General features: G+C 43.4%; 2 protein-coding genes across 4 annotated transcripts; one reads left to right on the top strand and one right to left on the bottom strand.

Moving 5' to 3' along the window:
* The first annotated feature begins 35,164 nt into the window (after positions 1-35,164).
* Positions 35,165-48,043, top strand: LOC123054156 (histone-lysine N-methyltransferase, H3 lysine-9 specific SUVH4). Of its 2 annotated transcripts, XM_044477868.1 has the most exons (16): positions 35,165-36,212; positions 36,369-36,434; positions 40,020-40,097; positions 40,175-40,229; positions 40,354-40,463; positions 42,154-42,333; positions 43,180-43,278; positions 43,727-43,825; positions 44,545-44,594; positions 44,698-44,786; positions 45,012-45,213; positions 45,406-45,511; positions 45,818-46,000; positions 46,426-46,656; positions 47,392-47,458; positions 47,631-48,043. In XM_044477868.1, the coding sequence occupies exons 1-15, from the start codon at positions 35,415-35,417 to the stop codon at positions 47,455-47,457; spliced, it is 2,412 nt and encodes an 803-aa protein (XP_044333803.1). In that variant the 5' UTR covers positions 35,165-35,414; the 3' UTR covers position 47,458; positions 47,631-48,043. The 2 variants fall into 2 exon arrangements, with proteins under 2 accessions (XP_044333803.1, XP_044333795.1); XM_044477860.1 differs by lacking the exon at positions 47,392-47,458 and having other exon boundaries at positions 35,168-36,212.
* Positions 48,044-49,218: 1,175 nt separating this feature from the next.
* LOC123054169 (uncharacterized) lies at positions 49,219-50,527 on the bottom strand. Of its 2 annotated transcripts, none has more exons than XM_044477880.1 (2): positions 50,056-50,527; positions 49,219-49,965 (listed from the first exon to the last, which is right to left on the bottom strand). In XM_044477880.1, the coding sequence occupies exons 1-2, from the start codon at positions 50,410-50,412 to the stop codon at positions 49,510-49,512; spliced, it is 813 nt and encodes a 270-aa protein (XP_044333815.1). In that variant the 5' UTR covers positions 50,413-50,527; the 3' UTR covers positions 49,219-49,509. The 2 variants fall into 2 exon arrangements, with proteins under 2 accessions (XP_044333815.1, XP_044333822.1); XM_044477887.1 differs by having other exon boundaries at positions 49,219-49,987; positions 50,081-50,527.
* Between the last annotated feature and the right edge of the window lie 21,562 nt (positions 50,528-72,089).

Genomic DNA, 72,089 nt, shown 5'->3' with positions numbered 1-72,089 from the left:
TTGCAGAGAAAATGAGGTTGGCCCTGGAGAAGAAGGATCTGGACCTTGCAGCTGCGCAAAAGGAGGCTCAGGAGAAGACTGCCCTTGCTGACCAGAAACTGGCTTCGGTCGGAGCACTGGAGGAAGAAATCAACAAGCTGAAGTCATCTCTCACTGAATCCAATCGAGAGGCGACTCGTCTGAAAAAAGATAAACTGGCTTTGATCGACCAGCTGGAGAGCATGACTCATAGGAGGAACGATTTGGAGGCTTATCTGAAAGCTCTTGCCAAGAAACTATTTCTTATGCTCGAAGGTACCTCTTTTTTACTCGACTGTTTTACTGTGTGCAAGTTGGACCCGACCAGTCGACTCATTAACTCTTTGACTCTACAGGCCAAAACTTTGAAGAGGAGACTAGACGGGTCGAGACAGGCTTGGACCCTATCCTTTCTCCAGTCGGTGACGAGGCTGCCATGAATGTGCTTCACTGGAATCTCGCGTCGCCAGTGTTACAAGTTTTCTTGCCCGTCTGAAGGTTGCAGTTTCACGCATCGACTCATCGCTCTGGCCAAGGGAAACGCTTCAGAATGATCTCGAGTCTCTGATGGCTCGACTCAACGAGATCCCTGGTCGAGTGCAGGAATGGAAGAAGTCATCTGCCTGATGTGGCGCTGACATGGCTCTGTCACTGGTCAGAGTCCACTGTCGAGAAGCTCGAGAGGAGAAGTTGGCGGCGATCAAGGTTGCTAACACAAAAAGGCATGACTTCCAGTCCTTCATGTAGACTTTTATTGCTGCTGCCACTCGGATCGCGGATGGGATTGATTTGGATGAGTTCATCGAGCCTGCAAGTCCTCCTCCTGCCGAGTGAACAAACTTGATACTTAAACTTGCTTTAAATTTGTCTTGGAATGCCGAGTGGTTTTTGTAACCGTTAAACTCCTTTGGGCCTGACGCCCGAATACTTTTATCTTCGTTCTGAAACTCTTGAGATTTTATCTGATCTTGGTTTATCTTCTGCATCTGCTTGCGTTTTCCTTCAAATGGAACTTAATCTTCACTCGGAATATTTTTTGAGATGCAACTCTGAGGGAGATATCTCAGTCGACCTGCACCTCGTCGTCCATCCGGATAGGGATGGAACGGACATTGTACTTGTGGCGCAGCTCCGTGGAGGGAATGCAGTCGACCTGCACCTCGTCGTCCTTGCGGATAGGGATGGAGCGAACATTGTACTTGTGGTGCAGCTCCGTGGAGAGGATTGCAGTCGACCTGCACCTCATCGTCCTTGCGGATAGGGATGGTTTTTTAACTTAGGCGAGTACTAGACTGCAGCTAAGCCCCCGGGCATGAGGTTTCCTCATCACTCGGTAGAATTTTTGAAACTTAGGCAAGCACTAGGCTGCAGCTAAGCCCCCGAGTGTGAGGTTTGCTCATCACTCGGTAGGATTTTTGAAACTTAGGCGAGCACTGGGCTGCAGCTAAGCCCCCGAGTGTGAGGTTTGCTCATCGCTCAGTAGGATTTTTGAAACTTAGGCGAGCATTGGGATGCAGCTAAGCCCTTCAGTGTGAGGTTTGCTCATCCTCGGTAGGATTTTTGAAACTTAGGCGAGCATTGGGCTGCAGCTAAGCCCCTGAGCATGAGGTTTGCTCATCACTCGGTAGGATTTTTGAAACTTAGGAGAGCACTGGGCTGCAACTAAGCCCCCGAGCATGAGGTTTGCTCATCGCTCGGTAGGATTTTTGAAACTTAGGCGAGCATTGGGCTGCAGCTAAGCCCCCGAGTGTGAGGTTTGCTCATCACTCGGTAGGATTTTTAAAACTTAGGCGAGCACTGGGCTGCAGCTAAGCCCCCGAGTGTGAGGTTTGCTCATCACTCGGTAGGATTTTTGAAACTTAGGCGAGCACTGGGCTGCAGCTAAGCCCCGACTGTGATATTTGCTCATCACTCGGTAGGATTTTTTCAACTTAGGCGAGTACTGGACCGCAGCTAAGCCCCCGAGTGAAAGACTTGCTGATCACTCGGTAGGATTTTTTCAACTTAGGCGAGTACTGGACTGCAGCTAAGCCTCCGAGTGAGAGACTTGCTCATCACTCGATAGGATTTTTTCAACTTAGGCGAGTACTGGACTGCAACTAAGCCCCCGAGTGAGAGACTTGCTCATCACTCGGTAGGATTTTTTTTCAACTTAGGCGAGTACTGGACTGCAGCTAAGCCCCTGGGTGAGAGACTTGCTCATCACTCGGTAGGATTTTTTCAACTTAGGCGAGTACTGGACTGCAGCTAAGCCCCCGAGTGAGAGACTTGCTCATCACTCGGTAGGATTTTTTCAACTTAGGCGAGTACTGGACTGCAGTTAAGCCCCTGAGTGAGAGGTTTGCTCATCACTCGGTAGGATTTTTTCAACTTAGGCGAAACGGATTCGCAGCTAAGCCACCCACTGGGGGATTTCAGAAACAAACGTAAGCAATCGACAATCATTTTCAGAAGACTGTATAAACTCTTGTCTTTGATAAACAAACTACAAAGGTGCTTCTTATTACATCTCAACAGACTAAGTGTTTAAGTATAAAAGGGATAGAGCAGCTCCGTATTCCAAGCGCGCGGCTCGTCTTTCTTGTGCTCAACGTCGTAGAGGTGGTACTCTCCATTGTGGAGCACTCTGGTGACAACGAAGGGGCCTTCCCAAGAGGGAGCAAACTTGTGTGGTTTCTGCTGATCCACTCGGAGAACCAAGTCTCCCTCTTGAAATGCTCGACCCCTCACGTTTCTGGCATGGAATCAACGCAGGTCTTGTTGATAGATGGTTGATCGTATCAAGGCCATCTCTCTTTCTTCTTCCAAGAGATCAACTGTATCTTGTCGTGCTTGTTCTGCTTCTTCCTCTGAGAAAAGCTCGACTCGGGGCACATTATGGAGCAAGTCACTCAGAAGTACAGCTTCGGCTCCATAAACTAAGAAAAATGGGGTTCTGCTAGTCGACCGATTGGGAGTTGTCCTCAATCCCCACAATACTGATGGAAGTTCGTCAACCCAGGCTCCTGTTGTGTGTTTGAGGTCACGCATCAGTCGGGGTTTCAGTCCTTTGAGAATCAATCCATTTGCTCTTTCAGCTTGTCCATTCGACTGGGGATGGGCGACTGGGGCATAGTCGACTCGAGTACCTTGTGAACCACAGAAAGTTCTGAACTCATCAGAGTCGAAGTTTGATCCGTTGTCAGTGATGATGCTGTGTGGAACACCATATCTGAATGTTATCTCTCTGATGAAGCTGACAACAGTGCTGGCATCAAGGTTCTTGATAGGCTTGGCCTCAATCCACTTGCTAAACTTGTCGACTGCTACAAGCACATGAGTGAATCCACTCCTACCAGTCCTCAGAGGTCCAACCATGTCTAATCCCCAAACAGCAAAGGGCCAGACAAGTGGAATGGTCTTCAGGGCCGACGCAGGCTTGTGAGACAAGTTGGAGTAAAACTGGCAACCTTCACATTTGTCGACTATTTCTTGTGCCATCTCATTTTCCCGTGGCCAGTAAAATCCCGCTCGGTATGCTTTGGCCACAATGGTCCAAGAGGACGCGTGATGACCACAGGTCCCTGAGTGGATGTCATTGAGGATCACTCGACCTTCTTCAGGTGTTATGCATTTCTGGCAAACTCCAGTCACACTTTCTCTGAACAACTATCCTCTTATCACAGTAAAGGCTTTAGATCGATGGATGATCTTTCGAGCCTCTTCTTCATCTCTGGGAGTACCTTTCTAAGAATGTACATGATATATGGTATTGTCCAATCGGGGGTGATGACCAAAACCTCCATGATCAAATCGACCACGGCTAGAACCTCGATTTTAGTCGGATCGGTGGCACTCTTCGGCTGCGGGGGATCTTCAGTGAAGGGATATTCTTGAACCGAAGGTGTATGAATATGCTCCAAGAACACATTGCTGGGAATGGCTTCCCTCTTGGAGCCTATCTTTGCCAGATCATCGGCTGCTTGATTTTTCAGTCAGGGGATGTGATGGAGCTCTAACCCCTCAAACCTCTTTTCTAACTTTCTCACTGCATTGCAATAACCAGTCATAGCTAGGCTTCTGACGTCCCACTCCTTCATCACCTGATTGACCACTAAATCCGAGTCGCCATAGACCATGAGGCGACGGACGCCGAGTGAAATGGCCATACGCAACCCGTACAGAAGTGCTTCATATTCAGCTTCATTGTTGGAGGAATCAAAGTGAATCTGGAGAACATAGCTGAGTTTGTCACCACGGGGGGATACCAACACCACCCCAGCACCAGAACCATTCAGCATCTTGGACCCATCGAAGAACATGGTCTAATGCTCCGAGTGAATTTGGGCCGGAAGTTGCTGTTCGATCCACTCGGCGAGGAAATCAGCTATTGCTTGGGACTTGATAGCTTTCTTTGCCTCGAATTTGATGTCTAGGGGAAGGAGTTCAATTGCCCACTTTGCCACTCGACCATATGCATCTCTGTTGTTCAGAATCTCCGATAATGGAGCGTCAGCTTGTACTAACAACTTGTCCAGTGGCTGCAATATAAAGCAGTAAAGGTTCTTTGCTGATTGGTGCAGCAAGCACTGGCTAGGTGGAAAGCAGGGCTTTGAGCTCTGCAAACGCTGCATCAGCTTCAGGAGTCCACTCGAACTAATCAGACTTCTTCATCAGTCGGTAAAGAGGCAATGCCTTTTCACCGAGGCGAGAAATGAATCGACTCAAGGTGGCCAAACAACCAGTAAGCTTCTGGACATCGTGCACATGCACAGGGCGTTTCATCCGAAGTATAGCACCAACTTTCTCTGGGTTAGCATCGATCCCTCGTTCGGAAATGAGGAAACCGAGTAACTTTCCGCCAGGAACTCCGAATGTGCACTTTGATGGATCAAACTTGATATCATATCTTCTAAGATTGGCAAAGGTTTCAGCAAGGTCAGCCAGCAGGTCAGAACCTTTACGTGACTTGACCACAATGTCATCCATGTATGCTTCCACATTCCGACTGATTTGAGTGAGCAGACACTTCTGGATCATCCTCATGAATGTGGCCTCGGCGTTCTTCAAGCCGAATGGCATAGTGACAGAACAAAAGCATCCGAATGGAGTGATGAAAGCCGTTTTTATCTCATCGGGACCATATAGTCGGATCTGATGGTACCCGGAATAGGCGTCCAAAAAGGACAAACGCTCACACCCCGCAGTTGAGTCAACGATTTGGTCGATGCGGGGGAGAGGAAAATGATCTTTCGGGAAGGCCCGATTGATATGCTTGAAGTCAATGCACATGCGAAGTGAGTCGTCCTTCTTAGGGACCATGGCAACATTGGTGAGCCACTCGGAGTGGTAGATTTCACGGATGAACTTAGCTGCCAGGAGCCGAGCCACTTCCTCGCCGATTGCCTTTCTCTTCTGGACGGCGGACCATCGGAGATGTTCCTTGACTGGTTTTACTTTTGGGTCGACTCGCAAACGATGCTCAGCCAGTCCCCTGGGTACACCTGGCATGTCAGAAGGTTTCCATGCAAAGATGTCCCAGTTCTCACGGAGGAACTGGATGAGCGCTTCTTCCTATTTGCTGTCGAGTGTTGTTGAGATATGGGTCGGATCGGCATTGGAATCGGTCGGGTGAATATGAATCGGCTTCGTTTCACCGGACGACTGAAATGCAGAATCTATGGCAGGCTTCTTGGCTCGCAGCAAATCACTCGGATCTACATTCTTCTGATACTCTTGCAGTTCTACTACTGCCATCTGTGCATCAGCAATTTTTGAGCCCTTTTGGAAGCACTCTTCCGCCTTCTGCCGATTGCCAGTGACAGTGATTACTCCTTTAGGACCAGGCATCTTCAATTTGAGATACACGTAACATGGTCGAGCCATAAAACATGCCTAAGCGGGCCTACCTAGAATAGCATGGTAAGCACTCTTGAAATCCACTACCTCAAATGTCAACTTTTCCTTGTGGTAATTCTTGGAATCGCCGAAAACCACATCAAGGGCGATTGGCCGAGTGACTGAGCCTTCTTGCCAGGTATAACATCGTGGAAACTCATGTTGCTTTCATTAAACTTGGACATCAGAATGTCCCATTCCCTTCAAGGTTTCAGCATAAAGGATATTCAGGCCACTGCCGCCATCCATCAGCACTTTAGTCAATCGAGTGCCTTCAACTACTGGGTCGACCACCAGTGCTTGCCTCCCAGGGGTGGCTATATGGGTTGGATGGTCCACTGGTCGAATGTGATGGCAGTCTGGGACCACTTTAGATAATTTGGTGTTGCTGGAGCAACCATGTTTACTTCTCTATTAATAACTTGCAATCGACTTTTCTTTCAACATCAGCAAAAATCATCAGTGTGGAATTGACGTTGGGAAAACCATCATCATCTTCTTCCCTATCCTCACCTCCATTCGACTCATTTTCCTTCTCCTTGGGTTGTTTCTCTTGGAACTGTTGGATCAGGAAATGACACTGTCGAGTGCTGTGTTTAGGGTAAATGATGTTCCCCTCTTCGTATTTTTTGGTATGAATATGGCATGGTAAATCCAACACATCATTCCCATCTTTATCCTTAACTTTTTTGGGAGCCCAGGGCCCATTGGGCTTTCCTTTGAACTTTCCTTGGGCAACAGCTAAAGCTTCACCAGGAGCAGCTGGTTCAGCCTTTCGTTTCTGTTTCCGACTGGAATTCCCTCCTCCGGTTTCTCGGGCGATTGTTTTGTGCTTGCCACTCTGGAGTCGGTCTTCCTCTTCACCATTGGCATATTTGGTGGCAATCTCCATCATCCGAGTCAGAGTCATATCTCCTATCCGACCGAATTATAGATTCAACTCCCGATACTTAACGCCTTCCTTGAAGGCACAAATTGCTTGGTGATCTGACACATTCTCCACTGTATGGTGCAACGTGGTCCATCTCTGGATATAATCCCTCAATGTTTCATTCGGTTTCTGGACACAACACTGCAATTCTATCAACCCTGTCGGCCTTTTGCAAGTGCCTTCAAAGGTCCTAACAAACACTCGAGCAAGTTCCTCCCAACTATATATACTGCCAGGAGCCAACTGATTCAACCACGCTCTGGCTGAGCCCTCCAACATCAAGGGGAGGTGCTTCATAGCCACATCATCATTGCCACCACCAATCTGCACAACCACTTGGTAGTCCTCAAGCCAAGTGTCTAGCTTGGACTCGCCGGTGAACTTGCTGACTCCAGTCACCAACCTGAAGTTGGGAGGAATCACTGCTGCTCTGATGGCTCTGCTAAAACACTCGGGTCCTGAAACATGCACCCTGCTTCCAGTCGGATGATCTCTATCATGGCCTTCTCCGTGAGCCCTGTTCCTATCAACTAGACCTTGAACGGGGATAGATCTTGCATCAAAGCCTGGGTCTCTAGGGTCGACTGGAATTCTTCGTTCGCCGCTGTGGGGGTGCCTGTCATCTTGCCGCCGAGGCACGTATGACCCACTCCTCGGAGGAGGCGTGGGCACTCGACGACGGTCATCGTGGTCAAGTCGATGATCATACTGCTCACGGTTCCTGTACTGATCTTGCCGGTGCCCACGTTCCTCACGCCGTGGAGGCGATCTTAGGCTGTGAGCAGATTGGACAGTATCTGCCACCACAGATCTGATATGAATCCTATTCCGCGACTGAGATATTGTTGTATTCTGCTCTCCCGCTGCCTAGAGCAAAGCCCGGATCTGCATCAAACCTCGGCCAGCTTCTGACTGGGAAGGTTGAATTGACTCTGCTATTCGAGCTGCAACTGTGAGATTCTGGATCGGAGTTCGGTATACCTGAGTCGGAGGCAGAAAAAGTTGTCGTCAACTGGATTCAGGAATCCGCTGCCGAGCACGCTCGTCGAGTGCGCACTGGAGGTTCTCCAGTCGAGTGCGCTCAGCCAAGTTGGCCAGGCGTGCCTCCTCCAAGGCCTGGGCCTCGGGGTTTCTCCAACGATAGGAGTGTGAAGTGCATCCATATTACGACGGCGAAGCCCTTCCCTCCACTGCGAAGAGAGGGTTCGGGGCGGTACTCCTCGTGGACATGTGATGGGTCGCCGACGCCATCACCACCATCTTCACGGGTGAAGCCAGGAGGACTGCGTGGTCCATTGACCAACAAGAATTCCGCCGCGGGGTCGCTGCTGTCGCACTCGGATGCAGTCTTGACGGAGCCATTCAACAGATCGAACAGGCTGTAGAGAGTTTCATCGGGCTCGATCGCCGTGATTTGTGGGGTGGCCGATTGGCGGGCCACCGCATGCCTCACCCACCGCTGAAGCCGCGACCAACCGGATTGCTGGCTCCAGTGAAGAATGAAAAGCGAGGTTGCCGTAGGAGCCGACTGATACTGAGTCGATGGCTGCCGAAGAAGGATGTCGCAGACGCATGCGCGGAAGTGCGTCACCCCGCGGACAGGGAGCCCCTCGACGTCGAGTGGAGCCTCGTGGAGCCAAGCGGAGTCGTCGGTGATGAAGATAAGCACGCTGAGACGGATCTCGCAGCCTTCAGCCAATCCTCCACCGAAAACCATGATGACGGGAATCGGAAAAATTGCAACTTCTCCAACAAACTGCTAAGACACCTGCCCCAAGGTGGGCGCCAACTGTCGTGGTATCTAAGACTGACAGTAGAATGGGGGGTAGGTATGAGGAGGCAAGATCCTAGCTATGGAGTACTTGTACACACGAGTTTACGAGTTCAGACCCTTCTCGGAGGAAGTAACAACCCTACGTCTCGATGCCCTGAGGCGGTCGACTGGATTATATGCGTGTGTGTGTGTTTACAAAAGATGCGAACCCCTGTCCTGGAGGAGGGGGTGGCTTATATAGAGTGCGCCAGGACCCCAGCTCCCCTCCGTTATGCGGGGTTCAATGTACATAAAGGTGGAGCGTTACAGGTAAGGTCCGTATTAAAGTGCTATAAATGGTAGTTAAGGCTATGAGTAAACGCCCGACCGTTGCTGTGTAGAGTGGCTTCAGATCTTCTGTTTGTCGAGTGACTTTTGTGACGGTCGAGTGACATTGATTCTTCCGAGTGGAATGTCTCTGGTCGAGTGGATGATGGTACCCTTTGAATGCTGTTGGCTTTAGGGTGAAGTCCTTGGGGAGGTAGTCTAGGTCAGGCCTATGACCCTACCCTAGGTACATAGCTTCATCACCTACCGCATAATCACTAGCATCACACATAATTTCAAAGGGTAAATTCCAATCAGGTGGTTGAACAATAGGTGCAGAAATCAAAGCTTTTTTTAAGTATCTCTAATGCTTATACAAAATCATCATCAAAGACAAAAGGAACATATTTTTGTAAAAGATTAGTCAGAAGCCTGGAAATTTTAGAGAAGTCTTTAATGAACCTACTATAAAAACCGGCATGACCAAGGAAACTTCTTATACCTTTGATGTCCTTAGGACACGTCATCTTTTCAATAGCATCAAATTTAGCTTTATCAACTTCAATACCTCTTTCAGAAATTATATGCCCCAGGACAATACCTTCATTAACCATAAAGTGGCACTTCTCCCAATTCAAGACAAGATTAGTTTCTTCACATCTCTGCAAAACTTGATCAAGGTTGCTTAAGCAATCATCAAAAGAAGTTCCATAAATGGAGAAATCATCCATGAAAACCTCAACAATCTTTTCACAAAAGTCAGAGAATATAGAAGTTATACATCTTTGAAAGGTAGCAGGTGCATTACATAAACCAAAAGGCATACGTCTATAAGCAAAAGTACCGAAAGGGCAAGTAAAAGTGGTCTTTTCCTGACCTCTTTTGACACAAGTATTTGAGAGAAACCATAATAACCATCTAGAAAGCAAAAGTGTGTATGTTTAGATAATATTCTAGCATTTGATCAATAAAAGGAAAAGGGTAATGATCCTTTTTAGTAGCTTTATTTAATTTGCGGAAGTCAATTACCATTCTATAGCCTATAACAATTCTTTGTTGGATCAATTCATCTTTATCATTAGGAACAACAGTAATGCCTCCCTTCTTAGGGACACAATGAACATGACTTACCCACTGACTATCAGCAACAGGATAAATTATACCTGCCTCCAGAAGCTTTAGTATTTCTTTTCTTACCACTTCTTTCATCTTAGGATTTAACCGTCGTTGGTGATCAACAACCGGTTTAGCGTCTTTCTCCAATTTTATTTTGTGCTGGCATAGAGTGGACTAATGCCCTTAAGATCATCAAGAGTATATCCAATAGTTGCACGGTGCTTCTTCAGAGTTTTCAATAATCTCTCTTCTTCTTGCTCTGAAAGGTTAGCACCAATAATAACAAGATATATCTTCTTTTCATCAAGATAAGCATATTTTAGAGTATTAGGTAATGGTTTAAGCTCAAACACGGGATCGCCTTTGGGTGGAGGAGGATCCCCTAAGATTTCAACAAGCAAATTGTGATTCAAAATAGGTCCCTGTTTAAAGAATACTTCATCTATTTCCCTTCTTTCATTCATAAACATATCATTTTCATGGTCTAGCAAAAAAAATTCTAAAGGATCATTAGGAGGCACGACAATAGAAGCAAGACCAATAATTTCATCTTTACTAGGCAATTATTTATCATGGGGTTCTCTACGAAATTTAGCAAAGTTAAATTCAAGAGACATATCCCCTAAACCAACAGAAACAATATCCTTTTTGTAGTCTATCTTAGCATTAACAGTATTCAATAAGGGTCTACCAAATATAATGGACAGAAGTCATCTTGTGGGGAACCAAGAACAAGAAAAACAGCAGGATATTTAACTTTCCCACACAAGACTTCAACATCTCTAACAATCCCAACAGGTGAAATAGTATCTCTATTGGCAAGCTTAATTGTAACATCTATCTCTTCTATCTCAGCAGGTGCAGTATCATGCATAATTTCTTTGTATAAGGAATGAGGTATTGCACTTGCACTAGCACCCATACCACATAAGCCATGATAGCAATGATCTCCTATTTTAACAGAAATAACAGGCATGCCTACAACAAGTCTATGTTTATTTTTAGTATCAGGTCTAGCAATTCTAGCAGCTTCATCACAGAAGTAAATAACATGTCCATCAATATTATCGGCCAAGAGACCTTTAACCATAGCAACACTAGGTTCAACTTTAATTTGCTCAGGACGTGTAGGTATTTTAGCATTACTCTTACGAACCACAGTTGAAGCTTTAGCATGATCCTTTATTCTAACAGGGAAAGGTGGTTTCTCAATATAAGTTGTAGGAACAATAGGATCAACATTATAAGTGATAGTCTTTTCTTCAACTTTAATAGGTTAAACTACTTTTAATTCAATGGGAGGATTATATTTAAACCACTTCTCCTTAGGGATATCAACATGAGTAGCAAAGGATTCATAGAAAGAAGCTACTATCTCAGAGTCAAGTCCATATTTAGTGCTAAATTCATGGAAAACATCGGTATCCATAAAAGATTTAACACAATCAAACTTAGGGGTTATACCTGACTCCTTACCTTCGTTGAGGTCCCAATCTTCAGAGTTGCGTTTAATTCTTTCCAATAAATCCCATTTGAATTCAATAGTCTTCATCATAAAAGAACCAGTACAAGAAGTATCGAGCATGGAGCGATTATTGTGAGAAAGCTAAGCATAAAAATTTTGAATAATAATTTCTCTTGAGAGATTATGATTGGGGCATGAATATAACATTGACTTCAGCCTCCCCCAAGCTTGAGCGATGCTTTCTCCTTCGCGAGGCCAAAAATTATATATATAATTACGATCACGATGAACAAGATGCATAGGATAAAACTTCTGATGACATTCCAGTTTCAATCGGTTGTAGTTCCATGATCCCATATCATCACATACCCTAAACCATGTCAATGCCTTTCCCTTCAAAGATAAAGGTAATACCTTCTTCTTGATAACATCCTCGGGCATACTTGCAAGCTTAAATAATCCACAAACTTCATCCACATAGATTAGGTGCAAATCGGGATGCAGTGTTCCATCTCCTGTAAAAGGATTAGCTAGAAGTTTCTCTATCCTACCCGAAGGAATTTCAAAGTAAACATTTTCAATAGGTTCAGTAGGTTGAGGAGAAACACTTTGCTCTACTGTTCGGGGTGAAGATACCCCGAACAAACCGCTCAAAGGATTATGTTCCATAGTAACAAGTGACAGTAAATTTCAGCACACTATATAAATTTTTCCTTACCAAATTCCACTTACCAAAGGCGCTTCACTCCCCGACAACGGTGCTAGAAAAGAGTCTTGATGACCCACAAGTATAGGGGATCTATCATAGTCCTTTTGATAAGTAAGAGTGTCAAACCCAACGAGGAGCAGAAGGAAATGATAAGCAGTTTTCAGTAAGGTATTCTCTGCAAGCACTGAAATTATCGGTAATAGATAGTTTTGTGATAAGGTAATTTGTAATGGGTAACAAGTAATAGAAGTAAATAAGGTGCAACAAGATGGCCCAATCCTTTTTGTAGCAAAGGACAAGCCTGGATAAACTCTTATATAAAGGAAAACGCTCGCGAGGACACATGGGTATTATCGTCAAGCTAGTTTTCATCACGCTCATATGATTGCCGTTCGTTACTTTGATAATTTGATATGTGGGTGGACCGGTGCTTGGGTACTGACCTTCCATGGATAAGCATCCCACTTATGATTAACCCCTCTTGCAAGCATTCGCAACTACAAAAGAAGTATTAAGGTAAACCTAACCATAGCATGAAACATATGGATCCAAATCAACCCCTTACGAAGCAACGCATAAACTAGGGTTTAAGCTTCTGTCATTCTAGCAACCCATCATCTACTTATTACTTCCCAATGCCTTCCCTAGGCCCAAACAATGGTGAAGTGTCATGTAGTCGACGTTCACATGACACCACTAGAGGAAAGACAACATACATCTCATCAAAATATCGAACGAATACTAAATTCACATGACTACTTATAGCAAGACTTCTCCCATGTCCTCAAGAACCAACGTAACTACTCACAAATCATATTCATGTTCATAATCAGAGGGGTATTAATATGCATAAAGGATATGAACATATGATCTTCCACTAAATAAACCAACTAGCATCAACTACAAGGAGTAATCAGCACTACTAGCAACCCACAGGTACCAATCTGAGGTTTTGGGACAAAGATTGGATACAGGAGATGAACTAGGGTTTGAGATGAGATGGTGCTGGTAAAGATGTTGATGGAGATTGACCCCCTCCCGATGAGAGGATTGATGGTGATGACAATGGTGATGATTTCCCCCTCCCGTAGGGATGCTTCCCCGGCAGAACAGCTCCACCGGAGCCCTAGATTGGTTCCGCCAAGGTTTCGCCTCGTGGCGGCGGAGTTTTGTCCCGAGAGCTTGCTTATGATTTTTTCCAGGGCGAAATACTTCATGTAGCCAAAGATGGGCACCGGAGGCCTGTCAGGGGGCCCACGAGGCAGGGCACGCACCCAGGGGGGTAGGGCTTGCCCCCACCCTCGTGGATGGTGGGTGGCCCCTCTGGTGCTTCCTTCGCCCAATATTTTTTATATATTCTAAAACCGACTTCCATGAAGTTTCAGGACTTTTGGAATTGTGCAGAATAGGTCTCTAATATTTGCTCCTTTTCCAGCCCAGAATTCCAGCTGCCGGCATTCTCCCTCTTCGTGCAAACCTTGTAAAATAAGAGAGAATAGGCATAAGTATTGTGACATAATGTGTAATAATAGCCCATAATGCAATAAATATTGATATAAAAGCATGATGCAAAATGGATGTATCATGCATCTCCTAGATAGATCTTGCGTGAGCGTAGGAAAATTTTGAAATTACATGCTACATTTCCCAACAATGGCATCCGAGCCAGGTCTATGCGTAGATGATATGCACGAGTAGAACACAAAGAGTTGTGGGCGGTGATCGTCATACTGCTTACCACCAATGTCTTATTTTGATTCGGGGGTATTGTTGGATGAAGCGGCCCGGACCAACCTTACATGACCGATACATCCATTTTGCATCATGCTTTTATATCAATATTTATTGCATTATGGGCTATTATTACACATTATGTCAAAATACTTATACATTTTCTCTCTTTTTACAAGGTTTACATGAAGAGGGAGAATATCGGCAGCTGGAATTCTGGGCTGGAAAAGGAGCAAATATTAGAGACCTATTCTACACAATTCCAAAAGTCCTGAAACTCCATGAAAGTCAGTTTTGGAATATATTAAAAATATTCGACAAAGAAAGCAATAGAGGGGGGCCGGTTGGCCACCGTCCACAAGGGTGGGGGCGCCCCCTACCCCCCTGGGCGCGCCCCCTGCCTCGTGGGCCACCTGGCAGGACTCCGATGCCCATCTTCAGGTATAACGTGTCTTTTGCACTGGAAAAAATCATAAGAAAGCTTTCGGGATGAAGCGCCGCCGTCTCGAGGTGAAACCTTGGCGGAACCAATCTAGGGCTCTGGCGGAGCTGTTCTGTCGGGGAAACATCTCTCCGGGAGGGGGGAATCGTCACCATCGTCATCACCATCGGTCCTCTCAACGGGAGGGGGTCAATCTCCATAAACATATTCACCAGCACCATCTCCTCTCAAACCCTAGTTCATCCCTTGTATCTGATCTTTGTCTCAAAACCTCATATTGGTACCTGTGGGTTGCTAGTAGTGTTGATGACTCCTTGTAGTTGATGCTAGTTGGTTTATTCGGTGGAAGATTATATGTTCAGATTCTTTATGCATATTAATACCCCTCTAATTATGAACATGAATATGATTTGTGAGTAGTTACGTTTGTTCCTGAGGACATGGGAGAAGTCTTGCTATAAGTAGTCATGTGAATTTGGTATCCATTCGATATTTTGATGATATGTATGTTGTCTTTCCTCTAGTGGTGTTATGTGAACGTCGACTACATGACACTTCACCATTGTTTGGGCCTAGGGGAAGGAATTGGGAAGTAATAAGTAGATGATGGGTTGCTAGACTGACGAAAGCTAAAACCCTAGTTTATGTGTTGCTTCGTAAGGGGCTGATTTGGATCCATATGTTTCATGCTATGGTTAGGTTTACCTTAATTCTTCTTTCATAGTTGTGGATGCTTGCGAGGGGGGTTAATCATAAGTGGGATGCTTGTCCAAGGAAGGGCAGTACCCAAGAACCCGTCCACCCACGTATCAAATTATCAAAGTAACGAACGCAAATCATATGAGCATGATGAAAACTAGCTTGACGATAATTCCCATGTGTCCTCGGGAGCGCTTTCCTTTATATAAGAGTTTTTACAAGCTTGTCCATTGCTACAAAATGGATCGGGCCACCTTGCTGCACCTCGTTTACTTTTGTTACTTGTTACCCGTTACGAATTACCTTATCACAAAACTATCAGTTACCGATAATTTCAGTGCTTGTAGAGAATACCTTACTGAAAGCTGCTTGTCATTTCCTTCTGCTCCTCGTTGGGTTCGACACTCTTACTTATCGAAAGGACTACGATAGATCCCCTATACTTGTGGGTCATCAAGACTCTTTTCTGGCGCCGTTGCCGAGGAGTGAAGCGCCTTTGGTAAGGAAAAATTTATATAGTGTGCTGAAATTTACTGTCACTTGTTACTATGGAAAATAATCCTTTGAGGGGCTTGTTCGGGGTATCTTCACCCCGACCAGTAGAGCAAAGAGTTTCTCCTCAACCTACTGAACCTACTGAAAATGTTTACTTTGGAATTCCATCGGGTATGATAGAGAAACTTCTAGCTAATCCTTTTACAAGACATGGAACATTGCATCCTGACTTGCACCTAATCTATGTGGATGAAGTTTGTGGATTTTTTTAAGCTTGTAGGTATGCCCGAGGATGTTATCAAGAAGAAGGTATTCCCTTTATCTTTGAAGGGAAAGGCATTGACATGGTTTAGGCTATCTGATGATATGGGATCATGGAACTATAACCGATTGAAACTGGAATTTCATCAGAAGTCTTATCCTATGCATCTTGTTCATCGTGATCGTAATTATATATATAATTTTTGGCCTCGCGAAGGAGAAAGCATCGATCAAGCTTGGGGGGCTTAAGTCAATGTTATATTCATGCCCCAATCATGATCTCTCAAGAGAAATTATTATTCAAAAAATTTATGTTCGGCTTTCTCTCAATAATCGCTCCATGCTCGATACTTCTTGTACTGGTTCTTTTATGATGAAGACTATTGAATTCAAATGAGATTTATTGGAAAGAATTAAACGCAACTCTGAAGATTGGGACCTCGACGAAGGTAAGGAGTCAGGTATAACCCCTAAGTTCGATTGTGTTAAAATTTTTATGGATACCGATCTTTTTCGTGAATTTAGCACTAAATATGGACTTGACTCTGAGATAGTAGCTTCTTTCTGTGAATCCTTTGCTACTCATGTTGATCTCCCTAAGGAGAAGTGGTTTAAATATAATCCTCCCATTGAACTAAAAGTAGTTGAACCTATTAAAGTTGAAGAAAAGACTATCACTTATAATGTTGATCCTATTGTTCCTACCGCTTATATTGAGAAACCACCTTTCTTTATTAGAATAAAGGATCATGCTAAAGCTTCAATTGTGGTTCATAAGAGTAATGCTAAAACACCTACACCTCCTGAGAAAATTAAAGTTGAACCTAGTTTTTCTATGGTTAAAGATCTCTTGGCCGATAATATTGATGGGCATGTTATTTACTTCTGTGATGAAGCTGCTAGAATTGCTAGACCCAATACTAAAAATAAACATATACCTGTTGTTGGCATGCATGTTATTTCTGTTAAAATAGGAGATCATTGCTATCATGGCTTATGTGACATGGGTACGAGTGCGAGTGCAATACCTCATTCCTTATCAAAGAAATTATGCATGATATTGCACCTGCTGAGATAGAAGGTATTGATGTTACAATTAAGCTTACCAATAGAGCTACTATTTCACCAGTTGGGATTGTTAGAGATGTTGAAGTCTTGTGTGGGAAAATTAAATATCTTAATGATTTTCTTGTTCTTGGTTCCCCACAAGATGACTTTTGTCCCATTATATTTGGTAGACCCTTCTTGGATACTATTAATGCTAAGATAGACTGCAAAAAGAATATTGTTTCTGTTGGTTTAGGGGATATGTCTCATGATTTTAATTTTGCTAAATTTCATAGACAACCCCATGATAAAGAATTGCCTAGTAAAGATGAAATTATTGGTCTTGCTTCTATTGTCATGCCTCCTAATGATCCTTTAGAACAATATGTGCTAGACCATGAAAATGATATGTGTATGAATGAAAGAAGGGAAATAGATGAAGTATTCTTTAAACAGGGACCAATTTTGAAGCACAACTTGCCTATTGAAATTCTAGGGGATCCTCCTCCACCCAAGGGTGATCCCGTGTTTGAGCTTAAACCATTACCTGATACTCTTAAATATGCTTATCTTGATGAAAAGAAGATATATCCTGTTATTATTAATGCTAACCTTTCAGAGCAGGAAGAAAAGAAATTATTGGAAACTCTGAAGAAGCACCGCGCTGCTATTGCATATACTCTTGATGATCTTAAGGGCATTAGTCCCACTCTATGCCAGCACAAAATAAAATTGGAGAAAGACGCTATGCCGGTTGTTGATCACCAACGACGGTTAAATCCTAAGATGAAAGAAGTGGTAAGAAATGAAATACTAAAGCTTCTAGAGGCAGGTATAATCTATCATGTTGCTGATAGTCAGTGGGTAAGTCCTGTCCATTGTGTCCCTAAGAAGGGAGGTATTACTGTTGTTCCTAATGATAAAGATGAATTGATCCCACAAAGAATTGTTATAGGTTATAGAATGGTAATTGACTTCCGCAAACTAAATAAAGATACTAGAAAGGATCATTTCCCTTTACCTTTTATTTATCAAATGCTAGAAAGATTATCCAAACATACACATTTTTGCTTTCTAGACGGTTATTCCAGTTTCTCTCAAATACCTGTGTCGAAAGAGGATCAGGAAAAGACCACTTTTACTTGCCCTTTCGATACCTTTGCTTATAGACGTATGCCTTTTGGTTTATGTAATGCACCTGCTACCTTTCAAAGATGTATGACTGATATATTCTCTGACTTTTGTGAAAAGATTGTTGAGATTTTCATGGATGATTTCTCCGTGTATGGAACTCCTTTTGATGATTTCTTAAGCAACCTTGATCGAGTTTTGCAGAGATGTGAAGAAACTAATCTTGTCTTAAATTGGGAGAAGTGCCACTTTATGGTTAATGAAGGTATTGTCTTGCGGCATAAAGTTTATGAAATAGGTATTGAAGTTGATAAAGCTAAAGTTGATGCTATTGAAAAGATGATGTGTCCTAAGGACATTAAAGGTATAAGAAGTTTCCTTGGTCATGCCGGTTTTTATAGGAGGTTCATTAAAGAGTTCTCAAAACTTTATAGGCCTCTGACTAATCTCTTACAAAAAGATGTTCCTTTTGTCTTTGATGATGATTGTGTAGAAGCATTTGAAATACTTAAGAAAGCCTTGATTTCTGCACCTATTGTTCAGCCACCTGATTGGAATTTACCCTTTGAAATTATGTGTGGTGCTAGTGATTATGCGGTAGGTGTTGTTCTAGGACAAAGAGTTGATAAGAAATTAAATGTTATCCAATATGCTAGTAAAACTCTAGACAGTGCCTAGAGAAATTATGCTACTACTAAAAAAGAATTTTTAGCAGTTGTATTTGCATGTGATAAGTTCAGACCTTATATTGTTGATTCTAAAGTTATTGTTCACACTGATCATGCTGCTATTAAATATCATATGGAAAATAAAGATGCTAAACCTAGACTTATTAGATGGGTTCTCTTGCTACAAGAATTTGATTTGCATATTATTGATAGAGAAGGAGCTGAGAACCCAGTTGCAGCCAACTTGTCTAGGTTAGAGAATGTTCTTGATGACCCACTACCTATAGATGATAGCTTTCTTGATGAACAATTAGCTATCATAAATGCTTCTCGTACTGCTCCATGGTATGCTGGTTATGCTAATTACATTGTTGCTAAATTTATACCACCTAGTTTCACACACCAGCAAAAGAAAAAAAATTCTATGATTTAAGACATTACTTCTAGGATGACCCACACCTTTATAAAGAAGGAGTAGATGGTGTTATTAGATGTTGTGTACCTGAGCATGAACAGGAATAGATCCTACGCAAGTGTCACTCCGAGGCTTATGGAGGACACCACGCTGGAGATAGAACTGCACATAAGGAAAACTCCTCTCTAAATGGGAAGGTCCTTACGTTATCGAAGAGGTCTATCGTTCCGGTGCCATATAAATCAACAACTTCGAAGGCACAAATCCAAAGGTGGTGAACGGCCAAAGAATCAAACATTATATCTCAGGTAATCTCATAAATGTTGAAACCAATGTTATTAATACCGTAACCCCAGAGGAGTACATAAGGGACACTTTCCAGAACGTTTCAGACTCCGAAAAGGAATAGGTATGTGGTACGGTAAGTAAACCGACTCCAAAATAGTTCTAATGGCAATTTTTCTCCGTATAGGAATATTTAAGAAAATAGGAAAATAAGAAGTAGTTCGGAAAGGATACAAGGCATCCATGAGGGTGGAGGGCGCGCCCCCTGCCTCGTGGGCACCTCGTGTGCCCTTCGGACTCCGATTTCTTGCACAATACTTCTTTTGGTCGGTAAAAATTCATTATATAAACTCCTAAAGGTTTTGACCACCGTACCATGACAAAATCCCCTGTCTTCGTTTTGAGCTGTTTTCTGCCAGAGTTTCCAAGGCCAAGCATCATGTCGTCCTCCTCCTCCAAGAACGCGGGCGACGATGCTTGGCTAATGAAGATAGAGATGAAGAGACAATAACTTGGAGAGATAAACAAGGGTGATAGGATCAAGAAGGCTACGGAGGATCAAGCTCCGGTAGGAGAAGAAGAAGACATACGTCAACCTTACTATAACCATCTTACCCCTACTGAAATAGAAGCTTTCAAGATGATTGAAATAGTTCGGGTGCAAAACAAGTATCTCACTCGTGAAAATATTTTGTTGCAAGAATACATCACCGCACTCGAGGGCATTATTTGCAAATTGGAGAATCTCCTATGCTCGATGTGTTACACGACTTCATCAACAACTCTATCATCACCACCACCATCTTCTTCATCACTAAAAGAGAACTGAGTATCGGGTATGGGCACTCCCCTTGGCAACTGCCAAGCTTGGGGGAGGTGCCCCAGTGTCGTATCACCATCACACTTCTATGTTTACCATTTTTCTTAGTTTGATCGTTTTGGTTATATCTTGTTCTAGTAGAATAAAGTTTAGTATGATTTAGCTTTGAGTTTTGTGTTGATCCTTATCTATGTAATCGAGTCTGTGAGCTATATATAATAAAGATTAGTTTTGAGTCAAGGGCTTGGTTATCTTGCTATGATCTTGAGGGAATAAAAGAAAAAAAAGGAGAAAGAATAAAAAGAAATAAAGAGATCATATTGATCTTATGAGAGTAATGACTTCACATATAAAGAGTATGATGAATAAAAGTTGCTGAGAGTTGACAAACATAGTTTTGGTCATCGTTGCAATTAATAGGAAGTAATAAAGAAAGAGAGGTTTTCACATATAAATACACCTATCTTGGACATCTTTTATGATTGTGAGCACTCATTAAAATATGACATGCTAAAAAGTTGATGTTGGACAAGGAAGACAACATAATGGGTTATGTTTTCTTATATCCGAAATAAATTATATTGTCATGGACCATCCAACATGTTCAGCTTGCCTTTCCCCCTCATGCTAGCCAAATTCTTTGCACCAAGTAGAGATACTACTTGTGCTTCCAAATATCCTTAAACCCAGTCTTGCCATGAAAGTCCACCATATCTACCTATGGATTGAGTAAGATCCTTCAAGTAAGTTGTCATTGTTGCAAGCAATAATAATTGATCTCTAAATATGTATGATCTATTAGTGTGGAGAAAATAAGCTTTATACAAGCTTGTGATATGGAAGAAATAAAAGTGACGGACTGCATAATAAAGGTCCCTATCACAAGTGGCAATATAAAGTGACGTTCTTTTGCATTAAGATTTTGTGCATCCAACCATAAAAGCACATGACAACCTATGCTTCCCTCTGCGGAGGGCCTATCTTTTATTTTTGTCCTATACCTTATACAAGAGTCATGGTGATCTTCGCCTTTCCTTTTTACATTTTATCCTTTGGCAAGCACTATATGTTGGAAAGATCCTGATATATATAGCTAATTGGATGTGGGTTTTCATAAAGCATTATTGTTGACATTACCCTTGAGGTAAAAGGTTGGGAGGCAAAACTATAAGCCCCTATCTTTCTCTATGTCCGATTAAAACTTCATACCCATAAGTATTGCGTGAGTGTTAGCAATTGTGAAAGAATAAATGATAGTTGAGTATGTGGACTTGCTGAAAAGCTCTTATATTGACTCTTTCCGATGTTATGGTAAATTGCAATTGCTTCAATGACTGAGATTATAGTTTGCTAGCTTTCAATGAAGTTTCTGATTCATACTTTACATTATGAATGGATGGTTACTTTAGCATAAGAAACCATATGACTATATATATATATATATGTGTGTGTGTGTGTGTGTTGTTGTTGTTCTAAGAATGATCATGATGCCCTCATGTCCGTATTTTATTTTATCGACACCTCTATCTCTAAACATGTGGACATATTTTTTGATATCGGCTTCCACTTGAGGACAAGCGAGGTCTAAGCTTGGGGGAGTTGATATGTCCATTTTGCATCATGCTTTTATATCGATATTTATTGCATTATGGGTTGTTATTACACATTATGTCACAATACTTATGCCTTTTCTCTCTTATTTTACAAGGTTTACATGAAGAGGGAGAATACCGGCAGCTGGAATTCTTGGCTGGAAAAGGAGCAAATATTACAGACCTATTCTGCACAACTCCAAAAGTCCTGAAACTCCAGGAAAGTCAGTTTTGGAATATATTAAAAATATTGGGCGAAGAAAGCACCAAAGGGGGGCCAGCCACCGTCCACGAGGGTGGGGGCGCCCCCTGCCTCGTGGGCTACCTGGCAGGCCTCCGATGCCCATCTTCTGGTATAAGGTGTCTTTCGCCCTGGAAAAATCATAAGAAAGCTTTCGGGACGAAGCGCCTCCGTCTCGAGACGGAACCTTGGCTGAACCAATCTAGGGCTTCGGCGGAGCTGTTCTGCTGGGGAAACATCCCTCTGGGAGGGGGAAATTGTCACCATCATCATCACCATCGATCCTCTAATCGGGAGCGGGTCAATCTCCATCAACATCTTCACCAGCACCATCTCCTCTCAAACCCTAGTTCATCCCTTGTATCTGATCTTTGTCTCAAAACCTCAGATTGGTACCTATGGGTTGCTAGTAATGTTGATTACTCCTTGTAGTTGATGCTAGTTGGTTTATTCGGTGGAAGATTATATGTTCAGATTCTTTATGCATATTAATACTCATTGGATTATGAACATGAATATGATTTGTGAGTAGTTATGTTTGTTCTTGAGGACATGGGAGAAGTCTTGCTATAAGTAGTCATGTGAATTTGGTATTCGTTCGATATTTTGATGAGATGTATGTTGTCTTTCCTCTAGTGGTGTTATGTGAACGTCGACTACATGACACTTCACCATTGTTTGGGCCTAGGGGAAGGCACTGGGAAGTAATGAGTAGATGATGGGTTGCTAGAGTGACAGAAGCTTAAACCCTAGTTTATGCGTTGCTTCGTAAGCGGCTGATTTGGATCCATATGTTTCATGCTATGATTAGGTTTACCTTAATTCTTCTTTCGTAGTTGCAGATGCTTGCGAGGGGGGTTAATCATAAGTGGGATGCTTGTCCAAGGAAGGGTAGTACCCAAGCACCGGTCCACCCACATATCAAATTATCAAAGTAATGAACGCGAATCATATGAGCATGATGAAAACTAGCTTGACAATATTTTCCATGTGTCCTCGGGAGCGCTTTCCTTTATATAAGAGTTTGTCCAGGCTTATCCTTTGCTACAAAAAGGATTGGGCCACCTTGCTGCACCTCGTTTACTTTTGTTACTTGTTAGCCGTTACGAATTACCTTATCACAAAACTATCTATTACCGATAATTTCAGTGCTTGCATAGAATACCTTATTGAAAGTTGCTTGTCATTTCCTTCTGCTCCTCGTTGGGTTCGACACTCTTACTTATCGAAAGGACTATGATAGATCCCCTATACTTGTGGGTCTTCAATGACCTCGTTCATGAGATCGGTTCCACCGATAGACATGCAACTGGTTTTGCATAAAGGTGGGTGGCGAGTGTGTGTTTCTCCTGCTTTGGTTGTATCGAATTTGACTGCGGCCGGTCCTTGTTGAAGGTTAAAACTGCAAACTTGATAAATCACCGTTGTGGTTTTGATGCGTAGGTAAGAACGGTTCTTGCTAGAAGCCCGTAGCAGCCACTTAAAACTTGCAACAACAAAGTAGAGGACGTCTAACGTGTTTTTGCAGGGCATGTTATGATGTGATATGGTCAAGACATGATGTGATATGCGTTGTTGTATGAGATGATCATGTTTTGTAAAAGTTATCAACAACTGGCAGGAGCCTTATGGTTGTCGCTTTATTGTAATTGTTTTACTTTATCACTATGCGTTAGCGATAGTTGTAGAAGCAATATTTGGCGAGACGACCACGACACTACAATGGAGATCAAGGTGTCAAGCCGATGACGATGGAGATCATGATGGTGCTTTGGAGATGGAGATCAAAGGCACAGCATGATGATGGCCATATCATGTCACATATTTTGATTGCATGTGATGTTTATCGTTATGCATCTTATTTTGCTTAGTACAGCGGTAGCATTATAAGATGATCCCTTACTAAAATTTTAAGGTATAAGTGTTCTCCCTGAGTATGCACCATTGCGACAGTTCGTCGTGCTGAGACACCACGCGATGATCGGGTGTGATAGGCTCTACGTTCAGATGCAATGGGTACAAGACAGTTTTGCACATGCGGAATACTCGGGTTAAACTTGACGAGCCTAGCATGTACAGACATGCATGGCCTCAGAATAGTGGAGACCGAAAGGTCGAACGTGAATCATATAGTAGATATGATCAACATAGAGATGTTCATCATTGATGACTACTCCATCTCACGTGATGACCAGACATGGTTTAGCTGATTTGGATCACGTATCATTTAGATGACTTGAGGGATGTCTATCTAAGTGTGAGTTCTTAAGTAATATGATTAATTGAACTTAATTTATCATGAACTTAGTCCTGATAGTATTTGCATATCTATGTTGTAGATCAATAGCTCACGATATAGCTCCTATATATTTTTGATATGTTCCTAGAGAAAACTAAGTTGAAAGATGATAGTAGCAATGATGCGGACTGAGTCCATGATCTAAGGATTATCCTCATTGCTGTATAGAAGAATTATGACCTTGATGCACCGCTAGGTGACAGACCTGTTGCAGGAGTAGATGTAGACATTATGAACATTCTGCAAGCTCGATATGATGACTACTTGATAGTTTAGTGCACCATTGAAAGGATCGATATAGTTGACTAGAGGGGTGGGGGTGAATAGGCAACTAACAATTTTTAGCTTTTCTTTACCAAATTAAACTTTGCATCAAAATAAGTTGTCTAGATGTGTAACTAGGTGAGCAACCTATATGATGCAACAACAACAAGCACACAAGCAAGTAAGGGATACAACGCAATATAAGCTTGCACAAGTAAATGTGAGAGATAACCAATAGCGGAGCCGGTGGAGACAAGAATGTGTTACCGAAGTTCCTTCCCTTTGAGAGGAAGTACGTCTCCGTTGGAGCGGTGTGGAGGCACAATGCTCCCCAAAAGGCCACTAGGTCCACCATATTCTCCTCACGCCCTCACACAATGCGAGATGTCATGATTCCACTATTGGTGCCCTTGAAGGCGGTGACCGAACCTTTACAAACAAGGTTGGGGCTATATCCACAACTCAATTGGAGGCTCCCAACAATACCACGAAGCTTCACCACAATGGAATGTGGCTCCGAGCTGACCTCAACCGTCTAGGGTGCTCAAACACCCAAGAGTAACAAGATCTGCAAGGGATTAGTGGGGGGAATCAAATTTCTCTTGGTGGAAGTGTAGATCTAGGCCTTCTCAACCAATCCCTAAAGAATCAACAAGTTTGATTGGCTAGGGAGAGAGATCGGGTGAAAATGAGCTTCAGAGTAACAATGGAGCTTGGGGGAAAATAGGTAGGTCAACTTGGAGAAGAAGACCTCCTTTTATAGTGGGGGAACCAATCCAACTGTTACCCCCCTCTTCAGCCCACACAGAGCGGTACTACTGCTCAGTAGAGCGGTACTACCGCTGGTAGCAACGGTACTACCGCGACCCCCAGCGGTACTACCGCATAGACTGAGAGTAGAAGAAGCAGAGGAAGAACGGGAGAGAGAGGAGGTCTGGGCGGCACTAGTAGCGGTGGTAGCCGCAGTACTACCGCTCATGGGCAGTACTACTGCCGCGCAACCCGACACGAGAAAATGCATCCTCGAATCGATGCAGTAGCATTGACGAAACAAGATGATGTTGCCGCCTATGCCCCGAAGCGGTATTATCGTTGTAGACAGCGGTACTGCCGCTTGAGGACCATAGGCGGTACTACCGCTCTGGCAGCGGTACTACCGCTTCCTCCTCACAGTCTCCACAACAGTTCAAACAGCAAGCTCCAAGGGGAGGAAAGGAGCTGGGGTGCAACAAAGACGTGTACGTGTTGATTCCACCCTAGACTTTCCAATGCGGACCCCCTCTTGATAGTACGATGACTCCTAGGACTCAAGTCCACCAAACCGAAACACAGGAGACTACACCGTCTTCACATAAAGCTCCGAGGGGAACCGAATCGTCTTGTGCCTAGACATGAGATATCTAAAATGCTCAATGCACATGACTACTCCGCAAAAGCATTGTCATTAATCACCAAAACCACTTAGGGAGAAATATGCCCTTACAACCGTGCTTTACGGCTTAGAACCGGGACTTCAAAAAACGTTTTGAACGCCAAGGAGCATATGAGATGTTCCAATATCTGAAATTTGTATTTCAGACTCATGCCCGTGTCGAGAGGTATGAGACCTCTGACAAGTACTTTGCCTGCAAGATGGAGGAGAATAGCTCAGCTAGTGAGCATGTGCTCAAAATGTTTGGGTACTAAAATTGCTTGAATCAAGTAGGAGTTAATCTTCAAGATAAGATAGTGAGTGACAAAGTTCTCTAGTCACTATCACCAAGCTACTAGAACTTCGTGATGAACTATAATATGCAAGGGATGACGAAAACAATTCCCGAGCTCTTCGCGATGCTGAAATTGGAAAAGGTAGAAATCAGGAAAGAGCATCAATGTTGATGGTTGACAAGACCACTAGTTTCAAGTAAAAGGGAAAGGGAAAGAAAGGGAACTTCAAGAAGAATGGCAAGCAAGTTGCCACTCCCATGAAGAAGCCCAAAGCTAGACCCAAGCCTGAAACTGAGTGGTTCTACTGCAAAGGAAATGGTCCCTGGAAGCGGAACTGCCCCAAATACTTGGCGGATAAGAAGGATGGCAAAGTGAACAAAGGTATATATGATATACATGTTATTGATGTGTAATTTACTAGTGTTCATAGCAACCCCTAGGTATTTGATACCAGTTCAGTTGCTAAGATTAGTAACTCGAATTAGGAGTTGCAGAATGAACAGAGACTAGTTAAGAGGGAAGTGACGATGTGTGTTGGAAGTGATTCCAAGGTTGATACGATCACCATCGCACACTCACTCTACCTTCGAGATTAGTGTTGAACCTAAAATAAATGTTATTTGGTGTTTGCGTTTATCATGAATATGATTAGATCATGTTTATTGCGATACGGTTATTCATTTAAGTCAGAGAATAATTCTTGTTCTATTTACATGAATAAAACCTTCTATGGTCATACATCCAATGTAAATGGTTTATTGAATCTCCATCATAGTAATACACATATTCATAATATTGATGCCAAAAGATGCAAAATTGATAATGATAGTGCAACATACTTGTGGCACTGCCGTTTTGGTCATATCAGTGTAAAGCGCATGAAGAAACTTCATGCAGATTGACTTTTGGAATCACTTGATTATGAATCATTTTATACTTGCGAACCATGCCTCATGGGCAAGATGACTAAAACTCCATTCTCCGGAACATGGAGCAATCCAATGACTTATTGGAAATAATACATACCGATGTATGCGGTCCGATGAGTGTTGAGGCTCGCGGCGGGTATCGTTATTTTCCGACCTTCACAGATGATTTGAGCAGATATGGGTATATCTACTTAATGAAACACAAGTCTGGAACATTTGCAAAGTTCAAAGAACTTCAGAGTGAAGTAGAGAATCGTCGTAACAACAAATAAAGTTTCTACGATCTGATCGCGGAGGCGAATATTTGAGTTACGAGTTTGGCCTTCATTTAAAACAATGTGGAATAGTTTCACAATTCACGCCACCTAGAAGACCACAGCGTAATGGTGTATCTGAACGTCGTAACCGTACTTTATTAGATATGGTGCGATCTATGATGTCTCTTACCGATTTACCACTATCGTTTTGGGGTTATGCATTAGAGACAGCTGCATTCATGTTAAGTAGGGCACCGTCTAAATCCGTTGAGACGACACCGTATGGTATATGGTTTGGCAAGAAACCTAAGTTGTCGTTTCTTAAAGTTTGGGGTTACGATGCTTATGTGAAAAAGCTTCAGCCTGATAAGCTCGAACCCAAATCGGAGAAGTGCATCTTCATAGGATACCCAAAAGAAACAATTGGGTACTCCTTATACCACAGATCCGAAGGCAAGATCTTTGTTGCCGAGAATGGAACCTTTCTAGAAAAGGAGTTTTTCTCGAAAGAAGTGAATGGGAGGAAAGTAGAACTTGATGAGGTAATTGTACCTTCTCTTGAATTGGAAAGTAGCTCATCACACAAAACCGTTCCCGTGATGCCTACACCAACTAGAGAGGAAGCTAATGATAATGATCATGGAACTTCAGATCAAGTTACTACCGAACCTCGTAGGTCAACCAGAGCATGTTCCGCACAAGAGTGGTATGGTAATCTGATCGCTCTCTGACTATAGTGCTAGTAAAGCTCCTGTCTGCTAGGACTACTTCGGTATTTCCCCAAAGAGGAAGGGATGATGCAGCACAACGGCGGTAGGTATTTCCCTCAGTGAAGAAACCAAGGTTATCGAACCAGTAGGAGAACCAAGCAACACAACATAAACAGCACCTGCACACAAATAACAACACCTCGCCCGACGTGTTAAAGGGGTTGTCAATCCCTTTCAGGTAACGATGCCAGAAAATTGTAGTAGATTGAAATAATAGATCACAAATAATATAAAGTGCAGCAAAGTATTTTTGTATTTTTGGTTTAATAGATCTGAATAAAAATGCAAAGGAAAAGTAGATCGCAAGCAAATATATGAGGAAGAAGACCCAGGGGCCGTAGGTTTCACTAGTGGCTTCTCTCGAGAAAAATAGCAAACAGCGGGTAAACAAATTACTGTTGGGCAATTGATAGGACCTCAAATAATTATGACGATATCCAGGCAATGATCATTACATAGGCATCACGTCCAAGATTAGTAGACCGACTCCCACCTGCATCTACTAGTATTACTCCACACATCGACCGCTATCTAGCATGCATCTAGTGTATTAAGTTCATGAAAAAACAGAGTAATGCAATAAGAACAATGGTGTAGACAAGACCCGTTTATCTATTATGTAGATATAGATCCCGTCTTTTTATCCTTAATAGCAACGATACATACGTGGTGGTTCCCTTTCTGTCACTAGGATCAAGCACCGTAAGATCGAACCCACTACCGGGCACCTCTTCCCATTGCAAAATAAATAGATCAAGTTGGCCAAACAAAACCCAAATATCGGAGAAGAAATACGACGCTATAAGAGATCATGCATATAAGAGATCAAAGAAACTCAAATAACTTTCATGGATATAAAAAGATATGACTGATCATAAACTCAAAGTTCATCAGATCCCAACAAACACACCGCAAAAAGAGTTACATCATATGGATCTCCAATAGACCATTGTATTGAGAATCAAGAGAGAGAGATGAAGCCATCTAGCTACAAACTACGGACCCGAAGGTCTACAAAGAACTACTCATGCATCATCAGAGAGGCACCAATGGAGGTGGTGAACCCCATCCGAGATGGTGTCTAGATTGGATCTAGTGGTTCTGGACTCTGCGGCGGCTGGATGAATATTTCGTCGACTCCCCTAGGGTTTCTGGAATATTTGGATATTTATAGAGCAAAGAGGCGGTCCGGGGGGCACCCGAGGTGGGCACAACCCACCAGGGCGCACCTGGGCCTCTTGGCGCGCCCTGGTGGGTTGTCCCCTCCTCGGGACTCCTCCCAGGTGCTTCCAGGGCCCAACTTGTTCCTTCTGGTCCATAAATCTCCATAAAGTTTCGTGGCATTTGGACTCCGTTTGATATTGATTTTCTGCGATGTAAAAAATATGGAAAAAACAGAACTGGCACTTGGCACTATGTCAATAGGTTAGTACCAAAAAATGATATAAAATGACTATAAGATGGTTATAAAACATCCAAGATTGATAATATAATAGCATGGGACAATCAAAAATTATAGATACGTTGGAGACGTATCATAATCCTGTTATGAAAGTTATGTTACTAGACCATGACGAACCTACGAACTATGAAGAGCTATGATGAGCCCAGATTCCGATAAATGGCTTGAGGCCATGAAATCTGAGATAGGATCCGTATATAAAACAAAGTGTGAACTTTGGTGGACTTGCCCGATGATCGGCAAGCCATTGAGAATAAATGGATCTTCAAGAGGAAGACGGACGTTGATGGTAGTGTTACTATCTACAAAGCTCGAATTGGCGCAAAAGGTTTTCGACAAGTTCAAAGTGTTGACTACGATGAGATTTTCTCACTCCTATCGATGCTTAAGTCTGTCCGAATTATGTTAGCAATTGCCGCATTTTATGAAATCTGGCAAATGGATATTAAAAATTACATTCCTTAATGAATTTATTAAATAAGAGTTGTATATGATACAACCAAAAGGTTTTGTCAATCCTAAAGGTGCTAACGAAATGTGCAAGGTCCAGCGATCCATCTACGGACTGGTGCAAGCATCTCGGAGTTGGAATATACGCTCTGATGAGTTGATCAAAGCATATAGTTTTATACAGACTTGCGGTGAAGCCTGTATTTACAAGAAAGTGAGTAGGAGCACTACCGTCTTTCTGATAAGTATATGTGAATGACATATTGTTGATCGGAAATGATGTAGAATTTTCTGAAAGGCATAGAGGAGTGTTTGAAAGGATTTTTTCAAAGAAATACCTCGGTGAAGCTCCTTACATATTGGCATCAAGATCTATAGAGATAGATCAAGACGCTTGATAAGACTTTAGATGAGTACAAACCTTGATAGTATTTTGAAGGAGTTCAAAATGGATCAGTCAAAGAAGGAGTTTTTGCCTGAGTTGTAAGGTATGAAGTTGAGTAAGACTCAAAACCCGACAACAACAAAAAATAGAGAGAGAATGAAAGTCATTCTCTATGCCTTAGCCATAGGTTCTATAAAGTATGCCATGCTGTATACCAGACCTATTGTGTACCTTTCCATGAGTTTGACAAGGGGGTACAATAGTGATCCAGGAGTAGGTCACTAGACAGCGGTCAAAATTATCCTTAGGTACCTAAAGAGGCCTAAGGAAATGTTTCTCGGTTATGAAGGTGACAAAGAGTTCGTCGTAAAGGGTTACGTCGATGCAAGCTTTGATACTGATCCAGATGACTCCGAGTCTCAATCTGGATACATATTCAAAGTGGGAGCAATTAGCTAGAGTAGCGCCATGCAGAGCATTATAGACATAGAAATTTGCAAAATACATACGGATCTGAATATGGTAGACCCGTTGACTAAACTTCTCTCACAAGCAAAACATGATCACACCTTAAGTACTCTCTGGGTGTTAATCACATAGCGATGTGAACTAGATTATTGACTCTAGTAAACCCTTTGGGTGTTCGTCACATAGCGATGTGAACTATGGGTGTTAATCACATAAAGACGTGAACTATTGGTGTTAAATCACATGGCGTCGTGAACTAGATTATTGACTCTGGTGCAAGTGGGAGACTGAAAGAAATATGCCATAGAGGCAATAATAAAGTTGTCATTTTTATTTCCATATATCATGATAAATGTTTATTATCCATGCTAGAATTGTATTAACTAGAAACTTGATACATGTGTGAATACATAGACAAAACACCGTGTCCCTAGTAAGCCTCTACTATACTAGCTTGTTAATAAAAGATGGTTAAATTTCCTAACATAGACATGTGTTGTCATTTGATGAATGGGATCACATCATTAGAAGAATGATGTGATGGACAAGACCCATCTGTTAGCTTAGCATATTGATCGTTCAAGTTTCATTGCTATTGCTTTCTTCAGGTCAAATACATATTCATTCGACTATGAGATTATGCAACTCCCGGATACCGGAGGAATACCTTGTGTGCTATCAAATGTCACAATGTAACTGGGTGATTATAAAGATGCTCTACAGGTATCTGCGAAGGTGTTTGTCGGGTTGGCATAGATCGAGATTAGGGTTTGTCACTCCGAGTATCGGAGAGGTATCTCTGGCCCTCTCAATAATGCACATCATAAGAAGCCTTGCAAGCAATGTGACTAATGAGTTAGTTGCGGGATGATGTATTACGGAACGAGTAAAGATACTTGCCGGTAATGAGATTGAACTAGGTATGAAGATACCGATGATCGAATCTCGGGCAAGTAACATACCGATGACAAAGGGAATAACGTATGTTGTCATTACGGCTCGACCGATAAAGATCCGTCGGACTCTTGATCCAGCAATAATTGTTATTACGTATGTTGTCATTACGGTTCGACTGATAAAGATTCGATATTAGGGTCGAACCATAATGACAACATACGTTATTCGATGATCCAGCAATAATTCTCCCTCTCCCACCTATATATACATGGGGAGGGGGCGCCTAGAAGACACACCAACAATTGTTAGCCGTGTGCGGCGTCCCCCTCCACAGTTTACGCCTCCGGTCATATTCACGTAGTGCTTAGGCGAAGCCCTGCGCGGATCACTTCACCATCACCGTCACCACGCCGTCGTGCTGACAGAAGTCTCCCTCGACACTTTGCTGGATCAAGAGTTCGAGGGACGTCATCAAGCTGAACGTGTGCAGAACTCGGAGGTGCCATACGTTCGGTGCTTGATCGGTCGGAACGAGAAGAAGTTCAACTACATCAACCGCGTTGTCAAACGCTTCCGCTTTCGGTCTACGAGGGTATGTAGACACACTCTCCCCCTCTTGTTGCTATGCATCTCCTAGATAGATCTTGCGTGAGCGTAGAAATTTGTTTGAAATTACATGCTACGTTTCCCAATAGAGAGGATGATGCAGTACAATAGAGATAAGTATTTCCCTCAGTTAAGAACCAAGATTATCGATCCAGTAGGAGAACCACGCAAGACCTCGTGAACAACACCTACATACAAAATAACAAATACTTGCACCCAATGCGATCAAGGGGGCTGTTAATCCGCTCGATGGTTAATTGCAAGGATCAAGTCTGATAATGGTAGATAGATAAACAAAAACACAAAATAAAATAACGGTAAATAAATTGCAGTAGGGTATTTTTGGATTTTATATATGATAGAGATAGACTCAGGGGCCATAGTTTTAACTATAAGTTTCTCTCTCGAACAAAAAGCATATAATGGGTAAACAAATTACTGTTGGGCAATTGATAGAAAGCACATAGTTATGACGATATCCAAGGTAATGATCATGTATATAGGCATCATGTCCGAGACAAGTAGACCGGCTTCTGCCTGCATCTACTACTATTACTCCACACAACGACCGCTATCTAGCATGCATCTAGAGTATTAAGTTCATAAAGAACGGAGTAACGCCTTAAGAAAGATGACATGATGTAGACAAAGTAAACTCAAGCAATATAAATAAACCCCATCATTTTATCCTCAATGACAACAATACAAATATGTGTCTTGTCCCTTTCTGTCACTGGGATATAGAGCACCGCAAGATTGTACCCATTACAAAGCACCTCTCCCATTGCAAGATAAATCAATCTAGTTGGCCAAACCAAACGGATAGATCGGAGAGAAATACAAAGCTATAATAATCATGCATAAAAGAGTTCAGAGAAGACTCATATAATATTCATAGATAATCTGATCATAAACCCACAATTCGTCGGATCCCAACAAACACAGCGCAAAAGATTACATCGAATAGATCTCCAAGAACATCAAAGAGAACATTGTATTAAAGATCAAAGGGAGAGAAGAAGCCATCTAGCTATTAGCTATGGACCCATAGGTCTGTGGTAAACTACTCACACATCATCGGAAGGGTAGCAAGGTTGATGTAGAGGCCATTCGTGATTGATTTCCCCTCCGGCAGAGTACCGAAAAAGGCCTCCAGATGGGATCTCCGAAGAAGAGAAACTTGCGGCAGTGGAAAAACTATTTTGGGTGGTTCTTTATTGGTTTCCCAATTTTAAAGAATTTATAAAGGTGGAATTAGGTCAAACGGAGCCACATGGGGCCCACAAGGTACTTGGGCGCGCCTACCCTCCGTGGGGTCCACAAGGTACTTGGGCGCGCCTACCCCTAGCCGCGCCCAAGTGCCTTGTCGCCTACTCGTTGCACGTCTGGTCTCCTCCCGAAGCTTATAGGGTCTCTCTTGTCCAGAAAAAAAATCATCAAAAAGTTTCGTGGCATTTAGACTTCGTTTGGTACCGATTTCCTAGCAAACCAAAAACAGACAAAAACAATAACTGACACTTGGCACTAAGTTAATAGGTTAGTCCAAAAAAATATTTGCATATAAAACATCCAAGATTGATACTATAATAGCATGGAACAATAAAAAAATTATAGATACGTTGGAGACGTATCAGGCACCCCGTGCTCTTAGATCCCGTCGACGGGACTCTGGCCGCGATGAGGTCTGGCAGTTGGGGCTCTGCACGCCTGGCCTAGAGCGACAGAGGAAGCACCGTTGTGTCTGGGATTCCGACGGCGGCAAGGTCGGGCGGCTGGGCGCTCTCTCCCGTTCTGTCAAGGTGCTCTGGCGGCAACCTGCTCGTGTTGTGTCCCGAACCAGAGCGACGAGGAGCGCCTGGCGTTCAAGGCGGCCTGCTCGCAGTGGCAAAGGCAGAATATTCTTCAAGGTATGGTCGATGTAAGCAGCTAGGCGCACAAAATACAGACTGTGAAGTTTTCCTAGACCTAAACGTGCATATAGTATGAAGGTTTTTATGGTGTGGCGGAGGCCAAAGCTCACCAGATTGCTACCATCGCCACTGCCTGCTCGTGTTGCTCGAGCAGCTGCGTCCCAGACCAGAGCGCGAGCGAGTAAGCACGGCGGAGGCGCTGCTCCGACGTTGTCCTGACGGCCACATCATCTCCCACGGCATGGTGGGTGGTCTGCACCGAGATGGGTTGGTGTGTGTGCGGGAAAAGAGAGAAAGGAAAAGGTGGAGAGAGATGGGATGGTGGGTGAATGGTGGGTGGGCCTAGGTCGAACACGAGAGGACACATACGGACGAGGATGATGCAGAAAATGTCTGGCTTGTATCCGCTTTGGACCCAAATCATGAGCAAATTTGATCCTGAGTAAACACAAAACGATGAAAAAATGATATAAGTCGTTGCGTTGGACCATTGTTTTTTGTCGTTTTGGAACCAAAGAAACACACCTGGATAAAATTGGGTTGTGCGTTGGAGTTGACCAAAGGCACATATTTGCTACTACTTCTAGTATAAACCAAACATACCCTAAATCCCCTCCGTTTCTTTCTAGGATCGATCCGCCCCACCCAGTGGTGCTGGACGGCGATGCCGTGCCGTGCCGTTCGGGCTACTATGCTCGCGGCCGTCCGATCCGGACATCGCCCTTTCATTCAGACATCCCCAACGACATTCCATCGCGAGCTCGCGAAGGCAGTCTGGTAAAATCCCCATGTCCCCCAAGCTTCGCCGCAAATGGTTAAAGAGCAGTACCTTCGTGGCTTCGTCCACCTGCCCCTCCCTCCCTTTCTCATCGCGTCCGTGTCCTGTCGCGCACCTCGCTTCTCTCCGCCCTCACCCAATCCCTCCCAAAACCCTCGCCGCCGCCCCAAAGGAGGAGCCTGAGCGCGATCCCACCGGCGGCCGCCGTCATGGAGGTGCCGGGCTTCGCCGATTCTCCGTGCCGCCCGAGGAGCGCGCGGTACGCGGTGAAGGGGTACCCCAACTACGCGGAGGAGCCCGACTTCTGCGGCCCCGCCACGCCGTGCCGTCCGCGGACCGCGCGGCATGCCCGGAAGGGGTGCCTCGACTACGCCGTGCCGCCCGATGCCCGCGCCGTCCACGCGCCGTGCCGCCCACGGAGCGCACGGGACGCCGACAAGGGGTGCCTCGACTACGCCGAGCTGCCCGACGTCCGCTCCTCCGCCGCGCCGTGCCGTCCACGGAGCGCGCGGTATGCCGAGAAGGGGTACCCCGACTACGCCGAGCCCGATGACTTCACCGACCCCGCGCCGCGCCGCCCACGGAGCGCGCCGCACACCGAGAAGGGGTGCCCGGACGACGCAGGGTCCGTCGGGCGCCTCGGGCACAAGAGGGACGAGGGAGGCGTCCCGGTAAAGAAGCCGGTGCTGCATTACGTAAGGAGGAAGCAGAGGGAGGCTGCCAAGGCCGCGGAGACGGCGGTGGACATGCTCGTTCCGTTGCTCCAGGGCATGGAGGTGGAGTCCGACGCGGTGGCGCTGGACGGGAGAAAGAGGCGCAGGACGGTCACCGCGCCCATGGCAACGGCGATGACTGCATGCGAGGTTTTGGCGCTGCCCAAGGACAACGAGGAGGTGGCGCCCGTGGATGGTGGGGCCGATGAGCATGGCGGTGGCGGCAAGAGCTGGAGGTTGCGTGTGAAGGAAACGCTGCGGGCTTTCAGCAGTAATTACCTTCACTTTGTGCAGGTCTCCCGGTCTCCTTAATTTTCTCGTTAACAAAAACATACTTCTGAATGTGGGCACTGGGCATATTAAGGATTGTTAGTTAGTTTCTGAAAAAACAAAAGGGATTGTTAGTTTCCTATAGTGTTTTTAAGGCCTGGCATATGGTTTGTGTCACAGGAGGAACAGCAAAGGGAGCAGGCTGTAAGGCAAGAGCTGAAGGCCTCCAGGGCTCTCAAGCGTCAGGTGTGGCATTCTGTGTCTTCTATGATAAACGAACAGTTTTAGCTGTGAAATTAGGGTCTCTTTGACCATGAAAGATTTACACGTACTGGTTGGCTGGACGTACCATGAACGCACAGTTTGAGCTGTGAAATTCTGGAGCATGAATATGAAGTTCATTCAGTTTTTTCATGCCATTAGTTGAGTAATCTCGTACAGTTGTACTGTTGGCTGTTGCACAGAAAGTAGTCCGCCAGTCATAGTGTTTGCTAATTTTCAGTTGCCTGAAATTCCATAAATCTCAGTCACCTAGAAGTTGCACAATTGGACCAGGGGCTACTAAAATTGCAGTAACATGTGCATTTTTAGTACTCTGATATTAGTGCTATCAGGTCTTTCCTCCTAAATAGCTTTGTCATCATTGTGCACATGGATGCATATGCTTGGTCTGATCTTATGTTTGTTTGTTTGGCTATTTGTTGCTAACCTATGTTGTGTGTGCTTTGTTTAATTTAATGGGCCATGTCATGTGGTTTCTACTACCAGGACTTTCCTTCAAAATGATTTATTATATGATCCTGTTTGTTTATGACCTTGTGTACACCTTGAATCCTGATTATATTGAATTTGTAGTAGCTATGTGTGCATACAGGAAATATAAGTTGCGGGGAGCTTATAGTTCCCTGCTTGTTTCCCTTTTTTCTTGATCATGTCTTCATTCTGAAACGTGTTATGCTTGTTCGCGTTAGCAGGTCTTTTCTCCTAAATATTTTGCAGTCATTGTGCACATGGAAGCATGCTTGCAGTCATTGCGCTGGATGCTGTGTGTTAGGCATTTCTTTCTAAAAGGCTTTTGTATGCTCCTATTTCTATTTGTTTCTAACATTTTGTACATCTCAAATACAAATCATATTAGTAATAGTCCATGTGAAGCGTGTGATTAATAATCGGGAATTTTACGGCGTGTCGCACTCTCCAGTGTGTGATCGACCACGCTGTCGAGTCTGCGCAGGCTGATGATGACCTGCTGACGCCCTGGCCGACATCCACTGCATCCAGCGCATGCAGGGGATTGGGCCCGTCACGCCATAGCGCAGTCCTTAATAATTAGGTGCATTTTGATACTTTTTTTTAGAGTACGCCAAGAGCGTACCTAAGCTTTATAGAAGGGAGAAATAATTACAAGAGGATTGTTCTGGCCGTCACCACAAGTCGGCGAAGCCAAAGAGACTCCCACTCCTACTCCTACCATACAGGACTACTCACACAAGTGTTGAACACTCCTTGCTCCTACCGCTAGCCAAAGTCGCAGCTCTTGATAAATCTTCGTGGAGAGTTCCTCTTCCTTGCTAATGCCATGGCCACCAAAAACTCGCCCATTCCTTTGCTTCCAAATGCTCCAACAAGTCAATAGCACCAGCGAATCAAATCCCTTTCGATGCCCCTTGGGGATCCATTTCCGGGCAGTTGGCCACCATTCCTGCAATATATCCGTCGGCGAGGGCATCATCCGCATGTCGATCTTAGCCCACCTGAAGCATTGGAACCACACTTGCCTCGAGTAAACACATTGGAGCATTATATGATTCACCGAGTCCTCCTCTTGATCATACAGGAAACATACAGATGTAGCATCCTGAAGTCCATGCCGGAGTCTACGATTGGAGGTCCAAAGTCTTTGCTGCAGCGCCAACCACATGAACAGTCTGCAGCCCAGTGGAGCCCAGCATTTCCACAGTCCTTTTGCGCATCCCAATCTGATAGGTCCCTCGTTCATGATCCGGTAAGCCGAAGAAGCCGAGTACTGGCCCGATGCCGACCACTTCCAAATAGCTTGATCCTCCAATGAGGAGTCAAGATCCACAGTACCTAATCTCTTCCATAGCTGAATGAACTGGACAAGCCCGTCTGCTGACAGTTCCCCTTTGATGCCATTAATCCAATTGCTTGAGGTCAACCCATCCTTTGCCAACCGCCGATTCACTGTTTGGGTTCGAACTTGCACTATCACCAGCGGTGCAATTTCCATAATGCGGGGACCCTGGATCCATCTATCCTTCCAGAATAGGATTTGGCTTCCATTGCCCCCCAATGCACCAAGCTAGCGAAGGCTGCTTGCATCTCCTTGTCTGCCGACATAGCCAGTCCCTGCCAAGGTTTGGAGTTATCAGTACGTCTGAGCCATTCCCATCTGAGCCTGAGGGCAATTCCTTGTGTATGCAAATTCAACACACCCAGCCCTCCAAGCTCCTTAGGCCGGCAAACCCGACTCCAGGCCACTAGGCACTGTCCACCGTGAATCTCCTCTGAACCGGCCCAGAAGAACGCCTTACACCCTCTGTCAATGCTATCCAAGGCCCACTTCGGTGCATTGGCCACGATAAGATGATGGATAGGCCTCGCTCTAACGATGCTGTTGATAAGAATCAACCTGCCAGGCATAGTTATCAGACCTCTCGACCATCCTGGCAGGAAGTTGAGCACCGCATCCACCATAGGCTGCCACTGATTGCGAGTTAGTTGCTTGATCGAAAGTTGGAGGCCGAGGTATTTACACGGAAAAGTTTGAATCCTCCACGGTAGCGCTGCAGCAACTCTTTCGGTGTCCCCCGCTCCCGGCCTAATCATGATCGCCAAGGACTTTTGATAGTTAATCTTCAGACCCGATGCCTCTCCAAAGATGTGCATTACTTCCTTGACAAATGCCAGATCCATGTGGGAGAACGACATCATCCGCATAGATCGATAGCATTTTGATACTATTATAGATGCTTTACATATTTCTGTCCCCCGTTACTTACTCCAATATACTTCATTCTAAAATTTTGAAATAGAATGGTTAACATGGGTCCATGCACCCCTTGTGAAAAGTAAAATTTTAAAAATAGTTCTAAAATAAAAAATTCTAAAATTTTAGGTTAACTGTTCTACTCACATGTGAAGTTTTGCAAAGAAATGACATCAGTTGTACTCTTGGCAAAAATAACATTTAAAAAATCGGACATCCAAATTACTTCAAACATGTTTTTTTAAGCGCTGACTTTGCCTTTTTTGCCCAGAATACCGTGTCATTTCTTCGCGAAACTTCACACATTGACAGAACATGGGTCCACACTCACTCTATTTTTTTCTGATTTTACTGTTCATAAGGGGTGTGCATGGACCCATGTTCCAAAGTTCAACCCCTGAGCTAATTCTAGTATCATGCAGTAAGTTTTCCTTAATTAAAATCTACATGGCTCCTCCCGTGTTGGAGTTCGTTTATTATCTGTTTCCTCAGACATAATTTACTTTGAACGGTCCTGTCGATGATTTTTGTTTATTTTCTCATACAAATGTTTGATTTTATCACTTATGGAACAACAGACTCTGGGTAAATGTGGGAAAACCAAGCCATGGGTGAAGCATTAGCTCAAGAGGGTAAAAAAATGCTAGGGACCGTAAATCGAAGGTTGAAATATAAACTTTGACCAGTTATAATCCTCGTCCCCACCGGCCCCTATCCACAAAAAAATGCATTGCCGTATTTTTATGTTATTTCTGGCAGTTTGATACCCTATGAAATGTTTGGTACGATTTCATAACCTTCTTTGCTTGTGAACATGGAAGACTAACAACCAAGATGACGAAGATTTTGAAGAAGTCAAACGGCCATCAAAGCGCCCTGATCTGAAAGCATTAACAAAGGTACCTTCTTATTAGTGATACTTAGAATTGTGTATTATAGATATTGCAAATTTATGTGAACCTGGAAAATAAAACAGATGCAAGCGACCAATGCCGTACTTTATCCAGAGAAGAGGATAGGGCATCTTCCTGGTTAGTGTTTCATTTATTTTCAAAGAGGAAAATGTCTTATTGATTGATGAAACAGTTCTTGCCTACTTTCTTACTAGCTTTATAGAAATAACAATGTGAATTCGCTCATTGTCTTCTTTCTTAGGGGTTGATGTTGGAGATCAATTCTACTCACGTGCTGAGATGGTTGTGCTAGGCATACATGGCCATTGGATGAAGGGTATAGATTATATTGGTTCAAAACATCAAGATAAGGTAAGGCTAGTGGAATGGGTATTCAAAATTAGCGGATAACACAGTAACATATTCGATATTCTATTAATGACCATGACATATTGGCCCATTAAATATGAAATCGACATTCAGCTTGGTATGCTCTTGGTTTATTTGATCCTAACCAAATTTGATCTGTATGCACTTGATTCATTTCATAATTGAAACAATAGCCTGCAAAGTTTCATCCAAAAATATGGCTACCTGTGTTCTATGAAAAAAATAACAAAACGAATACAGTTATCTCTTGTTTTTTTATGGAACACAAATTATTATATTTTTTATGATTTTTTGCAGGTTCTCATTTTATAGCATACACCCACATCCATGATTTTTTTTCAGAATTTGCGGGGACATTGGGAGATAAAACCACCCTTCAAACCGTGGCCGAATAACTGCAAAGATTAGAAAAACATGACAATTTGTGTTCTGTAACCCCCCCCCCCCCCCCCACCGCACACACACACACACACACACAAAGGCGAGAGGAAGTTATTTATCTCTTGTAATTTTTGCCTAGGACACAAATAGCAATGTTCCTGGATTAAGCTTTGCAGGTTATGATTTTGTATCATTCCTTACATTCGCAAAAAATTCATGTGTTTTGGGAACACGAAAATGCAAAAACAAGCTAGGGTACAAGTTAGACGGTTCTACAAATTTCAAGGTTTAATAATACATATTTCATAGTTCAGTGTTCAACTCGAACCAAGCACCATGGTCTAGGGTTCCCTGACCTAGATGTAAAATTGAACTTCAGTTCAGTATTGAATACATAAGAAGACGGGGAAATGGTTGCTCAAACAGAATTCACCCATTTTTCTTAGTTACATGCCCAAAAAGAAGGTTTGGACAATTCGTCGCTCCTTGACGTCTAAGCCGTGAACTAATAAATGCAATTTAACCCCAAGTGATGGTGTCACCCACAAAACTCGATTAAAACCCGGTAGAAATGATTTGTAGCTTAGTACTCCCTAACACATGCTGCATGGCTCCTCTCTTCTTCCTCCCAAGCTAGCCCAACCCCACATTGTGAAATTAACACGACAATTTTTTTTTCCGCTTTAGCATACAGCTGACTGATGTAGCACTGAAGTGAAATAGAAGTCAAGTTAAGTACCATAGTAGCCTACGAGTAAAATTTACTCAGGAGTGTTTCGTTTGTTTAAATGGTATGTAAGTTGAAATATAATGCACGTCAACAACAACAACAACAACGAAGCCTTTAGTCCCAAACAAGTTGGGATAGGTTAGAGGTGAAACCCATAAGATCTCGCAACCAACTCACGGTTCTGGCACATGGATAGCAAGCTTCCACGCACCCCTGTCCATGGCTAGTTCTGCACGTCACATTGCAATGAAATGATTTGACAGTGTGCCATATAGAAATAGGTCATTGAACACTCATATAATGTCATTGTCTGTTTATATATATACAACATAAGAGGGTAAACATTTTAATGTCTTGATCGTAGAAATATTTTCTATTTTTTGAGTAAGTTCATGTTAAATTATTTTATTTCACAGGACTTTGTCTAGCTGTTAATATCTGGTTGTATTTATTTTTCTGATGTACAATCTGCAAAGCTCTATTGATCATATTATTTGTTAATATATCTATTCCATAAGAAAAAATGATTTATTTGGTAGTGTTGATCACTTGATTAAGCAGCCAGGGTATCAAGATTTAATTTTCCCTCTTGCCACCTGCATTGTAATGTCGGGGGCATATGAAGATGATTTTGACAAAGCTGACGAAATTATTTACACTGGCGAAGGAGGGAACAATTTGCTTGGCAACGGTCACCAGAAAACTGAACAAACGTTGCTTCGGGGAAACTTGGCACTGAAGGTTACTTCCCGGGGTTCCTTTGATTTTTATATCGTGCAAAAACCTATCTTGTTGTTTCAGTTTTTCATTCTTTCTTGTATGTATAATCTATAGTCACACTTCAATTATAATGTGCTCAGCCTTATTATTTTCTTCTTCCCATATAACATTTGTTTTCTTTCTTTCTTTCTATTATTTGTAATCTTATTCGAGTTGAATATTTTTTTTTTCAAAAAGGAGGTTGAAATCCCGAGCCTGCATCATTGCGATGCACACAGCCATTGATTGCATCACCAAGTTTAGAGTAGCTTATGCTCTTCCTTTTCCATCTCAAGAATTAGTTCTCTTCCAAATGCTAATAGTCGCCTCTTACTTCTACTAGTAATAATGTACGTGCAATGCACGTTTATATTAGGTAGGATATTAGTTGCACGTTGGTATTTGGTAAGATATCAATTACTTTTTCGCGAAAATGGTAGGATATTAATTACATGACAGATTTCAAGGGATAGCGTTAAGTCAAAATGTGTTTATAACCAATGGCAGTGGTGGGTAATTAGAGCGTCAAACGTGTTTGGTGCTCAACATTGGAGTGATTTGAACCGCTAGATAACATGATTTGACGGTCGAGATGATTTGGATCTGCCCATTTGGGTCTTTTTATATTGGTATAGATTAAAGGTTGAATAGCATCCATTGCAATTACCAGTTCTCTTTGTAATCTACTACCTCGGTCCCAAAATATAAGACATCTTTGCAGTTCGTCTTATATTTTGGGACAGAGGTAGTACTTCTCACAGTTTTTGTTCTTCGTATTGATTAACCTTTGCTGCTGGCTCTCGAGTGACATAATTTAATATTGTGCAGAATAGCAAGGATAATGGCAACCCTATACGGGTTATTCGTGGGCATATAGAAAAGAACAGCTACACTGGAAAAGTGTACACCTATGATGGATTGTACAAGGTTTTTATCTCCTAGATTATCTTAATATCAAATATCTGTTTGGTACCAAGTGTATGTAGACTGATAGTTTTGAACTAATCATCCAAACTAGCGACTTAGTGTGATATTTTTATTTTGCCGAAGAGTCACCTAGTGTGATCTTATTATCAAATATAACCTCCGTCTGGAATTAACTGGCGCAGAAATGAGTGTAGACGCGTTTCAGTGTGTAGATACACTCATTTCAGCGACAGTTAATTCCAGACGGAGGGAGCATTTGTATATCTATTCAAATATTTCTTCCATTAACTTAAGGCTCTAGTCTGAAGCAAATTGAAGTATTCCATCAGCGATAGTTGCAGTGATCTTGCCTCCTGTTATATGTCTTATCTTTACTGCTTCTGAAACTTGAACATGTCTCATGGTTGCATCTTGAGTAACTTATTTTATGACTACAAATGTTACATAGGTAGTGGATTGCTTGTCAGAGAAAGGAGTGCGCGGGCATTTGGTTTTCAAATTCAGATTGAAGCGTCTTGAAGGTCAACCACCTTTGACAACTTCCAGGGTAGAGTTTACAAGCTCAAGCTGATTTCAGCCCCTTATCTTCTTGTTTTCGATATCTCTTTATTCTTCTTTTTGCATTATAAGAGCACTTGTATCAACATTTCAATCTAGTATAGTATTATTATTGACTGAACTAGGTTCCAAGATCATGGCTGTAATCAGATGTTCAGTTGTGGCTCGATTTTGGCTGAACCATTTGGAATCTTCGTCAAAGAGTTGTCAAATGTGTATGAAACAAAAAATTATGCAAAAAAAAAGTAAAGAAAACTGGAAAATAACCAAGTTGACTGGGAAACCGCTGTGAACTTGGAAACGATCTAGGAAACAGGAGGTACCATTTTTTTACTGCTATTGTTCTTACAATCCGGGATCACATGCGTTCTTAGAATCCTTAATCACATATGTAGTTTGTGCCTTTTCTTTACTGTGTATTTTTCTCACAGAAGAACTTCTTGTGCTTGGATCTTTCAGTTCAGTTATCCAGCAATTTCCTAGTACTTGATGTTGGTTAGGAGTCTGAAGATGCAGTCCCCCTCTATTAAATTTCTTACCCTTTATAAATATCATAATATCGACTCTCTTGACTGACAGCCTATTGTACTCATGTTTCAAATCCTATGTTTGAGAAGTGATTTTCATTCCACTTAATTTTCTTTGACCCTGATGCTTTATTTAGTATTTCTTTACCTTTTAGCTTCTTATAAACACATATATGTGCAGGTGCTGTTTAATCGTGGAGATGTTCACATGCCAATTTCTGAATTACCTGGGTTCGTTATTTGAGCACTGACCATATTGATTTATCCTCAGTATTCATACTCTTTTGTCTTTTCCCTCCGGCTCTTACTATTTGTCTTTGAGTTTGTTCAATAGGTTGGTTTGTCGGGACATCTCTTATGGGCAGGAGAACATTCCAATTCCTGCTACAAATTTAGTTGATGATCCTCCTGTTCCTCCATCTGGTATGCTACAAACTTCTATTTATTCCCTTTAACTAGCTCTCCTGTCCATCGTTTTACCTGTTTTTATCATATGTGATTTTGGCCGCTAATTTTCTGTTTATGCCAGATGCTTGCTTGTTCTGTTCTTTTTTGACATGTGTTACTTGTATTGCTTGAGTTTCTCGCTTTTCACAAATATTGAGCGCACACACTATAATGATTTTATCTGCATCATGCCTTTTGTAGGCTTTGTGTACTCTAAGTCACTGCAGATTCCAGAATATATCAAGATGCCAGCTGACAGTATGGGTTGCAATTGCAAAGGAGATTGTTCTAGCTCTACACACTGTTTGTGTGCTGATCGCAATGGCTCTGATCTACCATATGTGTCCACACAAAAGAAAGTGCGTGCTAAGCATCTGGATTCTACACATAAGAATGTTGGAAGGTAACATTTTGCGTTGAAGATCATTGGGCTTTTAGCATAATGTAATGTCAAAAAACATGTTTATGGTAATATTTGCCTACGATGTGAAGTGGCAATGGCGCATCAAGTTTTCAGGGAACGAAAAAAAATGTTGATCATGTACTCATTGTTCTTGGGCTGCAGCTCTTCTTTAATCGGTTGTGTAATCTTTAGGTTGGTGGAGCCCAAAGCAGTTGTGTTTGAGTGTGGTGCTAATTGTAGCTGCCACTGCAGCTGTGTAAATAGAACATCCCAGCAAGGATTGCAATACCGCCTAGAGGTACTACTTTTCTTAGTCTCTTATTTTCTTTTATGTGTTATATCCTTACTTCCTCCAGTCAGGTTTATAAGTGGAGCAAGGGTTTTCAGGTCTTTAATTTGACTAGCAAAACTTTTGTTATATGCCCACAAAAAATATATCTTCAGATTCGTCGTCGAGTGAAGTTTCAAAATATCTTTTTTGGCATATTAGATATGTTATGTTAGTCAAGTTAAAGACCTAAAATTTCATGCCTGACTTATATACACAACCGGACAGAGTATATTACATTGCCTTGTAGATTAACGAATCAAAATGTAAATTCAGGTGTTCAAGACTGAGTTAAAAGGTTGGAGTGTAAGAACGTGGGACACTATTCTTCCTGGGGCACTCATCTGTGAATACACTGGGGTACTGAGGAGAAACGCTGAAGTTGAAGGTTTGCTGGACAACAACTACATATTTGATATAGACTGTCTTCAGACCATTAAAGGCCTGGATGGGAGGAAGGTAATGCATTATTCTCTTCCGTTTGCTGGTTTCAACTTTGGAGCTGAACTGTTGTATGCCCGATGCCTCGATTTGATGCTATTTCTCCAAGTTACCAACTTACCATAATAAAACCAAGGATATATTACTGTGATGCACTACTTCTAGTTCTCAATACAATTGTTCTCTGTTAGAATGGGAAAGTGAAAGTGATATCATGATTGTCTTTGACTAGTAAAGTGATATCATGATATCATGATTTGTTCATCTTTCTAGAGCTAGTAATCGGCCTAGATTTTGTTGGAACAGATGGAGCAGCATATCCTGTAAAATGATCTACTATAATTTCCTCCACCTGAAGTTGTCATTTTCTTCCCTTTCCACAATGTCATATATTGTGTATTAACACATCATTACCATGATATTTGCTCGTTATTTTTCTACAGCAAAGGTCTGGCTCAGAACTGCATATGGCATCTCTTCAAGACGAGCATGACTTGGAGGCTTCTCAAGCCCCAGAGTATTGCATTGATGCTGGTTCCATTGGCAACATTGCGAGGTTCATAAATCATAGCTGCCAACCGAACCTTTTCATCCAGTGCGTATTGAGCTCACATAGAGATATCAAGCTAGCAAAAATCATGCTTGTTGCAGCTGATACCATACCACCTCTTCAGGTGAGTTTTTGTGACTAAAACTTGATTTTTTTTCAAGGAAAAATTAACTCTGTAAGATGTTAACCATGAAATTCAGTGATAGTTGAATCATAACTATTGAAGATCTATTGTTCAGTTATTTGACCTGTTAATCTTAATGTGTTGATTAGTTAGTAATTTATTCATTTTCCCATGTTACGTTTTACTTTTTGCCTGGTCATCCTAAGTAGCACTAACCCTATTATATTGATGAATTGATATATCTGATAAACACATAGATGTCTAAGAGTAGCACCAACTCCCAGAAAGGTAAACTTGTGTTACTTTAAAACTCGGTGAGATAGTTGAATCAGAATCACTCAAGCTTTATTTTCAGTTATTTGTGGTACTTATCTATTTTCATTTAGTAATTCATTCATTTTCCATGTTACATTGCTCCTCAACCATGTTTGTGGTAGATCATCTTAAGACAATTGAACTGCTCTTTGCCCATATTTGTATTACTAGTAAGCTGTTACCTGTGTTTAAGAAGATAGATGTTTCATGAATAGCACTGAAAAGATGAACATGGCCACTGCTTTTGTCAAATATGTTTACAGAAATTATGAAATAAATTCGTTTCAACGTCAACAAATATTTGGTGAAAAATCTACAGCATCATTTTAATACTGCCGACCCTGAAATTTCTAGATACACTATAGAGATCAAAGTGAGAAAATTCGATCATACACATTCTAAGGCGTTATGTTTTTTTAGATAATGGAAGCTTCTTCTTTTTTTTACCCCCGGCCTATGGATCATAGATGCATGCACCCATACTAAGGTGATATGTATTTTATGAATTGGTTTTGTAAACTGCTGTTAAGTTAAATATTACGTAGTAGATATTGAAACATAATCAATTATATCAATTGTACAAGTGAGGGCACATGACCTTTTATCTTCCTGCTGCTTCACCTGCCTATGGCTTGCTGACTTGACTGTACTTGTTGCAGGAACTCTCGTATGACTACGGGTATGGAATGGACAGTGTCATTGATCCAGATGGCAATGTTGTCAAGTTAGCTTGCCATTGTGGTGCCTCTGACTGCCGAAAGTGGCTCTATTAGGTTCTTTGACAGGTGCCATAGTGCTTTTCATGGGAAACTCCAAGTTAGCTTGCTACTGTGGCACCTCTGACTGCCGAAAGCGACTATATTAGGTTTTTTTACTGTGTCATGGTGCTTCTAGGGAAACTCTTAACGTTATTACTCTTCATAGGACGCCATGCCATGCTTGCTGTGTAGCACAAGGGTAGTACCCAGGCGAAACATTTCATTTTGTGTAGATGACATGCTTGTTGTGCTACTTGACCGACATTCAGCCAATAGCATGACTAAATTAATATGTTATGGGGTTTCCTTTTTCTACATTTTCTTTGCATTTCTTGTTTGCATTATTTATGTTTGTGTGATATACCTGTGATAGTTTTCTTTGCTTGGTCTTGTTTAAAAATGGAAAGGGATGATTAATGGCTCATAAGGAGACCTTTATACTGTCTCCAAAAAAGAGGAGACCTTTAGCCAGCATACTTTGATTTGTTGGAGCCAATACTATGTTATGAACAATTTCATTCTTCAGACTTTTAAGCTCCTGCCAGGCGCAAGGGTAGTCTGACTTATCCAAACTGCCCTCATGAGTAAATTTGTAGTAGTACAAACTTGTACATGGTGTACCCTTGTATGGTTTGGAAGCCATATGTGGGTTGGTTCTGAAGCCCACACATTTGTCCTGCAACTGCAACTGTAAGAGAAGCCTTGATGATGGAAAAACATCAGGTTACTGAATCGCTCTGCTGACCGTCGAAGGATCCAAGAAGTTCCTAGCCAGCTATGTGGATTTGCTACCGATCATTGAGCAATTTCTACATGCAGATTTTGACAAAGAAGGTGCTAAGCTGATACATATCGAAGGGCGCCACCGCCCTTGGACCTAAACTCACGAGGAAGTAGATGCGGGTGCCACCGCCAGAAGATCACGTTAATCTCAACGTCGACGGCCCCTTCCAGGCGGCTGATGGCACAGTGGACACTGGTATGATTAGTGCGTGATCACCGTGGTGGTGCCCTGGCGGTCGTTACAGCTGTGTGCTGAACCTTGGTACGATCTGTGCAGATGACCCTTAAACTGATACCTCTTGAGGAGTCTCGATGATTCAGTCCGTGGATGTTCACCTCTCGTGTTATTTATCCCAGGTTGCACCCAGGTTGCAGAGATAAAGGTGTTGCTCAATGGAGAGAGATGGATGTTAGCGTTAGGAAAATTCCTAGAAACCAAAACTTGGGTTATTGCTACTGTTCGTAGGCTACAGGCTCGTACTGTCTGCTGGCTCGGCAATTACCCGCTGGAGCTAACTAACTGACGCGGAACGCATCCTCATCCACGTTTGATGAATATCAAGGTTTCATCAACCTTGGGGGGAGGGGTTCAATGCATAAACATTAGGTCTAATGTAATCTTGTTCTACTTTGCACTAGGTAGCATCACCATGTTTTGAGCGCTGTTATTTAAACGCTTGGTGGATGCTATTTTGGTTTTCAGGTATACAGAATAAAATTTGGCTCAGTTCAATAATATGGCTTTCAGGTTCCAGGGAAAGATGGCAACATGAACAGAGATACATAATCGTACCGACTACCAAGTACAGTACTACCAACGATGGCGTCCATTTTGGGGCCGAACAAGATTAGACTTGAGACACGAAACATGGAAGACAAAGACAGTAACTGAATGAAGCAACGCAAAGGCACAAAATACCCTCACCAATCGTCGAGCAGGGCAGGCACATGGATACATCGAAACAGAAGCGCAGGAATGCAGTGCAGGCCGCGACACCTAGTCGATGATTATGAAGGCAGTCCCCCCCTCGCCGCCCCAGAGCGACGTGGCCCCGCTCGCCTGAGGCGCCGCCGTCGCGCTCTGCTCGCTGCCCGGGGCCGGCGTGGCCCCGGTACCCTGAGACGCCGCCGCCTTCGGTTTCTCCTCGCCGTTGCAGAAGCCGAAGGACTTCGTCACGCGGTCCAGGAACCCGTTCAGCCGCGGGTCCTGGACCGGCGAGTCCTGCGCCGCCTTCGCGTTCTCCTCGCCGTCGCAGAAGCCGAACGACCTCGTCACGCGGTCCAGGAACTCGCTCAGCACCGGGTCGTTGACCGGCGAGTCCCGCACGCAGCAGACCTCGTCGACGCCGACTTCGTCGAAGCCGCCGCGGAACGGCCCGTCCGTCCACCGCACCGTGAAGCGGCACGCGCACCGCTCCTCGCCGCCCACGGTGACGTGAGCCGCTCTTTTCACCTGCGTATTCGGTCGGCGCTTGCTGATAAAGCATAACATACATGCGTGAGGAAAGAAGGAAGTGAGGACGGCGCAGCGCGAAGAGCGTACGGAATCGAGGACGGCGTCGTAGTACTTGCGCTCGCCGTCGGGCATGGCGCGGAGGACGCAGAGCGGCTGGCCGCGGCGGAGGTCGCCGCAGCGGGCGTCCTCGAGGGGCGGGCTCGCCGGGCGGAACCTGGCGCGGAGCGCGGCCACGTCGCCCGGGGAGGCGAGGTCGCCCGCGTCTGGGTCGTGCCACTCGTCGAACTCCTCGCGGAATTCCTCGAACATGACGCGCAGCGAGTCGCCCTGCAGCGCCATGCGCGCGCCGTACCACGCGCCGTCCTTTGCGCGGTACTCCAGGCGGGGAGGCGGCCGGCGCGGCGGGGCAGGGGCAGGGACCTTCCGGTTTCGCGGCGTCGGCATTGCCGCGGTACGGTGGGAGTGGCGGCCCTTGGGGTGGTTGGATCGACACGGGGAGGGGGTTTCCCGATGTTTTCTACTAGTACTAGATCGTCAAGCGTCTCGATCTTTTATTACTCCCTCCACTCCTCATACTGGTGCACTCCCTCCGTTCCTTTATAAGGTGTATTTATTTCTTTTATAAAATTTCATAATATAAGGTGCATTTTTTCTAATTCCTCAAAATCTGATTTTAGCCCTCTAGAAAAAGGAAAGTGTCTCTCCTTTGATTGCATGTATCTCTCCTTATAAAGAAAAAAAAAATACCTCTCTCCTGATTGTGTGTATCTCTTACTTTACTAGCCTAAATGATTTATTTGTCACTAATCAATGATTTAACGAAGGTTAATTTTGTATAATTTTATGCCTTGATCATCGTCCTAAAAATAATACACCTTACATAAAAAACTGGAGGGACTATTATGCACGAGGAGGGAGTAGTAGTAGCATACGCTAAAATTATATCAAAAAATTGGAGTGTATCATATTATACTCCCTCCATTCCTTTGGTTGTATGTAAGGTGTATTATTTTGATCACGATGAACAATGCACATAATTATACATAATTTAGAAGGAAATTAACCTTGACTAAATCACCTCATTAGTGGCAAGTAAATCATTTAGGCTAGGAAAGAAAAGAATACACCCAATCAAGAGAGATACTTTTCTTTTTCTATACAATGAGAGATACATCCAATTAGAAGACAGATACTTTTCTTTTTTTGGAGGTTAAAGACAGAATTATGTGAAATCTCTATATTATTATACTAATTAAAAATTCCCGATTCATCTTTCTTCCCATCACCCCTTCCTCGAACCTTCCCCGTATAATAATTAATCACTTTAGTGTATGTACCTTCTGAATCAATTTCACTTTTATTTACTTACCAAATTTTGATATATAAAAAGATAATCAGAAGTACATTTAATGAACATTTATTTACAAAATCACATACTATGGGCAGTTAAATCAATTCTGACCAAAATATAAGGTAAATCACAGACAAAATCTGATGAACATTTATTTACACAATCGCATATTATGGTAAATCACAAACTAACATACTAGAATATTTATATCCCGTTGGACGCATCTTAAAAAAATAACCCACGGTCCAGTATTAAATCCCTCTCTGTTCTCTTTATTTGTTGGGCTTCGGCCCAACTTCTGTAGCCATTGTTGTGCCACCCGGGCGCTGGTCAGTATTTCATGTTAGTAGGTCTAGTTCACTCTGTTTTCAGTCCGTTTAGGTACCTGGTCTTTATTATTTACACAAAATATGTTAAAATGATCGTGTTGCAACCGTTACTCAGATTAAAATAATTTTATATGTAATTTGACCAGAAAAATGCTTAATTTCCAACCATGCTATTAGTCGTTCCTGTTAACTAATATAAGTTCTTTTAGGGCATAAACTTAACTAACCTAATTAATTGCTATTGAATATTAAATGTTTTTACCTCATGTGAATTGGCTACATATGTTAAATAAAGTATGTTAAAAGGGCTTGCAGTGTACCCTTTTTTCTCCAGACTAAGGAGTACTAACCCATTTTCTATTATATATATAAACATTATTTTGATCACGGGATCAGAATAATATTATGATAACTACCCGACCCGTCACAGCAGTAGTAGTTCAACTTCACCCAAGAAGAGGTTGAACTTCCGCGAACATTGTCCAAATGGGTCTTCCGATATACCATTGGAAAGCTATGGACATGTGGATCACAACCTACGTTTAAGTTTTTACAAAATCAACACAGTTTAAAATCAATTTGGCAAACCGTTTTTCTTCATACAAAAAAACATGAAACGCATTTTCGAGTCTATTTCTAAACCGTTTATCGGAATGAGGCAAATGATACGGCATTGAAAAGTTGCTGCAAATCCTCTTATTTCACATATTTTTTTTCCAATTTCATACGGTTAACGAGTAATTTGAAAAATGACGAATTTTCTCAAACAAAACAGCCGAGCTCATTTTTTACGCGTAACTTGAAAACGGCAACTTGGATTGATGCAAATGATATGGCACTGGAAAGCTTATGAAAATGCACTTCTTTTACATATAAAACGTTTTTCTTAATTTTGAAGGGTTTAAAAGTTATTTAGAAAATGGTCGAAGTTACTCCGAGTTCGTATTTTCAGTTTTTTTTCTAAATGGTTTGTCGGAAGGCAGCAAATGATATGGCATTGGAAAGCCTGAACAATTGTGATACTTTTTTGTATACCAATTCTTTACAGTTTTAAGCCAATTTTGAAAATGGTTAAAAACATTTTTTGGCCATAATTTTCACAAACTTTGCCGAATTGGGCAAATAATATACAACTGGACGATGACCCACAAGTATAGGGGATCAATCGTAGTTATTTCGATAAGTAAGAGTGTCGAAGCCAACGAGGAGCAGAAGGAAATGACAAGCGATTTTCGACAAGGTATTGCGTGCAAGCACTGAAATTATCGGTAACAGATAGTTTGATAGCAAGATAATTTGTAACGAGCAATAAGTAGTAACGGTAATAAATGTGCAACAAGGTACTCAATCCTTTTTGTTGCAAAGAACGAGTCGAAACATAATAAGCAAAGCGTTCTTGAGGGCACATGCGAATTTCATCTAGTCACTTTCATCATATTTGTTTTATTCACGTTTGTTACTTTGATATGTGAGTGGACCGGTGCTTGGGGTGTTTTTTACTTGAACAAGCATCCCACTTATGATTACCCCCTCTCGCAAGCATCCACAACTACGAAACATATGGATCCAAATTAGCCCCTTACGGAATATCGCATAAAATAGGGTTTAAGCTTTTGTCACTCTAGCAACCCATCATTTAATAACTATTACCTTTGTTCCCAAATATAAGTCTTTTTAGATATTTCAACAAGTGACTACATATGGAGCAAATTAGTGAATGTACATTTTAAAATATGTCTACATACATCCATATGTTGTAGTCCATTTGAAATGTCTAAAAATACTTATATTTAGGAACGGAGGGAGTACTCCACAATGACTTCCCTTAGGCCCAAAGATGGTGAAGTGTCATGTAGTCAACGTTCACACGACACCACTAAAGGAAGCAACAACATACATATCATCAAAATATCAAACAATACCAAATTCACATGATTACTTATGACAAGACTTCTCCCATGTCCTCGAGAATAAAAGTAACTACTCACAAATCATATTCATGCTCAAGACCAAAGGGGTATTGAATAACATCAAGGATCTGAACATATAATCTTCCACCAAATAAACCAACTAGCATCAACTACAAGATGTAATCAACACTACTAGCAACCCACAGGTACCAATATGAGGTTTTGACACAAAGATTGAATATAAGAGATGAACTAGGGTTTGAGATGAGATGGTGATGATGAACATGTTGATGAAGATCGGGCCTCCCGTGATGATAGGTGTTGGGTTTCGTAGTAATTTCAAAAAAATTCCTACGCATACGCAAGATCATGGTGATGTATAGCAACAAGAGGGGGAGAGTGTGATCTACGTACCCTTGTAGATCGACAACGGAAGCGTTAACTTGGTTGATGTAGTCGTACGTCTCCACGGCCCGACCGATCAAGCACCGAAACTACGGCACCTCCGAGTTCTAGCACACGTTCAGCTCGATGACGATCCCCGGACTCCGATCCAACAAAGTTTCGGGGAAGAGTTCCGTCAACACGACGGCGTGGTGACGATCTTGATGTTCTACTGTCGCAGGGCTTCGCCTAAGCACCGCTACAATATTATCGAGGACTATGGTGGAAGGGGGCACCGCACACGGCTAAGAATATGATCACGTGGATCAACTTGTGTGTCTAGGGGTGCCCCCTGCCCCGTATATAAAGGAGCAAGGGGAGGAGGCCGGCCGGCCCTATAGGCGCGCCAAGGAGGAGTCCTCCTCCTAGTAGGAGTAGGACTCCTACTAGGAGGGGGAAGGAAGTGGGGAAGGAGAAGGAAAGGGGGCGCCCCCCCCCCCCCGCCTCTCCTAGTCCAATTCGGACCAGGGGGAGGAGGCGCGCGGCCCACCCCGGCTACCCTTCTCTTTCTCCACTAAGGCCCATATGGCCCATTACTTCTCCTCGGGGGGTTCCGGTAACCCTCCGGTACTTCGGTTTTCTCCGAAATCACCCGGAACACTTCCGGTGTCCGAATATAGCCGTCCAATATATCAATCTTTATGTCTCGACCATTTTGAGACTCCTCGTTATGTCCGTGATCACATCCGGGACTCCGAACTAACTTCGGTACATCAAAACTCATAAACTCATAATATAACTGCCATTGAAACCTTAAGCGTGCGGACCCTATGGGTTCGAGAACAATGTAGACATGACCGAGACACGTCTCCGGTCAATAACCAATAGCGGAACCTGGATGCTCATATTGGCTCCTACATATTCTACGAAGATCTTTATCGGTCAGACTGCATAACAACATACGTTGTTCCCTTTGTCATCGGTATGTTACTTGCCCGAGATTCGATCATCGGTATCCCATACCTAGTTCAATCTCGTTACCGGCAAGTCTCTTTACTCGTTCCGTAATACATCATCTCGCAACTAACTCATTAGTTGCAATGCTTGCAAGGCTTATGTGATGTGCATTACCGAGAGGGCCCAGAGATACCTCTCCGACAATGGGAGTGACAAATCCTAATCTTGAAATACGCCAACCCAACATGTACCTTTGGAGACACCTGTAGAGCACCTTTATAATCACCCATTTACGTTGTTGTGACATTTGGTAGCACACAAAGTGTTCCTCTGGCAAACGGGAGTTGCATAATCTCATAGTCATAGGAACATGTATAAGTCATGAAGAAAGCAATAGCAACATACTAAACGATCGGGTGCTAAGCTAATGGAATGGGTCATGTCGATCAGATCATTCACCTAATGATGTGATCCCGTTAATCAAATAACAACTCCTTGTTCATGGTTAGGAAACATAACCATCTTTGATTAACGAGCTAGTCACGTAGAGGCATACTAGTGACACTCTGTTTGTCTATGTATTCACACATGTATTATGTTTCCGGTTAATACAATTCTAGCATGAATAATAAACATTTATCATGATATAAGGAAATAAATAATAACTTTATTATTGCCTCTAGGGCATATTTCCTTCAGTCTCCCACTTGCACTAGAGTCAATAATCTAGATTACACAGTAATGATTCTAACACCCATGGAGCCTTGGTGCTGATCATGTTTTGCTCGTGGAAGAGGCTTAGTCAACGGGTCTGCAACATTCAGATCCGTATGTATCTTGCAAATCTCTATGTCTCCCACCTGGACTAGATCCCGGATGGAATTGAAGCGTCTCTTGATGTGCTTGGTTCTCTTGTGAAATCTGGATTCCTTTGCCAAGGCAATTGCACCAGTATTGTCACAAAAGATTTTCATTGGACCCGATGCACTAGGTATGACACCTAGATCGGATATGAACTCCTTCATCCAGACTCCTTCATTTGCTGCTTCCGAAGCAGCTATGTACTCCGCTTCACATGTAGATCCCGCTACAACGCTTTGTTTAGAACTGCACCAACTGACAGCTCCACCGTTTAATGTAAACACGTATCCGGTTTGCGATTTAGAATCGTCCGGATCAGTGTCAAAGCTTGCATCAACGTAACCTTTTACGATGAGCTCTTTGTCACCTCCATATATGAGAAACATATCCTTAGTCCTTTTCAGGTATTTCAGGATGTTCTTGACCGTTGTCCAGTGATCCACTCCTGGATCACTTTGGTACCTCCCTGCTAGACTTATAGCAAGGCACACATCAGGTCTGGTACACAGCATTGCATACATGATAGAGCCTATGGCTGAAGCATAGGGAACATCTTTCATTTTCTCTCTATCTTCTGCAGTGGTCGGGCATTGAGTCTTACTCAACTTCACACCTTGTAACACAGGCAAGAACCCTTTCTTTGCTTGATCCATTTTGAACTTCTTCAAAACTTTGTCAAGGTATGTGCTTTGTGAAAGTCCAATTAAGCGTCTTGATCTATCTCTATAGATCTTAATGCCTAATATGTAAGCAGCTTCACCGAGGTCTTTCATTGAAAAACTCTTATTCAAGTATCCCTTTATGCTATCCAGAAATTCTATATCATTTCCAATTAGTAATATGTCATCCACATATAATATCAGAAATGCTACAGAGCTCCCACTCACTTTCTTGTAAATACAGGCTTCTCCAAAAGTCTGTATAAAACCAAATGCTTTGATCACACTATCAAAGCGTTTATTCCAACTCCGAGAGGCTTGCACCAGTCCATAAATGGATCGCTGGAGCTTGCACACTTTGTTAGCTCCCTTTGGATCGACAAAACCTTCTGGTTGCATCATATACAACTCTTCTTCCAGAAATCCATTCAGGAATGCAGTTTTGACATCCATCTGCCAAATTTCATAATCATAAAATGCGGCAATTGCTAACATGATTCAGACAGACTTAAGCATCGCTACGGGTGAGAAGGTCTCATCGTAGTCAATCCCTTGAACTTGCCGAAAACCTTTTGCGACAAGTCGAGCTTTGTAGACAGTAATATTACCGTCAGCGTCAGTCTTCTTCTTGAAGATCCATTTATTCTCAATTGCTTGCCGATCATCGGGCAAGTCAACCAAAGTCCATACTTTGTTCTCATACATGGATCCCATCTCAGATTTCATGGCTTCAAGCCATTTTGCGGAATCTGGGCTCACCATCGCTTCTTCATAGTTCGTAGGTTCATCATGATCTAGTAGCATGACTTCCAGAACAGGATTACCGTACCACTCTGGCGCGGATCTCACTCTGGTTGATCTATGAGGTTCAGTAGTATCTTGTTCTGAAGTTTCATGATCATCATCATTAGCTTCCTCACTAACTAGTGTAGGTGTCACTGAAACAGTTTTCTGTGATGCACTACTTTCCAATAAGGGAGCAGGTACAGTTACCTCGTCAAGTTCTACTTTCCTCCCACTCACTTCTTTCGAGAGAAACTCCTTCTCCAGAAAGTTTCCGAACTTAGCAACAAAAGTCTTGCCTTCGGATCTGTGATAGAAGGTGTATCCAATAGTCTCCTTTGGATATCCTATGAAGACACATTTCTCCGATTTGGGTTCGAGCTTATCAGGTTGAAGCTTTTTCACATAAGCATCGCAGCCCCAAACTTTCAGAAACGACAACTTTGGTTTCTTGCCAAACCATAGTTCATAAGGCGTCGTCTCAACGGATTTTGATGGTGCCCTATTTAACGTGAATGCGGCCGTCTCCAAAGCATAACCCCAAAACGATAGCGGTAAATCAGTAAGAGACATCATAGATCGCACCATATCTAGTAAAGTACGATTACGACGTTCGGACACACCATTACGCTGTGGTGTTCCGGGTGGCGTGAGTTGCGAAACTATTCCGCATTGTTTCAAATGTACACCAAACTCGTAACTCAAATATTCTCCTCCACGATCAGATCGTAGAAACTTTATTTTCTTGTTACGATGATTTTCAACTTCACTCTGAAATTCTTTGAACTTTTCAAACGTTTCAGACTTATGTTTCATTAAGTAGATATACCCATATCTGCTTAAGTCATCTGTGAAGGTGAGAAAATAACGATATCCGCCACGAGCCTCAATATTCATCGGACCACATACATCTGTATGTATGATTTCCAACAAATCTGTTGCTCTCTCCATAGTACCGGAGAACGGTGTTTTAGTCATCTTGCCCATGAGGCACGGTTCGCAAGTACCAAGTGATTCATAATCAAGTGGTTCCAAAAGTCCATCAGTATGGAGTTTCTTCATGCGCTTTACACCGATATGACCTAAACGGCAGTGCCACAAATAAGTTGCACTATCATTATCAACTCTGCATCTTTTGGCTTCAACACTATGAATATGTGTGTCACTACTATCGAGATTCAATAAAAATAGACCACTCTTTAAGGGTGCATGACCATAAAAGATATTACTCATATAAATAGAACAACCATTATTCTCAGATTTAAATGAATAACCGTCTCGCATCAAACAAGATCCAGATATAATGTTCATGCTTAACGCTGGCACCAAATAACAATTATTTAGGTCTAATATTAATCCCGAAGGTAGATGTAGAGGTAGCGTGCCGACTGCGATCACATCGACTTTGGAACCGTTTCCCACGCGCATCGTCACCTCGTCCTTAGCCAATCTTCGCTTAATCCGTAGTCCCTGTTTCGAGTTGCAAATATTAGCAACAGAACCAGTATCAAATACCCAGGTGCTACTGCGAGCATTAGTAAGGTACACATCAATAACATGTATATCACATATACCTTTGTTCACCTTGCCATCCTTCTTATCCGCCAAATACTTGGGGCAGTTCCGCTTCCAGTGACCAGTCTGCTTGCAGTAGAAGCACTCAGTTTCAGGCTTAGGTCCAGGTTTGGGTTTCTTCTCTTGAGTAGCAACTTGCTTGCTGTTCTTTTTGAAGTTCCCCTTCTTCTTCCCTTTGCCCTTTTTCTTGAAACTAGTGGTCTTGTTGACCATCAACACTTGATGCTCCTTCTTGATTTCTACCTCCGCAGCTTTCAGCATTGCGAAGAGCTCGGGAATAGTCTTATTCATCCCTTGCATATTATAGTTCATCACGAAGCTCTTGTAGCTTGGTGGCAGTGATTGGAGAATTCTGTCAATGACGCAATCATCTGGAAGATTAACTCCCAATTGAATCAAGTGATTATTATACCCAGACATTTTGAGTATATGCTCACTGACAGAACTGTTCTCCTCCATCTTGCAGCTATAGAACTTATTGGAGACTTCATATCTCTCAATCCGGGCATTTGCTTGAAATATTAACTTCAACTCCTGGAACATCTCATATGCTCCATGACGTTCAAAACGTCGTTGAAGTCCCGATTCTAAGCCGTAAAGCATGGCACACTGAACTATCGAGTAGTCATCAGCTTTGCTCTGCCAGACGTTCATAACATCTGGTGTTGCTCCAGCAGCAGGCCTGGCACCCAGCGGTGCTTCCAGGACGTAATTCTTCTGTGCAGCAATGAGGATAATCCTCAAGTTACGGACCCAGTCCGTGTAATTGCTACCATCATCTTTCAACTTTGCTTTCTCAAGGAACGCATTAAAATTCAACGGAACAACAACACGAGCCATCTATCTACAATCAAGCATAAACAAGCAAGATACTATCAGGTACTAAGTTTCATGATAAATTTAGGTTCAATTAATTTACTTAAAGAACTCCCACTTAGATAGACATCCCTCTAATCCTCTAAGTGATTACGTGATCCAAATCAACTAAACCATGTCCGATCATCACGTGAGATGGAGTAGTTTCATTGGTGAACATCACTATGTTGATCATATCTACTATATGATTCACGCTCGACCTTTCGGTCTCCGTGTTCCGAGGCCATATCTGTATATGCTTGGCTCGTCAAGTATAACCTGAGTATTCCGCGTGTGCAACTGTTTTGCACCCGTTGTATTTGAACGTAGAGCCTATCACACCCGATCATCACGTGGTGTCTCAGCACGAAGAACTTTCGCAACGGTGCATACTCAGGGAGAACACTTCTTGATAATTAGTGAGAGATCATCTTATAATGCTACCGTCAATCAAAGCAAGATAAGATGCATAAAAGATAAACATCACATGCAATCAATATAAGTGATATGATATGGCCATCATCATCTTGTGCTTGTGATCTCCATCTTCGAAGCACCGTCGTGATCACCATCGTCACCGGCGCGACACCTTGATCTCCATCGTAGCATCGTTGTCGTCTCGCCAATCTTATGCTTCCACGACTATCGCTACCGCTTAGTGATAAAGTAAAGCATTACAGCGCGATTGCATTGCATACAATAAAGCGACAACCATATGGCTCCTGCCAGTTGCCGATAACTCGGTTACAAAACATGATCATCTCATACAATAAAATTTAGCATCATGTCTTGACCATATCACATCACAACATGCCCTGCAAAAACAAGTTAGACGTCCTCTACTTTGTTGTTGCAAGTTTTACGTGGCTGCTACGGGCTTAAGCAAGAACCAATCTTACCTACGCATCAAAACCACAACGATAGTTTGTCAAGTTGGTGCTATTTTAACCTTCGCAAGGACCGGGCGTAGCCACACTCGGTTCAACTAAAGTTGGAGAAACTGTCACCCGCAAGCCACCTATGTGCAAAGCACGTCGGGAGAACCGGTCTCGCATAAGCGTACGTGTAATGTCGGTCCGGGCCGCTTCGTCCAACAATACCGCCGAACCAAAGTATGACATGCTGGTAAGCAGTATGACTTATATCTCCCACAACTCACTTGTGTTCTACTCGTGCATATGACATCAACATATAAAACCTAGGCTCGGATGCCACTGTTGGGTTTCGTAGTAATTTCAAAAAAATTCCTACGCACACGCAAGATCATGGTGATGTATAGCAACGAGAGGGGCAGAGTGTGATCTATGTACCCTTGTAGATCGACAACGGAAGCGTTAACTTGGTTGATGTAGTCGTACGTCTCCACGACCCGACCGATCAAGCACCGAATCTACGGCACCTCCGAGTTCTAGCACACGTTCAGCTCGATGATGATCCCCGGACTCTGATCCAACAAAGTGTCGGGGAAGAGTTCCGTCAACACGACGGCGTGGTGACGATCTTGATGTTCTACTGTCGCAGGGCTTCGCCTAAGCACCGCTACAATATTATCGAGGACTATGGTGGAAGGGGGCACCGCACACGGCTAAGAATATGATCATGTGGATCAACTTGTGTGTCTAGGGGTGCCCCCTGCCCCCGTATATAAAGGAGCAAGGGGAGGAGGCCGGCCGGCCCTATAGGCGCGCCAAGGAGGAGTCCTCCTCCTAGTAGGAGTAGGACTCCTACTAGGAGGGGGAAGGAAGTGGGGAAGGAGAAGGAAAGGGGGCGGCGCCCCCCTCTCCTAGTCCAATTCGGACCAGGGGGGAGGAGGCGCGCGGCCCACCCTGGCTGCCCTTCTCTTTCTCCACTAAGGCCCATATGGCCCATTACTTCTCCCGGGGGGGGGGGGGTTCCGGTAACCCTCCAGTACTCCGGTTTTCTCCGAAATCACCCGGAACACTTCCGGTGTCCGAATATAGCCGTCCAATATATCAATCTTTATGTCTCGACCATTTCGAGACTCCTCGTTATGTCCGTGATCACATCCGGGACTCCGAACTAACTTTGGTACATCAAAACTCATAAACTCATAATATAACTGTCATTGAAACCTTAAGCGTGCGGACCCTACGGGTTCGAGAACAATGTAGACATGACCGAGACACGTCTCCGGTCAATAACCAATAGCGGAACCTGGATGCTCATATTGGCTCCTACATATTCTACGAAGATCTTTATCGATCAGACCGCATAACAACATACGTTGTTCCCTTTGTCATCGGTATGTTACTTGCCCGAGATTCGATCGTCGGTATCCCATACCTAGTTCAATCTGGTTACCGGCAAGTCTCTTTACTCGTTCCGTAATACATCATCTCGCAACTAACTCATTAGTTGCAATGCTTGCAAGGCTTATGTGATGTGCATTACCGAGAGGGCCCAGAGATACCTCTCCGACAATCGGAGTGACAAATCCTAATCTCGAAATACGCCAACCCAACATGTACCTTTGGAGACACCTGTAGAGCACCTTTATAATCACCCATTTACGTTGTGACATTTGGTAGCACACAAAGTTTTCCTCCGGCAAACGGGAGTTGCATAATCTCATAGTCATAGGAACATGTATAAGTCATGAAGAAAGCAATAGCAACATACTAAATGATCGGGTGCTAAGCTAATGGAATGGGTCATGTCAATCAGATCATTCACCTAATGATGTGATCCCGTTAATCAAATAACAACTCCTTGTTCATGGTTAGGAAACATAACCATCTTTGATTAACGAGCTAGTCAAGTAGAGGCATACTAGTGACACTCTATTTGTCTATGTATTCACACATGTATTATGTTTCCGGTTAATACAATTCTAGCATGAATAATAAACATTTATCATGATATAAGGAAATAAATAATAACTTTATTATTGCCTCTAGGGCATATTTCCTTCAATAGGATCGTTGGTTATGATGATGGCTTCGATATCCCCCTCCCGGAGGGAAGTTTCCCGGATGGTTCAGCCTCGAGGCGGAACCTGGGCCGCCGTCCGAATGGTCCTGCCCAGGTTCCGCCTCGAGATGATGGCATTTCGTCCCGAAACCGTCCTTCTGATTTATTCTAGATCAAATGGCACCATATAGGTGAAGATGGGTCTCGGAGGCCTGCCTGTTGGAAATATGCCCTAGAGGCAATAATAAATTAGTTATTATTATTATATTTCATTGTTCATGATAATCGTTTATTATCCATGCTAGAATTGTATTGATAGGAAACTCAGATACATGTGTGGATACATAGACAACACCATATCCCTAGTAAGCCTCTAGTTGACTAGCTCGTTGATCAATAGATGGTTACGGTTTCCTGACCATGGACATTGGATGTCGTTGATAACGGGATCACATCATTAGGAGAATGATGTGATGGACAAGACCCAATCCTAAGCCTAGCACAAGATCGTGTAGTTCGTTTGCTAAAGCTTTTCTAATGTCAAGTATCATTTCCTTAGACCATGAGATTGTGCAACTCCCGGATACCATAGGAGTGCTTTGGGTGTGCCAAACATCACAACGTAACTGGATGGCTATAAAGGTACACTACAGGTATCTCCGAAAGTGTCTATTGGGTTGGCACGAATCGAGACTGGGATTTGTCACTCCGTGTAAATGGAGAGGTATCTCTGGGCCCACTCGGTAGGACATCATCATAATGTGCACACTGTGACCAAGGAGTTGATCATGGGATGATGTGTTACGAAACGAGTAAAGAGACTTGCCGGTAACGAGATTGAACAAGGTATCGGAATACCGACGATCGAATCTCGGGCAAGTACAATACCGATGGACAAAGGGAATTGTATACGGGATTGATTGAATCCTTGACATCGTGGTTCATCCGATGAGATCATCGTGGAGCATGTGGGAGCTAACATGGGTATCCAGATCCCACTGTTGGTTATTGACCGGAGAGTTGTCTCGGTCATGTCTGCATGGTTCCCGAACCCGTAGGGTCTACGCACTTAAGGTTCGGTGACGCTAGAGTTGTTATGGGAAATAGTATGTGGTTATCGAAGGTTGTTCGGAGTCCCGGATGAGATCCCGGACATGACGAGGAGCTCCGGAATGGTCCGGAGGTGAAGATCGGTATATTGGACGAAGGGTATTGGAGTCAGAAATTGTTCCAGGGGTACCAGGTGATGACCAGCGTGTCCGAAAGGGGTTTCGGAGGCCCAGACAAGCGTTGGGGGGCCTTATGGGACAAGGGGAGAGGGCACATCAGCCCACTAAGGGGCTGAGCGCCCCTCCCACCCCATCTCACGTAACCAGGAGAGGTGGGGCGCCACCCCTAGGGCAGCCGCCCCTCCCGGCTTGGGGGCAAGTTTCCTAGGGGGTGGGGGCGCCCAAAGCCATCTAGGGTTTCCCCTGTGGCCGCCGCCCCTCCCCTAGGGAACCCCAGGGCGCCTCCCCCTCCTCCCTTCCCCCTATATATAGTGAGGGAGAGAGAGGGCAGCCGCACCCTTCCCCTGGCGCAGCCCTCTTCCTCCTCCAACACCTCATCCTCCTCCGTAGTGCTTAGCGAAGCCCTGCCGGAGAACCACGAGCTCCATCACCACCACGCCGTCGTGCTGCCGGAGTTTTCCCTCAACTTCTCCTCTCACCTTGCTGGATCAAGAAGGAGGAGACATCTCCCAACCGTACGTGTGTTGAACGCGGAGGTGCTGTCCGTTCGGCGCTAGGATCATCGGTGATTTGGATCACGACGAGTACGACTCCATCAACCCCGTTGACTTGAACACTTCCGCTTAGCGATCTACAAGGGTATGTAGATGCACTCTCCTTCCCCTCGTTGCTAGATTACTCCATAGATTGATCTTGGTGATGCGTAGAAAATTTTGAATTTCTGCTACGATCCCCAACAATGGCATCATGAGCTAGGTCTATGCGTAGTTTCTATGCATGAGTAGAACACAAAGCAGTTGTGGGCGTCGATATTGTCAATTTACTTGCCGTTACTAGTCTTATCTTGATTCGGCGGCATCATGGGATGAAGCGGCCCGGACCGACCTTACACGTACTCTTACGTGAGACTGGTTCCATCGACTGACATGCACTAGTTGCATAAGGTGGCTAGCGGGTGTCTGTCTCTCCCACTTTAGTCGGATCGGATTCGATGAAAAGGGTCCTTATGAAGGGTAAATAGAAATTGGCATATCACGTTGTGGTTTTCGCGTAGGTAAGAAACGTTCTTGCTAGAAACCTATAGCAGCCACGTAAAAACTTGCAACAACAATTAGAGGACGTCTAACTTGTTTTTGCAGCATATGCCTTGTGATGTGATATGGCCAAAAGGATGTGATGAATGATATATGTGATGTATGAGATTGATCATGTTCTTGTAATAGGAATCACGACTTGCATGTCGATGAGTATGACAACCGGCAGGAGCCATAGGAGTTGTCTTAATTTATTTATGACCTGTGTGTCAACATAAACGTCATGTAATTACTTTACTTTATTGCTAAAGCGTTAGCCATAGTAGTAGAAGTAATAGATGACGAGACAACTTCAAGAAGACACGATGATGGGGATCATGATGATGGAGATGATGGTGTCATGCCGGTGACAACGATGATCATGGAGCCCCGAAGATGGAGATCAAACGGAGCAAAATGATATTGGCCATATCATGTCACTATTTGATTGCATGTGATGTTTATCATGTTTTACATCTTATTTGCTTAGAACGACGGTAGCTTAAATAAGATGATCCCTCGCAATAATTTCAAGAAAGTGTTCCCCCTAACTGTGCACCGTTGCGAAGGTTCGTCGTTTCGAAGCACCACGTGATGATCGGTGTGATAGATTCTAACGTTCGAATACAACGGGTGTAAGCCAGATTTACACACGCAATACACTTAGGTTGACTTGACGAGCCTAGTATGTACAGACATGGCCTCGGAACATGGAAGACTGAAAGGTCGAACATGAGTCGTATAGAAGATACGATCAACATGAAGATGTTCACCGATGTTGACTAGTCCGTCTCATGTGATGATCGGACACGGCCTAGTTGACTCGGATCATGTTTCACTTAGATGACTAGAGGGATGTCTATCTGAGTGGGAGTTCATTAAATAATTTGATTAGATGAACTCAATTATCATGAACATAGTCTAAATTGTCTTTGCAAATATGTTGTAGATAAATAGCTCATGTTGTAGCTCCCTGTTTCAATACGTTCCTAGAGAAAGATTAAGTTGAAAGATATTGTAAGCAATGATGCGGACTAGGTCCGTAGTCCGAGGAGTGTCCTCACTGCTACACAGAAGGCTTACGTCTTTGATGCACCGCTCGATGTGCAAACCCCTACAACGTCGTCTGTGGATGTTGTGAACACCTGACAGACACATCCTGATGACTACTTGATAGTTTAGTGCACCATACTTTACGGCTTAGAATCGGGATTCCAATGACGTTTTGAACGCCATAGAACATATGAGATGTTCCAAGAGCTGAAATTGGGATTTCAGGCTCATGCCCGTGTTGAGAGGTGTGAGACCTCTGACAAGTTCTTTTGCCAACAAGATGGAGGAGAATAGCTCAGCTAGTGAGCATGTGCTCAGAATGTCTGGGTGCTACAATCACTTAAATCAAGTGGGAGTTAAACTTCCAGATAAGATAGTGATTGATAGAGTTCTCTAGCCACTATCACTAAGCTACTAGATCTTCGTGATGAACTATGACATGCAAGGGATGGAGTTGATCCCGGAGCTGTTCGCGGTGCTTAAGACCGCAAAAGGTAGAAATCAAGAAGGAGCATCAAGTGTTGATGGTTTAACAAGACCACTGGTTTCAAGAAGGGCAAGGGCTAGAAGGGAAACTTCATGGATGGCAAACCAGTTGCCGCTCCAGTGAAGGAACCCAAGGTTGAACCCAAACCCGAGACTAAGTGCTTCTATTGTAAGGGGAACGGTCACTGGTAGCGGAATTACCCCAAATGCATGGTAGATAAGAAGGCTGGCAACTTCAACAAAGTATATACGTGTTATTAATGTGTACCTCACTAGTACTCCTGGTAGCACCTGGGTATTGGATACCGGTTCAGTTGCTATTATTGGTGACTTGAAGCAAAAGCTACGGACTAAACGGAGACTGGCTAAGGGCGAGGTGACGATGTGTGTTGGAAGTGTTTCCAAAGTTGATGAGATCACCATCGCACGCTCCATCTGCCTTCGGGATTAGTATTGAACCTAGATAAATGTTATCAGGTGTCTACGTTGAGCATGAATATGATTAGATCATGTTCATTGCAATACGGTCATTCATTTAAGTTAGAGAATAATGGTTATTCTGTTTACATGAATGATACCTTTCATGGTCATGCACCCTATGTGAATGGTTCATTGAATCTCGGTCGTGGTAATACACATGTTCACGCCAAAAGATGTAGAGTTAATAATGATAGTACCACTTTCTCGTGGCACTACTGCTTAGGTCATATTGGCGTAAGATGCATGAAGAAACTCCATGTCGATGGATGTTTGGAGTCACTTGATTTTGAATCGCTTGACACATGCGAGCCATGCCTCATGGGCAGGATGACTAAGACCCCGCTTTCAGGTACAATGAAACGGACAAGTGACTTGTTGGAAATCATACATGCTGATGCGTGTGATCCAATGAGAATTGAAGCGTGCGGTGGATATCGCTATTTTCTCATCTTCACTGACCATTTGAGTAGATATAGGTATATCTACCTAATGAAGCACAAGTCTGAAACGTTTGAAAAGTTCAAGCGATTTCAGAGTGAAGTTAAGAATCATCATAACAAAGAAGATCATGTTCCTATGATCTGATCAAAAGGGGATTTTCTGAGTTATGAGTTTGGTAATCACTTAAGACATTGTGGAATTGTTTCGCAGTTGAAGCCACCTGGAACACCACAAGGTAATGGTGTGTCCGGACGTCGTAATCGAACCTTATGAGATATGGTGCGATCTATGATGTCTCTTACCGATCTACCGCTATTATTTTGAGGTTATGCATTAGAGACAGCTGCATTCACTTTAGATAGAACACCATCTAAGTCCGTTGAGACGGCGTCGTATGAACATTGGTTTGGCAAGAAACCGAAGTTGTCGTTTCTTAATGTTTGGGGCTGCGTTGCTTAAGGCTTCAGCCGGAGAAGCTCGAACCCAAAGCGGACAAACACATCTTCATAGGATACCCAAAGGTGACAGTTGGGTATACCTTCTATCTCAGATCCGAGGGCAAATTGTTTGTCGCTAAGAACGGGTCCTTTCTCGAGAAGGAGTTTCTCTCGAAAGAATTGAGTGGGAGGAAGATAGAACTTGATGAGGTTGTCGAACCTTTACTTCAACCAGAGAGTGATGCAACACAGAAAGATGTTTTCTGTGGCGCCTACGTCTGTTGAATAGGAAGTTAATGATAGTGATCATGAAGCTTCGGATCAAGTTGCTATCGAACCTCGTAGGTCGACAAGGATATGTACTACTCCTAAGTGGTACGGTAATCCTGTCTTAGATATCATGTTGTTAGACAACAATGAACCTACGAGCTATGGAGAAGCGATGGTGGGCCCGTATTCCGACAAATGGTTAGAAGCCATGAAATCCGAGATAGGATCCATATATCAGAACAAAGTATGGACTTTGGTGGACTTGCCCGATGATCGGCAAGCCATTGAGATAAATGGATCTTTAAGAAGAAGACGGACGTGGGCGGTAATGTTACCGTCTATGAAGCTCGACTTGTGGGAAAGAGTCTTTTCACAAGTTCAAGGAGTTGACTACGATGAGAATTTCTCACCCGTAGCGATGCTTAAGTCCGTCGGAATCATGTTAGCATTAGCTGTATTTTTCGATTATGAAATCTTACAGATGGATGTCAAAACAAGTTTTCTTACCAGTTTTCGTAAGAAAAGTTGTATGTGATACAATAAAAGGTTTTGTCGATCCTAAGGATGCTAAAAGGTATGCTGGCTCCAGCAATCCTTCTATGGACTAGAGCAAGCATCTCGGAATCGGAATATATGTTTTGATGGAGTGATCAAAGCTTTTAGGTTTATACAATGTTTGCTAGAAACTTGTATTTACAAGAAAGTGAGTGGGAGCACTACAACATTTCTGATAAGTATATGTGGATGACATATTGCTGATTCGAAATAATGTAGAATTTCTGGAAAGCATAAACGGTTGTTTGAAGAGTGTTTTTCAAAGGAAGACCTGGATAAAGCTGCTTACATATTGGGCATCAAGATCTATAGAAATAGATCAAGACGCCTGATGATACTTTCAAAGAACGCACACCTTGACATGTTTTTGAAGGAGTTCAAAATAGATCAGTCAAAGAAGGGGTTCTTACCTGAGTTGTAAGGTGTGAAGTTGAGTAAGACTCAAAGCTTGACCACGGCAGAAGAAAGAGGAAGGACGAAGGTCGTCCCCTATGCTCTTGTCATAGGCTCTATACGGTATGCCATGCTGAGTACCGCACCTGATGTGTGCCTTGCCACATGTCTGGCAAGAGGGTACAAAGGTGATCTAGGAGTGGATCACCAGATAGCGGTCAAAATTATCCTTAGAGGAATAAGGAAATGTTTCTCGGTTATGGAGGTGATAAAGAGTTCGACATAAAGAGTTACGTCGATGCAAGCTTAACACCTATCCGGATAGCTCTGAGTAGAGATACCGGATACGTATAATGGAGCAATAATTTGGAATAGCTCCAAGTGGAACGTGGTAGCAGCATCTACGATATATAAAGTTTTGCGAAATACATAGGGATCTGAATATGGCAAGACCCGTTGACTACAACCTCTCTCACAAGCATAACATGATCAAACCCAGAACTCTTTGAGTGTTTATCACATAGTGATGTGAACTAGATCATTGAGTCTAGTAGACTCTTGGATGTTGGTCACATGGCGATGTGACCTGTGAGTGTTAATCACATGGCGATGTGAACTAGATTATTGACTCTAGTGCAAGTGGGAGACTGTTGGAAATATGCCCTAGAGGCAATAATAAATTAGTTATTATTATTATATTTCATTGTTCATGATAATCGTTTATTATCCATGCTAGAATTGTATTGATAGGAAACTCAGATACATGTGTGGATACATAGACAACACCATGTCCCTAGTAAGCCTCTAGTTGACTAGCTCGTTGATCAATAGATGGTTACGGTTTCCTGACCATGGACATTGGATGTCGTTGATAACGGGATCACATCATTAGGAGAATGATGTGATGGACAAGACCCAATCCTAAGCCTAGCACAAGATCGTGTAGTTCGTTTGCTAAAGCTTTTCTAATGTCAAGTATCATTTCCTTAGACCATGAGATTGTGCAACTCCCGGATACCGTAGGAGTGCTTTGGGTGTGCCAAACGTCACAACGTAACTGGGTGGCTATAAAGGTACACTACAGGTATCTCCGAAAGTGTCTGTTGGGTTGGCACGAATCGAGACTGGGATTTGTCACTCCGTGTAAACGGAGAGGTATCTCTGGGCCCACTCGGTAGGACATCATCATAATGTGCACAATGTGACCAAGGAGTTGATCACGGGATGATGTGTTACGGAACGAGTAAAGAGACTTGCCGGTAACGAGATTGAACAAGGTATCGGATACCGACGATCGAATCTCGGGCAAGTACAATACCGCTGGACAAAGGGAATTGTATACGGGATTGATTGAATCCTCGACATCGTGGTTCATCCGATGAGATCATCGTGGAACATGTGGGAGCCAACATGGGTATCCAGATCCCGCTGTTGGTTATTGGCCGGAGAGTTGTCTCGGTCATGTCTGCATGGTTCCCGAACCCGTAGGGTCTACACACTTAAGGTTCGGTGACGCTAGAGTTGTTATGGGAAATAGTATGTGGTTACCGAAGGTTGTCCGGAGTCCCGGATGAGATCCCAGACATGATGAGGAGCTCCGGAATGGTCCGGAGGTGAAGATCGGTATATTGGACGAAGGGTATTGGAGTCCGGAATTGTTCCGGGGGTACCAGGTGATGACCAGCGTGTCCGAAAGGGGTTTCGGAGGCCCCAACAAGCGTTGGGGGGCCTTATGGGCCAAGGGGAGAGGGCACATCAGCCCACTAAGGGGCTGAGCGCCCCTCCTACCCCATCTCACGTAACCAGGAGAGGTGGGGGCGCCACCCCTAGGGCAGCCGCCCCTCCCGGCTTGGGGGGCAAGTTTCCTAGGGGGTGGGGGCGCCCAACCCCATCTAGGGTCTCCCCTGTGGCCGCCCGCCCCTCCCCTAGGGAACCCTAGGGTGCCTCCCCCTCCTCCCTTCCCCCTATATATAGTGAGGGAGAGAGAGGGCAGCCGCACCCTTCCCCTGGCGCAGCCCTCTTCCTCCTCCAACACCTCCTCCTCCTCCGTAGTGCTTGGCGAAGCCCTGCCGGAGAACCACGAGCTCCATCACCACCACGACGTCGTGCTGTCGGAGTTTTACCTCAACTTCTCCTCTCACCTTGCTGGATCAAGAAGGAGGAGACGTCTCCCAACCATACATGTGTTGAACGCGGAGGTGCCGTCCGTTCGGCGCTAGGATCATCGGTGATTTGGATCACGACGAGTACGACTCCATCAACCCCGTTCACTTGAACGCTTCCGCTTAGCGATCTACAAGGTTATGTAGATGCACTCCCCTTCCCCTTGTTGCTAGATTACTCCATAGATTGATCTTGGTGATGCGTAGAAAATTTCGAATTTTTGCTACGATCCCCAACACTGCCACGGGCGCCAAAAGCTCGGGGGCGCACCAAGGGGTTAGGGCGCGCCCCCATGCTTGTGGCTGCCTGGTGGGTCCCCCTATTGTATTTCTTTCGTCAATAATTTGAATATATTTCAAAATAATTCTCCGTCAATTTTCAACTCATTTGGAGTTGTTTAGAAAAAGTGCCTCTGATATAGCCCTTTTTGGTCCAGAATCCCAGCTGTCGGCGATCTCCCTCTTCATATGAAACTTGCAAAATAAGAGAGAAAAGGCATGAGAATTGTATTATAAAGTGAAATAATAGTCCATAATGCAATAAATATCAACATAAAAACATGATGCAAAATGGACGTATCAACTCCCCCAAGTTTAGACCTCGCATGTCCTCAAGCGAAAGACGAAATCGATAATCATGACCACATGTTTAGAGAGAGAGAGAGTGTGTAGATACTGATGGGGAACGCAGTAATTTCAAAAAAATTCCTACGCACACACAAGATCCATCTAGGTGATGCATAGCAACGAGAGGGGAAGAGTGTTGTCCACGTACCCTTGTAGACCGTAAGTGGAAGCGTTATGACAATGGGGTTGATGTAGTCGTATGTCTTCACGATCTGACCGATCCTAGCACCGAAGGTACGGCACCTCTGCGATCTTCACACGTTCATCTCGGTGACGTCCCACGAACTCTAGATCTAGCTGAGTGTCGAGGGAGAGCTTCG

This window comes from Triticum aestivum, chromosome 1A (genome assembly GCF_018294505.1).
Source record: "Triticum aestivum cultivar Chinese Spring chromosome 1A, IWGSC CS RefSeq v2.1, whole genome shotgun sequence".
Taxonomy (NCBI): Eukaryota; Viridiplantae; Streptophyta; class Magnoliopsida; order Poales; family Poaceae; genus Triticum; species Triticum aestivum.
Note: the sequence above shows the minus strand (reverse complement) of the source record. Positions and strands in the feature narration are given on the sequence as shown.

What these genes read in the sequence shown, in the direction of transcription:
- LOC123054156 (XM_044477860.1), top strand. Translation starts at nt 35,415, where the DNA reads ATGGAGGTGCCGGGCTTCGCCGATTCTCCGTGCCGCCCGAGGAGCGCG. An exon ending in TCCTCCTGTTCCTCCATCTG is followed by an intron (nt 44,787 to 45,011) that starts GTATGCTACAAA and finishes TGCCTTTTGTAG; the next exon opens with GCTTTGTGTACTCTAAGTCA. An exon ending in ACACATAAGAATGTTGGAAG is followed by an intron (nt 45,214 to 45,405) that starts GTAACATTTTGC and finishes TGTAATCTTTAG; the next exon opens with GTTGGTGGAGCCCAAAGCAG.
- LOC123054169 (XM_044477880.1), bottom strand. Translation starts at nt 50,412, where the DNA reads ATGCCGACGCCGCGAAACCGGAAGGTCCCTGCCCCTGCCCCGCCGCGC. An exon ending in ACGACGCCGTCCTCGATTCC is followed by an intron (nt 49,966 to 50,055) that starts GTACGCTCTTCG and finishes CCGAATACGCAG; the next exon opens with GTGAAAAGAGCGGCTCACGT.